General features: G+C 43.5%; 2 protein-coding genes across 2 annotated transcripts; both read right to left on the bottom strand.

The window, feature by feature from the left end:
* Positions 1-28,235: 28,235 nt before the first annotated feature.
* Positions 28,236-30,234, bottom strand: arl4cb (ADP-ribosylation factor-like 4Cb). The gene has a single exon (XM_047047680.1). The coding sequence runs from the start codon at positions 29,580-29,582 to the stop codon at positions 29,004-29,006; it is 579 nt and encodes a 192-aa protein (XP_046903636.1). The 5' UTR covers positions 29,583-30,234; the 3' UTR covers positions 28,236-29,003.
* A 12,220-nt stretch (positions 30,235-42,454) lies between these two features.
* LOC124485263 (SH3 domain-binding protein 4) lies at positions 42,455-67,335 on the bottom strand. The gene is made up of 5 exons (XM_047046745.1): positions 67,202-67,335; positions 57,832-58,045; positions 55,331-57,693; positions 44,059-44,247; positions 42,455-43,596 (listed from the first exon to the last, which is right to left on the bottom strand). The coding sequence occupies exons 2-5, from the start codon at positions 57,953-57,955 to the stop codon at positions 43,372-43,374; spliced, it is 2,901 nt and encodes a 966-aa protein (XP_046902701.1). The 5' UTR covers positions 57,956-58,045; positions 67,202-67,335; the 3' UTR covers positions 42,455-43,371.
* Between the last annotated feature and the right edge of the window lie 4,754 nt (positions 67,336-72,089).

Below are 72,089 nucleotides of genomic sequence, written 5' to 3'. Positions count from 1 at the left end.
TTTACTCAGTCTCTTCCTTTTTTCTCTTTTTGTGGGTCTCACTCTGTCGCTCTCTGTTGATCTCTCTCTTGTATACATGCCTCGGAAAACGTACTGGCCATTCAGCCACACACAGAGCGGTGTGACTCTATACCTCCTGCTACAGGAACACAATAGGTCGCATTGTTGCTTTCAGAAATCCACAGGACAAAAACATCTAACATTTCATCCTCTGAATTACTGCCTTTGTCTGGGTGCACTGTGTAACAGGTCACTGAGCCGAGACCAAACAGCCCTCCAAGGTAAGAGCCGGCTGAACGTACCCAGATACAGTGCATGGTAGGTGCGATACGGGTCACTCTCTGTAAGCAGATGTCTGAAGTGGATATATGTATTCAATTGCCTTTAGTGCTGTACCACACACTAATTGAAGTACTTCTTACGTCAAATAACTGCAATGCCAGTTTGAGGTCAGGATACCAGCTGTCAGCTTTATTGCCGCTGAGTTTTATGTGCTGAGTTGCTGAAAGATTTCAAGGGGCATGCGTGTCACTTTTGTTTCTCTCTTTGTAGGTAAGGTCTTAGGAAATCACTTGTTTGACTTCCTTGTTTCTTTTCCAGGTTGTGTTGAATGGCATCTGGGTCAGGAGCTCGAATGGGCAATGATAAACCAACGCCCCATTTCAAATCAGGGACCATGTCAAACCGCACCTAATCGAATCTGGCTCGTGAAACATTATCAGCGGAACTGAAAATAAGAAGTTTGAGGTAATTTATTATGCATCACATGGTTTTCACCTTCACTACTGTGCTGCACATTAACACAGGAATGTGTGAGGAACACACAAGGTTGTCTCTGACTGCCCTTCTGAGAGTTGATCAATATTGGCTCTCATGTTTGATTTCCCCTCTCAGCCAGCTCTATACAGTAGGGTTATATAGGCTTATAAAAGGCTGAACTGTACTCTAGCAGATGTTCAGGGACAACTCCTGCTCTTAAACTAGAGGCTCTGGAACAAGAAGACACACTGTCTTGAATCAATTATCTTTGGTCAGGGAGACCTGATACAGAAGGGGGCCTGGAGGGTAAGAAAGAGAGAGCGAATGAGAGAGAGATAATCATTTGAGACAGAGGGACAGAGAGAGAACCTGGTGGAAGACTAAGGGCGGTCTTCATGTCACATTGGCTGCTCATAGAGAATGATGACCTTGCCAGTCAAGCCAATCTCTTCAGAGAGAGCTACAGATGTAGCAGTTCAACTGTACAGTAGGCCAGTCCCACTGCAGGCCTGACAACCCCCCCCCCACCACCACACATACACACACAGACACACACCATAAATCTGCCTTGTGCAGAAGACCAAAGGAAGGTGTTCCACACTGATAACACACATGTGTGACCGCCAGGGACTCTCTACCCCCTCGCCTCCCCTCACCGCGCTCCATCCATCTTCATAACTGAGACGTTATTACAGTTATCCCGAGTCCTTCTATTTCTGGATCCGCAGTAATGAAACACCAGCCTGACGTTCCCCTGTAGCCCATGGCCCTGCGCTCCAGCCTGTTATAGGTCAGCAGCCGGGGGGCTTGCCACGTGAAGGGAAGGGAGGGAGGGAGTCCGGGTCACAGTATCCACGGACAGCACTGAGCTATACATACACACCCCGCGCCATCCCCCTCCCCGCCTCCCCTGAATCAAGAACAACAGATCTGTGGTCCTGACAGCTGGTTCCACCATTCCGGGCGTGTCTGTCAAGGCCGGGCTCTTGGGGAAAGAGTCCGGGATCACCAGGATCAGAGGCTGACGGGATGCTTGTCATGCCAGGGGAGGTGGCAGGACCACGTATGGAGCCACATTGAAACCACAAGCAACCCCTGCTGTAGATCCATCACCAGATCCCTCTGGTACCCAGGAGGGCTCTAACAGGGATCCCCAAGACAGGGTTCCTGGACAGAACAGGCTGGCTCTATTTTGAGAGAGGAGGATGGGAGGGGAAAGTGAGAGAGAAATAAGATGGTCAAGCAGGATACATTTTGATGTCTTCCTCAAAGTCCAACATTTTTAGATGGGGCCGATTATTTTATAGCTACTGATACTGCTAGCTCACCTTGCACCACTGAGCTAGCTAACGTTACAGCTCAACAGAGAATGCCATTAATGTTTACATCCTGCGCTGTTACAAGCACTAGCCTGTATAAATATATACATATATAGTAGTATCCTGTATATAGCAAAACATATTGTAGCTATGTCTGAAATAAAGATTACCAGAGGTCTAATGCATAGAACTGCCATACTTTGTGTGTTGACACAATATGAATCACTGTTTTGCCATCTGAGTAATCACATAAGCACATCAACATGAGCTGAACCTAAGCGGTTCAAAACAATAACATAATGCCATTTTATTCCTCAAAGACAAATCCTACTACATGTATAATCTGCCTCAAAATATTTTCACCTTTGTGCTTCCTGTCAGAGATAAGAAAAAGATGTAGGCAGAGAGAGTGAGTGAGAGAGAGAGGGTGTGGCATGGGGAGTGAGCGAGGAAGGGAGGGAGATTGAGAGAGAGAGTGCGATAAATGAGAGAGAGAGAGACAGAAATATCGATACCAAAAGAGAAGAGATAGGGATTGAGAGAGGGGACCCAAGGTACACATCCTCCCTGTGTCCTGTGAGTGTGACAGGTCAACAGGAGCGGGCTGGGATCCACCTTGATATATACATGAGAGGTACCAGGGGAGGGGGGCCTTGCATTGTTTATTTTGGTGTACAGCTACAAATCTTTCACACATGAGAAGACAACCTCACAGTACCTCTTTTAAACCTAGTATACACCACTAAATCAAGTTTATTGCACTATATTGACCATTTCCTTTATTGAAGACAATGGGATGTCTCATTCTGATTTGGTCAGATGGTCATGACAAAACCTTTTTCAGAAACAATTTCAGCCCCACGTCAACCTCATGCAACATTAACTCTTAACCTTTATGTAGCGTCGATTGATCTTAGGTTGGTGCGGAAATTCATCACCCCCATCATCTTCACTTACGCCGTCTCAACTTACACCTATGTTCGAGCCAGCCTTGTGGTGGAGGAGACAAATGGAATCACATGGCACCCTTGTCATTAGAGCAAGCACTCAGTCTGTATAATCTGCTGGTGAGCAGGCTTGTGTTACCGTGGTGCTCACATCTCTAACGGAGAGGGAGTGGTGTTGTTAGGGAGGCTGAGACGTTTTACTTGAGCGCCCATACTAATCATCGAGTCAGAGGCCCTTGTCTGTTACCCAGCGTCCACAAACTCCTACCACCCTCAGGTGTTACACCCAGTAGGTGTAATTCAGAACTCCGTATCATTAGCATCGGGGAGAATGGCTGACCTTGGGTCTGAAAGTGAAATGGTGTGAAAGAGTTCAAGCCTTGTTCTATATTTGGTGGAAATTGGATCTAGCCTGGAGTGTGATGAGAGGTTATGAGGACCATGTGGAATATGCTGTCAGGAAGTGTGTTCTTAAACAGGAAGTGTGTAAGACAGTTAGTTTATGACCCATATTATGCAACAGTGACTTCCCATCAATGATAATCGAGTAAACATTTTACAGAATTACCAAACATGGAAAATGTTACAACACAGCAATATATTTCCCCTTTCAGTCTTCTGAAAGTATAAAATCACATGATCTACACACTTCCATGGCGTCAGTTTTTTCTGAACATACTTGTGATCAGGAAGAGCACTTTGGAAATAACTTGCCTTGTTGTTCGAGCTAGATTTAGCAGAGCTCAACACATACATCCAAAGCTGACGAGACAAGTTTTAACTTGAGTGTTTTCACACACGTACACCTCTGCACTGACGTGGCCTCTGAAAGCACATACCTGAAGGATGCCCTCAGCTTCCTGTCGTTCCCCCACACATGTCCCGATCTTAACAGTTGCAGCCCTTTTCACCCAATGGCACATATGAAGTACAACCTGTCTTTCTTTGTATCTTCCTGTCTATCTATGTCAATTTCTATGTATATATGTGCGTATGTATATATGTATGTATATATTAGTGCTCTCAAACGATTAATATTTATTCGCAATTAATCGCATTAATGTCATAGTTAACTCACGATTAATCGCAATTTATCGCACATTTTTATCTATTCTAAATGTCCCTTGATTTCTTTTTGTCCCAATGTTATTTCGCATTTTAATGCTCTTATCAACATGGAAAAGTGGATCGGATTGCTTAGTGCAAATGTTTATTTTTAAAATTCAAAACGAGGAGTTGGAGAATTCGCATAAGCTGCGTGCTTGGCCATCAAGTGGTATTTCAGACTGGACGTGCTTCGATGATAGCTCAGTTCACAACGACAAAACACACAGATCACTTTGGTCTTGTCAATGGAACCATTTGGCAACTTTTTAAAAGGAAACTTTCCATTCAAAATGTTATTGGCATCCATTTTGATCTATCTATCTACCTATCTATCTATATAACTAACTACCAGCCTGACCATCTCCTGCAAGTCATCCCCATCCCACTCTCTCCCCTACATTTCATGTAATTCTTCACTGTCTATCCCAATAAAGCAGAAATGCCCTCAAATATTTTTGAAAACACAGCTGTCAGATCAAATCAACTTGTGTTGTTCATGGAGTTTAATGTTATTACTGTATTACAAGACCTTGTATAAAACCAGTAACCTTTACTATAACCAAAACAGTCTGAAGTTATATTGAATAACAGGAGGTTGGGATTAGTTACAAGAGTGCGTTACGAGGAAATAAACCCAAGCTCTGAACTATTATATCCAGGACTGGAGACAGACCCGAACACTTATTTAGCTCTGTTTAAGTAGGACGTCAGCGTGAAATAGCTATGCAGGAACATTCTGTAGAGGGCAGAGTGGTTGTGTTCACCAGCAATTAGTAATGGGGAGGGAAGCTCCTCTCATGACTGGGCTGGGCACTGGATTTACGCTCTACAGCTGGGGACCACTGTTGACCGCTCTTGACCACCCCCCTCCACCTCCCCCTGACCCCTCTCCCCGTCCTGCCGCACATATGCACCACAAAGAGAGGCGACGTTGCGCAGCAAGGCCCTGTGTGGTGACGCCTCCCTGGGAGAGCTCGACTCCTACAGCAGGGCAGACAACAGAGGCTTTGTATCAAACTTTTACTTTAACCTCCACCCCTCCCCGTACCTCAACCACCTCTCTCCTGCCCCTCCCCCATACCTCTCCCACCCCTCCCCCATACTTCCCCCACCACACCCCTCTCCCTCAACCATCTACCACTGGCGTGTACACAAGCTGCTGGGTGTCCTGTCCTGCTTTCCCCTGTCAGCAAGTGTCTCTGTCTATCTCTGTACCTTTCTCTCTCTCTCTTACTCTTTCTCAATTTTCCCCTCACACTAATGTCTGTCTTTCTCTCTCACCCTTGCCTTCTCTCTTTCATCCTGAATCACCCCATCTCTTCCATCTCCTTCTCTCTTACCTTTCTACCTGGCACAGGCTCTGCAATGCCTCCATTCACAGTCCAGCCTCACTAGCTGGCACTGGTCCAACCAGGGCACTCCTAATGAATACAGCTTCAGCCCAGACTCGGCCATTGTGATTTACCCCCATTTCTGTTAAGGAAACAAAAGCAGTTCCACCTGTCCCAGGCCACACAAAGGCTCCATGAAGCTGAATGAGGTGCCCTGTCAGACTGTAGTGTTTACACAGGAGTCTGTAACCATAGCCCTCCCTGAGAGCTTCAGAATGACCCAAGCCCTCAGAGAGCTAACTTGACCCAGCAAGACCATTTGTTCCTGGCAGGAAAAAAACCTTGGTAAAGCAGAGTTATTGGGCATTCCAGGGGAAACGTCTCTAATTTGTAGGTTTTAACCTGTGACCTGGGATCTTGGTCACTGGTTCCCTCCCCAGACCTCCGCAGGTTCCTCTTCCATGTGTTACTGATCTTAAAAGGAGATGCACATAACTGATTGTTGTGCTATTTGGTTTCTTTGGGTTTTCATAAAGAGTACAGTTCTCATCATGAGTGTGGTCTATCATGTTTACCCCCTGGCGGGGTTAAGCAGAAGCAGTCAACCCTGCTCACAAGACTGGGGATTTCATACACACAACGTCAAATGTCCCATTTAAAACAAGCATAACTGTGTAAAAATGTCAAGCCGCAGTTGGCTTTAAAAAAGCTTATTCTCTCAAACTGAAAAATGTTGCACCAGCAGATTAGATTAGATCTAACCTTTTGTGTTAGGATTTTATACATGTCTATTTTCACTGCTGTCATTTGTAGATTAGACTGCATGTTTGTGGATCTCTAATTCCCAGCCAGATCAGACAACATCTCTATCTGAACTACTTAAACGGTGGTTTCCAAGAAAAGGAGTACAGTGATGTTACACATCTCTAAGTCTGCTCACTAATGGTGTCCTTGTCCTCAGGGAGAGCTACTTTAGTGACATCCACTAGACCAGAAACAGTAGAAGACTCCACGGTCTGGCACATAAGTCCGTGGAGAGACATGTCGACATGCCATTTTTACCAAATATTAATGAACTGAGACATATTTGTGGCTTGAGTTCAAAGCTAAAATGCAAAATAAAAACAAGCTTTGTTCTCTGAATCGTTTCCTCCTCACATGGTTGGTGGAGAGAAGCGGTCAAAGATGACCAACCAGAGCTGAACAACCAGGTGTGGTGTTCAAGGTCATTTCTAGTCCGAAAGGCCAAATACTGTTTTACAGAAACCATGCAGTAGCGGCCAAATATTTATTTTGTTGCACAGTGCATATCAGCTTGACCCGGAGTAGCATGGAAACTCTCCAGTTTGGGAGATTGAAGGGGATTACATTGTCACAATTCATTTTTCAAATCCAGAGAGCGTTTGAGGGAGGTTCACAGAGTGATGATGAAATTCCAGTGAAAGGCATGACTACCCTCATGAATCAAATCCGTTCTTCAACCACAGAGTTCTATCCAGATGTGTCACCTCTGACTCAATCAATCATTTCCATAGCCGGTTTAGCTTTTCCCAAATAAAAACATTCTTATAGACTGAGCTGTATTGATTTGACCACTCTAACACAGCTCTGACACTTTCATGGTCTGATGGAATTCACAAATAGCAGACTGGCTAAGCTTAAAACAAGCACATTTCCATAATTGGGGTGTGCTTGCCTCGGCGAGCACAAACCATTGTTATCTCACATTTATTTTTATTTATAATTGTTTATTTTCGCGCCCCTAAGGCTCAGTCAATATTTGGACTACATAGACAACGTCGATGTCAAAAGGTTCGTCTTGGTCGCGATTGCGTTGGTTCTATTGGGATTTATGTTCCGTTGCACGGTTTAGGTTTTAATTAAGTTTTTGTGGAAAACGTGAAGCTAACGGTGGCTAACTTTCTAGCCACAGTCACTGACGCTACTGACGTCACTAACGTCACGAAATATCGCGTGACTACCTCTAGCAGAACACAAGTTTAGCAGCTCGCTAACTTCTGGGAGATAGCTAGGCTAACTGCTTTACTGCCAGGGAGCTGCAGAAACACCACAAGCAAATAGGCCAGGGTGATAACCATTTACTCATTTTACTTTGTGATATGAAAAACAATATAAGCTGATATAAGGAAGTAGTTACATCTACTTTCGAAAACATTAGTTTACTGTTTCACTGAATCATTAGCATCGTGACATTAGCCTCTGTTGCCCGGGCAACACATACTACAGGGGTCTATGATGCTTCTGTTTTCAATCGTTAAATAATAAACATTCCTCACAAATAAATCTTCGTTGTAGGATTTATTATGACATTAGATTACAAGTAAACGATTTGTGGGTGAAATTATACCTGTGGTTTCAAACCAGTGTAGCTCACTGCATTGCTGTAGCCTAGTCTAGTAGCTAACACATTAGTTTAGCAGCTCGTTAACTTCTGGGAGATAGCTAGGCTAACTGCTTTACTGCAAGGGAGCTGCAGAAACACCACAAGCAAATAGGCCAGGGTGATAACCATTTACTCATTTTACTTTATGATATGAAAAACAATATAAGCTGATATATGGAAGTAGTTACATCTACTTTCGAAAACATTAGTCTACTATTTCACTGAAGCATTAGCATCGTGACATAAGCCTCTGTTGCCCGGGCAACACACACTACCATCTATGATGCTTCTGTTTTCAATCGTTAAATAATAAACATTCCTCACAAATACATTTTCGTTGTAGGATTTATTATGACATTAGATTACAAGTAAACGATTTGTGGGTGAAATTATACCTGTGGTTTCAAACCAGTGTAGCTCACTGCATTGTAGCCTAGTCTAGTACTGTAGCTAACAAAAACATCTCCACAGCTGTTTACAGTGCTAGTCAAACGGCGGCACATGTTCGGCACTACTGTACCCTCACTTAAATCAAAAGTCTTTCAATAGGCGAAACTATCTGACTAGTGACTACTAACCTGAACTCCATTGCCACAGCCTAAACTTCAATCTGTTCATGAAAATAATTCATTTCAGCCTAGACCGTACAACGGAAGTAACGTTAAATCGAATTCAACCAACGCAATCGCTACCAAGACAGTCTAGTAGTAGTAGTTGAAGCCTACAATTTACCAGGGCAGCTTCTCCACACAGCAGGGCTATATCGCATTTTGCCTTGTTAATGACAATGATCGCTACCACTGACATTTTTATGAATGAGTGATTTTCCCCTAAATAAATGTCAAGCTTATTTACGTTTTTGGGGGCATATTTTCAGTTAGCAGATGATACTATTTGAATCGCGATTCCATCTGAGATAGCTACTTATTAAAATAAATTTCAAAGGGGGTTCTTTATTAATGAATGAATGCAATATGAGTAGGCTAAATGCCTGAAAATATCACGACAAGGGAAAAATTTACAATGTTTAAATCATAGAGATTACGTACATTTTTACACCGGTCTGCCAAATATATTCGTTTTGATTCAACTATGAGGTTGCTGATCACCATTCCCTCTTGCAGGGGAAATGACAAGACTATTTCATTTTACTCTTCACTCTTAGTATTTTCAGTTGTAAATGAGCAGAAAAAAATATGCTTTTAAATCTATGTAATCTTAATAAATAATAAGTAGGCTATGCATTTTAATATAAAATATACAGAAATATCAGTTGTAAAATGTCATTTGTCAACTTTGTCAACTTTACATTTTGCACTACACTCATTCCTGTAATATTTGTATTTTATATTGTATTTTATATTGTAAATTGGCAACTTATATTTTACTTATTGTATATTTTATTTTAATTGTATTCCACTTAGTATTGCTAGTTTATGTATCCTTAGTATAGTTAGACCACATATTTAAATTTAAGATTCCTATATGTTTACTGTATGCACCTTCCTGCCAAAGCAAATTCCGTGTCTGTGCAAACTTTCATGGCGAATAAATCCCATTCTGATTCTGATTCTGATTTAAATACGGACCCCTGCAAGTAAGCAAGCACACCCAACAATTTCCCCAGAAATTGTACCCCCTCTAGTTTCTCCTCTTTTTACACCAAACATGAGAAAGACAGACAGAGACAGAAAGAGGGAGAGATGGAGAAAGACAGAAAGAAACAAATGGAAAAAGAGATAGCGAAAGACAGATATAGAAAAGAGGGAAAAGGAAAACTCCTGAGTCCATGAGAATCGTGGTGTGTGAAGTCACTCAGGTTGGGGAATAAAATAAACTCTCTCTCCCCCCCCTCCCCCAGGAAGGACTGAAGCTGGGAGAGTGCTGTCCCTGCCTGAGTGTCTCAGGACTAAGACTTTATATCCACAAAGTCAGGTTGCCAGAGTTGACAGACAATATCCCCCTGCAAAGCTGTTTATCTTTCAGTATTAGGCTTTCAGCTCTGCCCTGTACTCAGTCCGTCAAACCATGTCAATAAAATGATTTCAGGGCTGGATAGCCAGGCCGATATTGTTTCAGACCGTGGTCACATATAGATCTCTCCTTTCTGGGAGGGCTAATGTGTCAGTGAAGACTGTCGATTAGACTCATTTGCCTGATGCAGAGACAGTCTGACAGGAGTGGATCAGGATGGAGGAGAAAGGCAGATATATTACCTTTAACGCTACAACCTGTCGCTGGGGTCACCGAGGTTCAATTTCCGACACCAGTATTACCTCAATTCAAAGGAAACGGTCACTGTCAGGCATTAGATATAAAGCAAACCACTTGTCTTGTATGGAACGTTATTATTGTAGCTGAGATGTGGCTACATTGTGCTGTGAATAGTAAATACAGACCATTCCTTGACTCTGACCGCAGACATACTGTTAGAAACTTCTGATCCCTGAACTTCTGCTGTAATTTCTAGATGTACTGTATGTAGCTTTGGATAAAAGGAATACAAAGTAATGTAACACTGTTTGCGTGGGGCTTTCAACCGTCCTCGCCAGTTGGTGCTCCTCACGAGCAGGGGAGCTCATGCTTTTCACAAAGCACCACCAGAAAGCTTCAGGATAATCTACAGTTTAATTATTTACACATTTATCCCCACCCCCAACCTCTTCATCTTAGACCCCTAACAAAGCTGGCTGGATGATGGAGGATTTTGGCAAAGTGCTTTTGGAGGCAAACAGGGGGGGGGGGGGGTGAAGGGATGCTTCTTGTGAAATATGTCAATGACTCATGAAGCAAAGCTTCATTCAATAATTTTATGTCTGTCTTTATGAATGTGTACCCATCGCCAGATGAATTTGCAGCACACTTTTAGTCTAACCCAGAACATTTCTCAAATTTTTTTCCTTGTAGTGTGGTTACCAGTTGAAAAGTTGACATAAGATGGTCAAATAAATCAACATGATAGCATGACTAATCCCAAGACTACTCAAAATCTGATAAATAGTGGAGCTATTATATGTGTTATTATATGTAACTAGAGAGGGTACAATTGTGGGCTGTGCTTGCGTCAGTGGAAGAGGGCTCCGATCCTAATTGGCTATATTTTCCTGGTTTTCCATCCTTAAGGACAACCAGTAGACCAAGGCTGTCTACCCTACATTTTTCTATAGGCTATCCATATTTGATTGTAGAGAAACTGTTAGGTTATCTTTTGTTCTTGTAATTGTCCCATTACCACCTATTCAACCCAAGCTCTACATTCATATTTTTTACTCTCTACTGCTCTAGCATTTCAAAAGGCTACGTTTAAGTTAGTCTTGAAGTTGGTTACCCCTTTCTGGCCATAAGTCTTGCGTTGTATTTAGCTTTCTTGTGGAATCTTCCATCGTATCATACATGGCAGTCAGTTACCGTAGACGGAAACAGGATTTTATTGTTGTTGTCATAATCTACTTTCCCTCCCAGTATTTTACGGGGTGATCTGTAAGATGTAAGTACTAAATAATGGTGATTTTATTGTAAATTAGAGAAAGAGAAATGTTAACTCCTTGGGGTACACTTGACTACCATACAGACCTAAATCGAAAATGTCTTGCTTCTATCACACTACCTCAATGAGGTCCTCGAATCTCGAGCCAGGTAGGTAGAGCTTGTGAGACTGCTAACCAGAAGAAATTCTCCTACACCGTGCAACGGAACGTAAAATCCAATACAAGCAACGCAATCGTGACCAAGACCAACATTTTGACACCGTCTATGTAGTGCAAAAACTGAGCGACGCGGGAAAATAAATAATAAATAAATATACTCTATAGGTGAGATAACATAGTGACGCAAGCACAGCCAGTTGTTTAATAGGTATATGTATGTAATATGTAAATACATAAAGACTTTATAAGACATCTCCCTGTACTCCTATGAGTACAGTATGTTTGTCATGTCAAATCCATAAAGGCCATGGTCGCCCTCCAGCCCATTACCTCTGACCCATTAGGTCACTTTAACCTACATGAATGCATTTGGCATTAATAATGTACCGCCTGTATGAGATCATGTCTCTGCGGCAAAGAGCCATTCCCAGTGGACTGATCTGATCTCACTCCTTATTCAGCCGCCCATCTCACCACACAAGGAAACGCTGTGATCGGTAAAGACTGTCTGGTTAAGTCCCAGCCGTCGTCTCCTGACTTCCATTACTGACTTGACCCTGAGGATCTTATTACAGCTCAGTTTATAAGAGTGGAGAGTTCTTTTTAGTCCTGTACACTGAGTCATATTCCACAGACGACTAGATTGTATCATCCTGGGAAATGATTCACCAGAAATGTTCATGTGTTCCTGCCCTGCTCCCAAACTACCCCAATATGTTTATGTCTTCTTTGGTTCATGAGTATCTTTCTACACAAAGGAATACTCCCAGTGGGTCTTTAAAAATAAACTTGGTCTTCATATATGTATCTAGAGGATGTTTATGTTGAAGGGACTATGCCTACCCTCCATTTCCACCTCTCCATCATCACCCCTCCATTCCTACCCCTAAGAGAACACTCTAACCAGACTCACAGACTGTAGATACTTGGTACAAAGCACAACAGCTGGCATTTCTACAGTAGGACTTCTCCACTGTATCCACTTCTAACAGGCATAGCAAATCACTTCTCAAACTCAATCCATATGTTTTGGCTCCCTCAGGTAGAACCCAGCTAGTTGTTTGCTATGATCCTAGTCTTGTCCTAAGCCTACAGCTTAGATGGAATGGTTAACCTGAGCTGCCTAGAACATAAAATGAGTCATAGGTCACAGAAGTTCATTTTGGGATGCAAGACCGGATTAAATTCAGGATATGAAAACCACTTCCTTGGCCATTAAACTACTATGAGGCACAAACTTTAACCTGACAAAGATGTTGGGCAAACATGAATCATTCATGATGTCAGTGTTATATCATTTCCAGTGTGTAGAATCCTTCTTGAATAAGATGTTAGATATAAGGTTACTAGCTAGCCAGCTTGGTCTACCATTTTCACACATAAGCCAGCAATTCCATAGCACCAAAAAACAAACAATAAAAAAACTAACAAACAAGTGGCACAATAATATTTATAACAGAACTGTGTAGAGATTGTGGTTTATCATAAATATTTACAATTTCCATGTCGGTACTACCTAAAAACCAAGATAACAGATCCCTCTCCTCATAAAACATACATCGCAAGTCTCCCGGAGGTTCCAGGAGTGTCCTGCATTTTATTAGGGGCTTCCAGACGCCCAATACAAATTGTATACAATATCCCGGAACTATTTTATTTTATTTTTTGTATCATTTTTTACAGCAAGTGATACTTTCATGTTTACTTCTAATGCTAGACGAGCTCTGAAGAAACTGGAGAGAGCAAGTGACTGATGTCGTGAGAGAGTGATACAGTGCACGTCCTGATTGGTCTGTCTTTGTTCTAACTAACTGACGCAGTAACCTCGCAGAAATTACTTTTTTCAGGTTGGGATGTCTGATACAATCACAGTGGTGTTGTTGAAGGCAGCAGGCAGACACAGCCCTATGCAGCCTGCCCAGCTGGGTCATAGAGGGAGGTCAGGCCAACAATTCTTTACAGGTCTGCTTCGGGTGATGGATCACCTCTGCCTCCTTAGAGAAACCATGACACCATCTAGGTCCAAGGTCCACTGGTGTGAGTGTTAACCTGCCTCTGACCTCGCAACACAGGTGGGCCATGGTGTCCCCTGGTTCTGAGAAGAGTCCAGGATAGCTCGATTAGCTCGCCTCTTCCGTGTGACATCACTTCTTCCATGTGATGTCTCCAGCAGGATCAGAACCAGTGGGGAGAGGGGTTCATTCTTAAAGTGGGGAGGGTGTTTGCATATCGAGATCTGAGCCTAGCTTTCTAACCTCCCTCATCACAGCCTCAAATCTTTTTCCATTAACCAGCTTGTAAGGCTTAGCGAGACGACATCCAGCCTCGGCCCTGCCTCGGCGAACGATCTGCGCTGCGTTTGTAATTAAATTCATAATGACAGTGGCCAAGCAGATATCAGACAAGGACACCAGCTTTAATGAGGTCCCCCCTCAACCCTGCCTGTCTACTCTGAACCAGGCTTACCCACAGTGGAAGCAAGCCTCCAATACTAAAGAAACAGACACAGCCTACACATGACGGGCCCTATTTTAACAATCTGAAACGCAAGTATCAAAACGCCAAGCGCAAGTAACTTTGTGGGCGGGACTCCGGCGCTGTTGCTATTATACCGGCAGGATAAATGCAGGGGCGGCGCAAGATAATTTTTTATTCAGGTGCCGAGGGGATGCTAGATCATTGACAGGGGGAGCTGCGCAAGTATATTATATATATATATATATTAAATAAATACTATCAGGGCCGTTTTCAGCCCGGGAGTGTAATGGCCAAAACCAGCTCATCCCCACCCCAGCTCAGTGGCCGAGCCATACGTTGAACATTCGGAACCTAGGACCTAGTCAAGGTTTTGATGTGAGCTGAAATCGGAACTTCACATTAATGCGAGTGCGCATAGATTTTTGTCATTAATTTCAGTTTTTAGCTTTATGTAGCCTAATATAAACATTACTTTGGATTCATATTGATATGTTTTCCGAAAATTACAACCCACATTTTTACGTGAAAGATTCAGGGCTTTTAAGAAAACATATTTTTCCTACCCTTGCAGGAACCTAGATTTATGAAGTGACAGATCTTTCATTTTTTTCCTGGCTTTTTCAGTTCCTCCATTTTTCCCATCCATTTTATTATTTTCGAATCAGCTTAATCTTGATAACTCCCTCCATAAAAATAAATGATGGTTTAAGGTTGTCTCCATGAAAACACCACGCACTCGTGTTTGAGAAAGAGAGCATGCGCGACTACTGAAAACGGCAGTTTTTAATGCACAGTGACTTAGCTTACTTATCGGTTAACACAGTAACTTACAAACTTAACACATATAATTGTATTCGATGTATGTAAAAACTATGAGAAAGCTGGCGATCTGCTGGCCAATTCTTCCGATTCTCCCTATGGCCACTCCGGGCCTGAATACTATTACTAAATGAGCAATATTTTAGAGGGTGCTATCGGGGTGCTTTGGTCTTTCTTGTGGGTGCTGAAGCACCTGCTAGCCCCCTCCCTAGTTCCGCCCATGGATAAATAACTTTGCGCCCTGGCGCAAATCCAAAATGGGTTGGTCTGAAGTAGCTACATTACTAATGGGTGTGGTTTGGGCGTAACGTGCAATATACCAATCAGAGCGTTATCTCACATTCCCTTTAAGAGCAGGCGCGCTTGTTCCATGGCTTATAACGGCGGATTTGCCAGGCGCACGCCAGGAGCTGTTCACAGCCGAGGAGACCGACGTTCTCGTCAGGGCCGTAAAAGATAGAGAAGTTACATTGTATGGGAAAGGTAGATCAGGTTTCTCATTGCACTAAGTTGCCCACTCATGCTGCTCATTCAAATTCATAGTCTTATTTTTATATATATTTAATTTTGTTAATTATTATATTTTAAGGGCGCATGCTTGGATTGGCACCCATTTCCTCCCACGCCTGTTTAACCAAAGCTAATTTGGGTGGGTTTCTTCTCCCATCCCAATCAGAATCAGAATCAGAATTCGGTTTATTCGCCATGTATGTTACACTCAAGGTTCACAATGACTCTTGCTTAGACTGTTGCTCTTGTTGGTTAGTGGTAGCTGATTTAAACTGTTGTTTTCTTTTTTTTTAGTTAATCCTATTTTTATTGCTTTCCTACAGGTAGACCTGCACTTAGAGATTAATGTTGTGTAATTTTAAACTTGTTTAACTACATGCTCTTATGGTTTCTTCCCTTTAGCACTATTTTTTGGTTGTTCACAATATGTACTTCTTGTTTTTGACAACCCGCAATGCTGTGGGGCTATCTTGTTGTTATTATCAGTGACCTATGCACTTTGTGAAGCTCTCTCTTGAAAGTTGCTTTGGATAAAAGCGTCTGCTAAATGAATAAATGTAAATGTAAATGTAATGTTACACAAACACATAATTTACTGTGGCAGGAAGGTGCAAACAATAAACATATAAGGGTCTTAAATTAAGTAAAAAAGTACAATGGTTAAACTAATTCTAAGAACTAAACCATTTATAGCATCTGAACAACGCGCCATTGACTTGAGACTACGTTTTTCGTGGTCTGTGGCGGAATTGTTTTTCTGAAACTGCAAAATAGCACCAGGGAACGTTTGCGCCGGAACACGCCTCCTTTTTTCGCTGAACCGCCCCGGGAGCGCAAAGGCATTCCCTAAGTTACGGAAGTGCGTCTGTGGAGGGAAAAGTCCGCTTTGCGTCGAGTTCAAACTAGGAATGATACTTGCGTTGTTGACAAAGTCAATTGCGCTGGGTGCAAGATAGGGCCCGAAGGCCTTCTTTAAGATTTTAAAATAAATGCATTCTGCTGGATGGACTATTGGACCAAAGTCTGTCTGTGTGGTACCCTGGTGTGATTTATTAAACCAGTCATTGACTGGGCCCAGGGAGACATGGCTTCCTGTGAACATTTCTTAAACTGAAGAGCACAAGGTTCCGCAAGGCCTTTAAAAATGGTGGTGGACTCCAAATAGTTGCACAGTTGTACTTCTTGGTGTTAGCCTTTGTCTGGGTTTGTGAATGTCCGGGAGCTGATTGGCTGTCGGACAGGAGCTGTCGCCATGGAGAGAGTGTGGGGGGCGCCAGGGGCAGGGCATTCTATTCACCCCTAATCCACTGCATTCCTCTGGCTGCATGGTCTCCCTGGAACAACCCTACACCCCACACAGCCGGACGGTGACCAGCTGACTGGTTGCTATGTCAACCTCCTGCTCCCTTTCATTTTAAAACAATTGGGGTGACCAGATCCCCGCCCAGTTCAACCCTGTCCTCCTCTCAGGGTCAAACAGCCCCCCAACACACCCAGACTGCTTGTGTGGGGGACTGAGATTCACGTCCCTACACTCATCAATTTGAAGTTATATATGTCTGTGTTGATGCTCCACAAACTGTGAGATTTTCTCAAAGTTTCCCAAACTGTGAGTCTCTGGAAAGTAAGACAACCAATAGTAGTAATAAACAGACAGTTTCATTGTATTTATTTGACACTTTAGTCCTCCATCCATAAACTCCTTTGGTTCCTTAATAGATATCTGTCCTCAGACATCACTGAAGGACCAGATTTAATATAAATCCGCACAACTTCTTAGGGACTCCTTATAAACGTCATGACTTGCAAAAAACGCATTGTTGTAACCAGTCTTTTTTACACTGCACGTGTTCTCATCGTAACTTCCTTGAGCATATTCGGTGCACAGTCTGCATGTCTACGTATGGTCTGTATGTCCTCCAGCGTGCTGTAACAGTGATGAGACATCTCTGTTGTTGGTCTTTATATCTGCATTTATCTTGATGAAGAGCTAAGAATAAGGCATTCTTATTTCCTCCCTGGCGAGAGTGATAATGACTTGTAGATGTGAGACTCTCAAATGTGGGAGGTGTGAACCACAGGATACTCTGAACGCCTGACATCCCTCCTCACATCTCACTCAACGAGCAATGCTATCACCACGGCAACCGCCTGCCTGTCAGCACAAAAAAAGAAGAGAAAAAAAAAGAAAAAGGGTTTTTAGCCAGTAAGTAAGATTAGGAAAACACAGAAAAAGTCAAATATTTTACAAGATTGGATAGAGAACTCCCAGATTACCATAACCCAGGTCCTGGAAAATCAAAAGTTTCTTTACCTCATACACTGCCCATTATTTTTTTCTTTCTAAAGAACACAATCGGAGCCTTTATGCTAAATTTGCAACATAGTAGGAGGTCTGGGAAGGAGTTGACGGTTCAGATAATGAGGTGAAGGAATCCTAGTGTCATCATCTATTATAAAAATGAGAAGTAAGCTGTGGCCCTGTGGTACTCTGTAGTGTCCTGACAGTCTGGACTCATCTACTAGATAGTTACCAGTAGTCTACTATCAGAGAGCTGCACCCCAGTCCCACCGGGTCGGAACCACACTGGACTTAGACTGGCTACATTGCCAAGCCAATAGCTCATCATTGGAAAAACCACAAGATCGTTCCCTCTACACTCACACACACACACACGCACACACACACACACACACACACACACTCACTGCCGTGCATTAGAGTAAAGAGCACTCCATATCCAACTCAAAGCCATTGCAGACCAAACAAACCGGGAGCTGTTTTAATTTGTCTCCATGACTAGGCAGGACAAGGCGTCTGTTAGCACTCTCGTAAACACACTCCCCCAGTGAAAGCTTCTCACCCTCTCCCCTCCTCTCAGGCTCCATGTGCAGCCGCTCTGAAGCGGCTGAAACATCTCCCAGGATGTCTTGGTTTGTCAGGGCCGAGGAGAAACAGATGGCCACATTACCAGATGCTAAACAAATCAGCAGCGTGAAGGTCTTCACATCTGTTGTAATCTTCGTTGACTTTCCACTAGTTTGTAAAGGAACGCATAGATCCAAACACCCCTCTGTCTACGTGAGAGACCATGACAAGCTCCACAGTAGAGCACTGTTTTGTACAAGCGTGTTTTATAGATTATGGTCTGTAAGTGAGGAATGGGATGAACAAGAGGGGTCAGACGTCTTTAAGAGGTCAAGGGTCAAACTTGTATTCGGCCCGGGGTTAATTTCATTTCCATTACAGAAACCCTCGGCGATGAACTGGAAATTCACAACAGTGTGACTGTTTCTGCAGATAAGGGGGAACCAAGGCTAGCTCAGAAGCAGCCTTTCTGGGCTTGTTACTGTGGCTTAAAACACAATAATGTAACCCTCTCTAATTCCACTGTCATGTGAGTTTGGAGTCCTCTGTCAATCATAGCAAATGTTTTTAAAACCTAGATGACGTACACAGAGACCTCACAAAGGACTGCTGACACAGCATGGAGTGAGTCAGAATCATGCTTTCATGGTTTCTGCCCCGATCTGATGATTAAGGGAAATGTATCTCGAGAACAGTGTCTCATTTATAGGAAAAAGGGGCTTGCGAGAGCATTAATACATCCACAGCTGAGCCCTCTCACATGATCCAATTATAACTTTCTCTCCATTCTGAGAATGTTATCATCGTTCACACTGGTGTCATCAGTCCCGTGCAGAAATGTTCAATTCCTTCTTTTCACAATCACAGTTCTTTGACTATCTGTTAACCCGCCCACCTCTCTCACTCCCCCCCTCCCCCCTCTCACTTCCACCCTTTCATCTCTTCGTGTTTAGCCTTGTGTTTAATTGGCCTTGCTAACTGTGTACTCCAGGGTGGAATTAAGTGGAGTGATCGTGTTCATATGGCACCTTGGTGTTTCTGCATTTGATAAGCAGAGGAGGGACAGCATGTTGGAGCCATTTGTTAACAGGCCTCAACTTTATTGTCAAGTCATGAAAAAACTTCACAACAACCGCAGTGATACATGTATACTGAATCACTGTTAGCATAATTGTTACAGGACCAACTTGGGGGAGGATGTTAAGTGGATCCATTCAAGCTGGAGCTTTGAACCGCTCACCCTCTATCCTCTTTCTTAAGCCCACCAAACTCTTGAAACAGGGATCTAACTTTTAAACTGCTTCGCATGTACGTGATAGGTTGGTAGAACTGCCGTCAGGATGTCTGAGACAAGGGTCAGAACAAACAAATGAGGAGTTACAGCAGTGCGTAGGAGACATGCTCGTGATCTGTGACAAGGAAAGGAGATAGGAGCTGGTCACGGTCTGCAACTGTGTTTATTCAAGCAGACTGAGTCTGAATGACCTTCCACCTCTGACCCCCACTCCTGATCTCCCCCCCCTTCACCGTTCTCTCTGAGGAGGACAGGATAGGAACCCGCCTCCTGTGGAATCCTGCCACGCTACTCTTCACCCACTGACAGCTGAGCTGTGGAACAACAGGAGAGCTCTTCAGTGTGAACCAATAGGAGGGCTTCTTAGTGTCCCTGTTAGGTATCCAGAATGTGCTGCTCAGTATGTGTGGGATTTAACACACAACTACTAGAGAGAGACTGAGAAAGAGTGTGTGTGTGTGTGTCTGAGGGAGACAGAGAGAGAGAGAGAGAGAGAGAGAGAGAGAGAGAGAGAGAGAGAGAGAGAGAGAGAGAGAGAGAGAGACAGAGAGAGAGAGAAAGAGAGAGAGAGACAGAGAGAGAGAGAGAGAGAGACAGAGAGAGAGAGAGAGAGAGAGAGAGAGAGAGAGAGAGAGAGAGAGAGAGAGAGAAAAAGAGAGAGAGAGAGAGAGAGAGAGAGAGGTGGAGGGTCATGAGATACAACTGTTTATTCTAGTCCTCCTGTTATGTAACAAGTCAGAATGACCAAGGGGAGGATAGACATTTACAAGCTTGGCTCCATTCAATGGATCCTCCTCAGACTACCTCATCTTCAGGGCAAGTCAAGTAAAAAGAGGTCCGTCTGTACTCAATGTCCTCAAAGTCAAAAGACTAAACAAAAACAAGGAAAAAATATGGACTTCCCTCCGTGGGAATGTTGAAACCTTGTGTGAATATGTGTATCTGCCACAAATCTCTCTGCGGAATAGAAAGTACACAACTGTTTGACGCAAGCACCTCACTTGAAACCCCATCAGCATCATGAGATTATGACAACGCTGTCTTTGTTGAGCGCTGTCACCATATGAAGTACGTATGAAGCTGGAAATATGTGCCCACAGGTCAACTGCAGGAACTTGAGAAAAGGGCGTATTATTTCTCAAATAAAATTAGTCCGATTATGACACACGATTGCACACTAGACTTAAAGGGTTGTAAGCAAAGGGTTGTACAGTTTTAACTTAAGCATGACGACATTAGCAACACAAGCATAGAGGAAGTGTTGAAAGTACCAGGCTCTCTCCAACCACTCGAGGTGACAGTTTATTGCAATTTATTTCTCATATGACCTCCAGGGTCAGACCTTTCCTTGTAACCAACCGTAACATTGTGTTATAACCACTGCGATAATGGTAGAACCACCACAATTCTGTTGTAACTACTGCAATACTGTGATGCTATTAAAAGCGCTTTTTACTATTATGACAACTGTGATACTGGTAATAACCACTGAATTACAACCACCATAATACTTCAATAAATAAGATATGGTACCTGCAGAAAAGTAACCAGGTCACTATCCAGCTGACCATAGTCCAGCTCTCAGAAGAGAGGGTTGCGCAGCTCGACCGATTGAAGTTCTCTCATTTGGTTGAGAGGGAAAGAAGCGCTTGGTGACTACACCGGGTGTGAATTTCACACCTGCAAAGTAAACGCTTCAACGCTGGTGAGCTACAGAGTAGGCCCAGGTGTGACACCACAAGCCAGGAAACCCATTAGACTGGAGAGATTTTATGAAACAACAAGCCAGGCACACACATGTGGACGTTCGCTTCATTTATAGTATCGTTTTGCTGGGCGTCACCCCCCGTGTTCTACTATAATTCTAAGAGAAACTATTTTTTTCGGTGGAGGTATGTTGTTTGTGCACACATCTGCACACACACCACGTGCGCCACACACAGACACACACACAAACCTCTATGTGCTACCTCTCTCAGCCTCTGGGTCAACCACTTTAGACAGGTCTCAGTGTTGTCTGTCAGCATTAATTTCACCTTTCAAAGGACATGGTGACACTCACACACTCGTCACAGGAGCTGCCGCAACCGTCCATCAGAAATCACCTTGGGGCTCATGGAGGAGAACAGTGCTGGCATTCATATCCAGTTCTTGAAGCCAATCAGCTTGTTATCTCCTAATCTCATCTACAATCTGACAGACGAGGGAGGAGGGCTGGGAGCTGACTACTGGAGAGGTTCTCTGCTGTTTCAGAGAAGAAGACGATCTCAGAATGTGTTTCAAGGTGGAGAACCAGAAAAAGGAAGGCAGAGTGCTGATAGGAAACCAAAACTAGTTGAACATTCTCTTTGAGACTAAAACAGAATAAGGTAGAGTCAGGCCTCATCAGAGAGAGAGAGAGAGAGAGAGAGGGAGGGAGAGAGAGAGAGAGAGAGGAGAGAGAGAGAGAGAGAGAGAGAGAGAGAGAGAGGGAGAGAGAGAGGTGGAAGAGAGAGAGAGAGCGAGAGAGAGAGAGAGAGAGCGAGAGAGAGAGAGAGAGAGAGGAGAGGGAGAGAGAGAGAGAGAGAGAGAGAGAGAGAGAGGAGAGAGTAGAGAGAGAGAGAGAGAGACAGAGAGAGAGAGAGAGAGAGACAGAGAGAAAATAAATAAACAGGTAACAACAGACAGAGCTCACTACCCGACCTATGAGGAAAGCATCAAGAAGAAAAGAAGAGACGACAGAGAGAGCGTGCGAGAGAAAAGGAGAAGAAGGAGCGTGGGAGTGTGTGGGAGAAGAAGCAGAAGAGAAAACTGGGGACAGCAGAGAGTGGGCTCCATTTCCATGTGAAAGGAGTTCCCCTACTCAGCCCAGGCCCAAGGAGGGAGGAGGGAGGAGGAACACCATTCAGTCCTGGACACCAGGTCAGCAAAGAGGGAGGGAGAGATAGGGGGGAGTGAGAGTGGGAGAGAGGGGAGAAAGAGAGGTACAGAGGGAGAGAGAGAGGGAGGGAGTGAGGGAGGGAGGTTGGGTGAGAGCAATGGAGGGTCTTCCTGTTTCACTCACAGAAGCAGGTGTCTTCCACCTTCCACAAGGAGGATTTGTGTTTTTGAAAGCTGAATCCTTTAAGAGTAAATAATGAGGTCCATTTTTAGCACCAGTACACAACCCTGACAATTGACATACGAGTGAAACTCACCAACGCCCTGATCACCATAGGACCAGGGTTGGTGGGATGGAGATGGGATCGTTTGAACGACAAAGTATTGCAGTATTCTTTTTTAACCCGGCAACGCAGAAAGACAAGTTCAGATTTATGAAGCTGCTTAGCAGGCCTAGCAGACACAGTCACTGCTGCAACAACTCACCCACACGGTCTGCAGACCTCCCTTTCCCAGCTGTCACACCAAAAACACACACTCACAAACGCACAAACTCCTCTAATCCACACCAAAATCTGTGTCGCAGAAATTATGTTTGTAGCGCATTGAAAGCTGAACGATCAGCTATACACAGACGCTCTCTCTCCCTGATGGGGGCGATCTCCTGGGAGCCTCCGGGGCAGACTGACCAACTTGATGTCTGACTCCGCCAGGCTAATGATGGATGTCTCCGGGCAGCACAGCGCCTGCTTACCAATGCAGTCACTGACAGCACGCTTTTGTCATCCGATTAAATGCATAATTCATCCACATCTTGTTGGGCAGGAAGGAAGAGAATCCGAATAGATGGCGATTTTCCCATATGTGCATGTTTTTGTGTGTGTGTGTGTGTAGATGCTGTGTGTGCAGAAAGAGAGGGGAACAGAGGGGGGCGAAAGAGAGAGTTGTTGAGAGTGAGAGAGGGAGGTAGAGAAAGAGAGAGAGAGCTGTTGTGAAGAGGACTGGGTGATGAGTGCTGGTGCACATTCTGATGGTGTTCCCTCCACCCCATATAGGGCAATGCTTCTGTAGAAACACGTCTGGATAACCATACACCCCTCACACATCCATCAGTCTGCTCTGCAACACCACAGTGCTCTCCGGGAAAAGAGCTAAACAAAGGCGTGTAGACATGCATGCTCGCACACGTCATCGCACACATGAACAAGACACACACACACATACACAACCTCCCCCCGTCATACCACAGTAATCCTGAGGGAGGTGTACAAATTACAGGGTACAGTGGGGGGTATTCTGATCCACAGTTAACTCCCTTCCAGGCAGTGCTCGTGTAAATATTCCCCCTACACCCGCATCCCCTTCTGCCCTCCTCCTCCTCTACCCTTATCCTCCTCATTTTCTAATCTCTTCCTCCTCCTCCACCTCCTCCTCTACCCTCCCTACTCCTCCACCCCCTCCTCCTCTACCCTCCTTACTCCTCCTCCACCCCCTTCTTCCTTCTCCTCTACTCTCCTACCTCCTCCACCACCCTCTTCTCCCTCCTCCTCCTCCTCTGCTCTCCTCCTCCTCGTTCTTCGGGCAGGCAGGCAAGCAGGGAGAGAGTGGTGACTGAGTGCCTGGTCATTCATCCTGGCGGGGGCCAGTGTCTGTTGGCTCCACTGAAAAGGTCATGGACAAATGAACTGGTGGACAGAGTGTGTTCTCTAGGCCCTGACTGATGATGTTTAAACACACAACTGCTCTCCCCCCCCACCTCCCCCTACCTCTCCTCTACTCGTCTGAGAAGGAGCGTAGCGCCATTGACATTGGAGCGTGTGAGCTGGGTGTGTACATGTGTGTGTGTGTGTGTTGGGGAACACTTTGCTTGGCTTCCTATGTTAATCTCCCCTCCTACGCCTCCCCTGTCAGCATCATGGTTTATCCTTCACTGGGACATAATCATTTGAATTCAGGGACAGTCTGGCTCCCAGGTCTGTGCTTCCATAGTCTATCTATGAACATACAGTACATCCAGCTCCTTTCAACTGTCTGTGGCACGGTTGAGCCGTTGATTAACTCCAGCTACTGTAGGGTTAACTTAAACCAACCGACCACTACACCATGAATCTTCACAGAGGTTAATGATTGCCACCAATCCAAACACTATTAGTAAGCAGACAGACTGGAGGCAAGTTGAACATGTACCAGCCTGGCTTACACACACATGTACACACACACAGTGTGTGGACTTAACTTGTACCTGAATTGTATAGATAGTCTCATGGCCACATCACTTGGTTTGAGACTGTCTTGAGGACTCCTTCACAACAGCGTTGGACCAAACCCCTATGTGCACATATCAGAGTGTACAGTGACCGGGAGTATTTATCATTTCATTTATTCATTTCATGACAGTTGACCTAAATTAACACTGTGTCAAATTTGCTGTGCAGGAAACCAGGGTGTTAAACCGACCCACAATGGAAGATGTTTGCGTGTGTATCTGTCTGCCTGTCAGTCGGATTGTCTGCCTGTTTGCCTGTTTTCTAGAGACCCCGGCTCCCATCCCCCATTCTCTGCCCTCTGACTATCGTCCCTCTCTCCATCGTCCCTCTCTTTATCTGTCTCCCCCTCTCCTCTCCTCCCCTCCCCACACCCTCTCTCTCCCCTGTCCCCTTTCTTTCTCTCTCCGTCTTCCCAAACCCCCTTCTCTCCTTCCCTCTCACACACCATCAACACATTTAAATGACAGGCCTTGGCCCTGGGAGAGCCTATTACTGAGTAACATTGGAAGGGGGAACAATGGGTGTTATCAACATGGTACATTGCATGTGTCCTCATTCCTTTCTATATATATATTGGAATTCAATATAACCAAACATAAATAATGCAACATCGCCGTCAATTCAATATTATTACTAAGAACCAAAAGTCTTGGCTGATCTGTCTGAAGGCATTTGTGACTTATGTTGAGGTGAACCCAAATACAGTACACACACACATACCACAGTGACCTAAATATGCCACAGACCTCCTGAACAATATGTGCCTTATCAGGCTTCTAGGAGAGAACCCAGCTGGGACTACACAGCATCAGGAGAGTGGTGTGTGGGTCCAGCCAGGACCCAGTATCAGCCCCACAGAGAGGAGAGCCTCTGCATAGGCCTGAGGCCCTGCTGCCCAGGTAGTGCTATATGATATCAGATGATGACTCATACAAAAATGCCATTACCAGTTATAAAATAGTGTGCCAAGTCCATTTTTAGATTACAATGTGAAAATGAAAGTATCATGTGGGTTTGATAGATTCAAATGAGTAAAATAAGTAAGGGTGAAATCGTACTGGCATTTTGATATGATTTACCACACAGTGAGTGTGTTATTTCTGGAGTAGCAGTTCCCTCCCCTTGACACATCAACTCCAGTAGGTTTAAGAAGATAATTAGCCCGCTGACTAGGGCAGCAACATCGCAGAGAGGAGGGAGGGAAGGAGGAGGGAGGGAGGGAGGGAAGACACAATCAAAAAAACTTGAATCAAGGAAGATGATGTTCGAGATGAGTTCGAGGCAGAAATACACACTGTAATTAAAACAGATCTGTTGTTTTCATTGTATCTGAATATATAAGTACACAGTGTCCTTGAAGTAACAACAAGTGTTACTTGCCACAAAGACAGGGGGGGGGGGAGGCAGGAGGAACGGGACTAACAGGAGGGGTGACACCTGGGCTTCTTGGTGTATGAGAGAAGTGTTCTGTTTTGATGGCAGCATTTGGTGCGATCAAGATGCTAACCCACTCAGCAGCACCTTACTCAGCCCAGTCTAACTGATCTGAACATGGGTTACCAGGAAGTTGGTCACAGAGCTAGGCCAGGTTTAAACTGTCCTCACAATGGCCCTCATTGTTAGATATGAGAGCAACCCTCCCTACACACACACACATACACACACACGCCCTGCATCATCCCCAGCTCATGAAATAATAATCCCCTTATTAAAATATGTTTTTGTTGTTCCGAACTGTATTTTGGTCTGTCTCCGTGGCAACAGAGAGCTATCGACACCCTGTGTGGTGATGTGTGTTTTCTTTTCTTTTTTTTGGTCACATGACAGGAGAATCATTAATAGAGCAAAGAAGAATCAAGCTGAGCAAATAATTACTAAAAGGATACATTTAACATTTCATTAGCGCTCTGTTGGAGACGTCGACTGTGAAACGAGAAATTGTCGGTTGAGGAGCTGGGATGGAACTGCCTTTAAAAAATTCCCTTCTTTGGAACAAACAAGCTCCATCTTTTAGAAGAGGTTTTCCAGCACTGGGTCACATTGTCAAAAAATCTCTGGACTCTGGTGTTTAGGGTATTGTCTTTTTTGTATAACGGAACTCTAACGTTGATGTAGACCGTCCAAGACGAAACAGAACTTGACAAAAAAAATTATGCTGAAGAGGAAAGAGGAGGGGAAGTAAACAGATCAGGTGTGTGAACACAAACAGGTATTTAGTCAACTGCCCTTTCACCCATCCCTCTCATTAACATGCACATATGGTCAGTTGAGCGTGAAATCTATCAGCTTTCAAATACTCTGTTAGCACCATGCTCTAAAATGATAAAACACTTCAGGAAGTAATCCAGTGTCCATTTCTCAAAATACTCTGAACCTAACCATCAAAACCAATAACACTTGACACACCTACAAAAACACTCCATTCCTCCAATGCATTCCTACCGTCACTTCACTTCTCATAAAATTAAAACAGGAGCCAAAGCCTGTTGTGTTTGTTTTCAGTGACTCAGCAATCCTCATTGATTGAAACTATTGATCAGGTGAAAGGGACGTGCCATTACCCTGCTAACGAGGGCTGAACTGACAGCTCTGTCCTTATCCTACTCCTAATCTCTCCAAGACGACCAAACGCGTAGGGGAGGCGTCCAATCCTGAAACTTAAAATGTGGTGTTTGGTAGGAGGTGCAGCAGTGACATGGGACTGATCGGAGTTGTTTCAGCCATTACAGATAGTCATCTCCTGCTGCCTGACCTCCCCTGACCCCCTGACCCTGGGACACCCCTCTGGCAGAGAACTGCCTCACACACTCGCGCAACAGGCTCTAGCACCTCGGGACTCTAGGAATGGCCGCCCTGTTACGAGACCTCTTTTCTTCTTCTCTCTTTACACTCCAATGGATTCTCTTAATGACTAACAAGTGTGTGTGCGCCAGTGTGTGTGTGCAAGTGAATTAAAAAGGATGTGTATGTGTGTGATGAAGAGTAAAAGAGATTGTATGTCTTTGGGTTTCCAGGAGAGTGAGTGATCGTCAGAGAGAACACCAGTAACACCCAATAATCCAAACTCACGACACTCAACACGGAGGCATTTGACAAGGAAGTGAATGACAACCCATTATAAGGCCAAACCACGAACACATTCAACACTGCATACATCTGTCACATTTCACTCGCTAGCCTCACTTGGCTCTACCAAATGGCTGACAGAACAAAGTAACACCTGTACATCTATTCCCCTCCTCCCTCCAAAACAACATACACACAAGCCCACCCCCAAACACACCACCCACCCCCTCCCCACACTCCGTTCCCCAAACCCCAATCACACAAACACCACCCTTCCCATTGCCTAACTCTGAGGATAAACACTGGGTTAGTTTCCACCTTCAGTTCCAGTGGTTGAAGGTTATGGGGTTATGGACTATCAGGATTCTCCTCCCCTCTCTAGTGGACACCTACAGAGGAGGACTCTCACCAGGGAGAGTGTAAGCACAGGTCAAACCATGCAGCCAGGTCAAAGGTCAACAGTTCAATAGTCTGTATCTGGACCATCTGTTTCTAACATCATTATACCACAGCAGTACTGAAAGCTCTTTCACAATAACATAAAACACATCAGTCACCATGCTTTTAAATCGTTTAATGATCAAAAAATACTTCAATTTTGGCTTTCTAGTACATGAACAGCCTGGGCTTGCTTTGCTATACAGTGTAGTACTCTACTATTTTTGTTAGGAAATGAAAAGTGCAAAGTAGTGGACTACATTTAGCAGGCAATTTTCTCCTTAGTCCACCACGCATAGTAAAGGCTACTTCAACGTTCCTCAACCCGGTTTACTGAATCTGAATCACTGAGAGATTCAAAAAAACAACATCTCTTAGCTTCAGTCTCTTTCTGAATGAGCCGGGGTCAAAATGACCCACCTCTCGTGCAAAATAAAACTTTTTATTTTCTCCACAGAAGCATTCCACGATAACCTGTTGATAGAATGTCCGAATGTCCTGAACAGTACTAATGCTACTGGATTGAAGCTTTTTCTCTTCAAATAAAATGTCGAGCTACTGTTGAAAATGCATGGTAAAGCAGCAATTCACGGGCCAGCCCGTTGTCATGTATCAATGCTTTTTGTTCGTAAGATCGATAAAAGTAATTTCAAGTTTTCTTTTTTTGGTTAACCTTTGTAGATATTCCGCACTCAGAGGCACCCTCTTACGTGCAAAAGCATCATTCAGTAGGGTTCACAGCGTCAGCCACTTGGACAACAAACAAAATGAAAAGGAAATACAAAGATCACTGCAAAGTAAACCTTTCATAGGGCAACAATGGCATACCCGAATAGCATTTAGTTAACAGTATTTATTTCTTGACATGTCCACACAACCTTAACGGTCGTTATCGTTTCTTCTTTTGCTTTAAAGATTTCCTTCTTTTCACTATCATTTCATACAATTTGTCCATGCCCTCGTGAAGTCCCTCGCCAATTATGGCGCAAGCAGGTTGGACGTGATAGGTGGTAGATGGTGTAAGCTCGTGGAGAGCCAACTGTTTCTCGATGTCCGCAACTGGGAGAGATTTGGGTAGGTCCTGCTTGTTGGCTATCACCAGCAGGGGTGTCCCCTGGTTTTCGGCGAATTTTGTGACTTTATGTAATTCTGTTTTGGCTTCCTCTAAACGGTCGACGTCTACCGAGTCTACAACATAAATTATACCGTCTGTGCAGCGACTGTAAGACTTCCACAGAGGCCGTAGCTTCTCCTGGCCCCCGACATCCCAGAAGTGACAACTAATCCCCTTTGCCGTGCCATTACTCAGTTTGATTTTCTCCGTGTTGAATCCGATCGTTGGCACAGTATTGACAAATTCGTTGAATTTGAGTCGGTACAGAACAGTCGTTTTGCCAGCGGAATCCAACCCCAGCATCACAATATGCAGGGACTGGAAGGCAGATATGTTGGAGAAACTGTTGCCCATTTTCAATGGCAGGTGGAAGGACCGTATGACCCTTCTGCGCACCCTCTCAGAATTTAGCGTTCTAATGCTCAAAAACACCTATGCAAATTCATAAGACGAAAAAGAACGATGATATTGATAACAGTTCCAAGTCATTGACGAGCCCCTTTGCGCGCTCCGGTTAAAAGATTGGCTCCGCTTTCGCATTAACAGTAGAGAGGGAGAGTGCCCGCGTCGCTAGGACGCAGCGCGACGTTCGTTAACATTCTCCTCACACACTCAAGTTAAGATTCCATTTTGCGACAGCAGAATTCCTCCTCTTCAGCGGACAGCTGCAGAGCAGTACTGTTTCTTTCACCAAAACACCTTTTTTGCAGTCGTTCTTGGTTTAATTACCCGGTTATATCTGCGCACTTGTCTCCTCGCGTAGACTAACCCCCGTAGGTTGTCCAAAACAAACCCAATAAATTCTGCCTCGAATAATATGATTTGCATCCAAGGTATGAATGAATGCCAGTAGTCCCAGGAGAGATCAATACAATGTCCATACAATGTCGTATTAATTCCACCTATAAATCTGGATCCATGTTACGGTGCGTCACAGCACTCGAGGTCCTTCCCTGCGGCCGCTGCGTAGACACTGGTGGTGTGAAGGAGAGGGAACTGACTGCAAAACAGCGCAGTAGCCTTCTTCATGCTCCACCCCGTCAAGCCATGTGCTAAACAAACCGCACATTTTCGTGAAGCTAAGTTGCCATGTTTTACCTTACGAATCATAATCAATAAAATGCCTTTGAATATTTTGGATGTTGATAGCCCGTCTTCCAAAAAATACAGCAGGCTATCAAGTGTAAAAATCTATTCTATATTTAGGCCACTATGTGAATCAGGCTGCTGAATTACAAATCGGCTCATCATTGAAATATAGCCTAAAACTGACCATAAGCACCTGAGTACATTTCATACCTAAACAAAACAAAATTAAATAGTGAGGCAATTCTTTCAATTTAAATGCGGCATTTCAAACTCCTGTATTTGGGGCTGGATCATATAGATGCCTGCCTTAAAGCAGTCAAGTGAGTAGGTCTATTGGCTATTAGCATCATCAAGGCAACTGAAATCTATACAGAATTAAACTTTGGAGAAGGAAACATGTTGCCTTATCATCATGATGGCTATTTGCTTACAGATTGCGGATAGATGGGCGACAATGCCACCTACCGATGAAATCGTACAGTTGCAAATCCTGTATTTAGAAATGCTTTTACAGCAGGCTTGTGCGTCATTTGGCTGTCGTTCTGACTTAAAAAAACATTGCCTGTCTTATTTGCTTCAACAATGATTAGTCTACCGGCATTGCACATGTCATCCTGCGTTGGTAGGATAAGTTAGCCAGAAAGAAAGTATGGACACGATACACAGTTAATATAGCCTACTATTTTGTAAGATTGCATTATTTAATTTTTAAAATCTAGCTACATCTTTATGGAGGATTATAGGGGCCAAAACTAAATAAATAAATACTTGGATAAATAAATAATTATATAACACAAAGCTTAAATAAATGACACCAAATATATAAATGTTACATGTATTTGTGTGTATATATATATATGTTTACGTTTTCATGTGTTTACATTTATTTATTTATACTTACATTTATTTATTTATACTTACATTTATTTATTTATCCTTACATTTATTTATTTATACTTACATTTATCCACGGTGAAACTTGCTGCAGCAAATTAAATCTGTCGTCCCCCGTCACCAAGTCAGGGGGCGGGTCAAAGCCTCTGATTGGTGAATGAACAGTATTACACACCAGGCAGGCTCAACCAGTCGATCAAGCTCTCTTCAATCTAGAGGGATCCTCTATCGCCTCACTCTACAGCTGCTAGGGGTGTGCGACACTGCACGATGTGGTATAGATCCGATACCAATGAGTAAATACAGGGCCAGTATTGCCAATACTGATACTTTTGGCTTAGAAAAGTAGTGGAGGTGCAAAGTGAGTTTGAGCGAAGTTAGACGGTGTTTGCACAACCACTATGATGTAAAGGGAGTTGTGTACTCAGTGTGGAATGAAACTTAAGTATCGATCTTATCATGCTATCAATCAGGCTATTGATACCAACGTTGGTATCGATAGTTGCCGGGTTTCCCAACCCGGCCACTGTCGGTCTTAAGATCGATATGCCCACCCCTATGCTGTATCATCTCGCTGAGGATCGTGAACACATTTTCATTGATGTCTGTGTCAGTTAGGGCCAATATCATTCCTATAATTTCAGCGAAGCTCTCAATATGATGTAAAGAATAAGTGAACTGGCAGGTGCCTCCATCTCTTCAGCTTTCGCCAACATTTCGCCCACTGTAGCATTCAATATTTCATTCATTGAATCCGCACAAGGTGCTGCCATCTTGGAATAGTCAAAAGCAGTCGATTCAAGTTGAACCACCAATCAGAGGCTTTAACCTGCCCCCTGACTTGGTGACGTGGACGACAGATTTATTTTGCTGCAGCAAGTTACACCGTGGATAAATGTAGGGATAAATAAATAAATGTAAGGATAAATAAATATATGTAAGGATAAATAAATAAATGTAAGTATAAATAAATAAATGTGAACACATTAAAACGTAAATATATATATATACACACAAATACATGTAATATTTATATATTTAGTGTCTCATTTAATTTGTAATTTATATATTTTGTCTGTCAATTAGGCATTACATTATATAATTAGTCTTTTATTTAAGCTTTGTGTTATAATATTTATTTATTTAGTTTTGGCCCCTATAATCCTCCATACATCTTGTGGACATTTGGTGATGGCAGCTGCAATAAGTGTAGTATGTGTTGGAATTGCTTCGTGTCTGTGCGATTATATACCTGCAGAATTGCGTTTTGCTCCACTTTGCCAATAGCTGTCCATACGTTTTTCTTTATTTTATACGTATTTCCGGAAATATGGGAACCTGTAAAATGGTTTATTCAACATGAATAAAATATGTTTTCAAATCCCACCAGTGATGTCAGCTTAGCATGACGCCTTATGTCTAGCCTCCACCCACACCTCACCGATTTTAATAGGGCTGGTATATCTCTCCCTGGCAGACTTGGTGATGGTGATAGAGAGAGAGAGGAGAATCTGGAAAGTTTGCAGGTTATAGGTGAACATGAATATTTGTTCCTGTCTCTCTCTCTCTCTCTCTCTCCCTCTCTCTCTCTCTCTCTCTCTCTCTCTCTCTCTCTCTCTCTCTCTCTCTCTCTCTCTCTCTCTCTCTCTCTCTCTCTCTCTCTCTCTCTCCCTCTCTCTCTCTCTCTCTCTCTCTCTCTCTCTCGCTCTTCTCTTTTTTATTCTCACTGCTTTCTTTTTCATCTCACTCTCATTTCCTCTTCGCTCACTCTCTTTCCTTATCTCACTTTCTTTCCCTCTTTTCTGTGACCTAATAACCACCTAACTACCATTTTGTTTTACCCCCATCTCTCTTTCTTGTTAGTCCTAATGAAAACTGGAGCATCTCTCTAATGTTATGGGGCCTCCCTCCTCTCCTTCCCTCAATAATGGAGGCTGGTTAATATCTAATCTCTCTCCTCCCCTGTCATGACCCAACCAAATGGACCGGTTCTCCGAGCAACCGTCTACAGGCTAATGGAGTCGGAGGGGCTGGGAGGGAAAGGGTAGTGGGAATACCACAGCTCTCAGGAGGTAGCTTCCTTCTGGAGGCTTGACAAGTGTTTAGACTGAAAGGTTAGGCTCTGGAAGGAGACATAAGAATATAGTCAATATAATAGTAAAGAAGAGTTTAGATAAGAATGAAGAATTTGAAGAACGTAATTATTGAGAATGGATGAGAGGAGATAATTATTTTACATAATTTGTAAAAAGACTAATAAAATATCATCTTTGTGCCTGTAAAATGACTGTTTCATACTGTATGTTATATAAAACTCTAACTTGAGCGTGTGACAGTTATGATTGCACTGGTTTCTTTGTCCAGTAGAAGGCAGCATGACACAAAAACGCCCCAGAACAAGTTTTCTCAATCTTCCTTGAACTTTCCTCCATACTGGAAAGCTTGCTCAAATTGTTGGCATTCATACTCAGATGGGTATTAGGTAAATTATACATGTACATTAAAAGATGTCTGTAGAATACTCATGATGGCCATGTTGCTGTATCTGGAGTCCTTCCTCTCTTCTTGGAGAGTGAACAAGTTATCATGGTAACCTGAAGCTATCTCGGTTGGATGGTACTCAGTTCAGAGGAGAACCATGCTGGAATGTTCTGTGATGAAAGGTCATCTCCCCCCCAAGGTTGTCTACTGTCAGGAGCAGAAGAGCAGCGTATCCACTTCACATATTTTTCTTGACCCCAGTACCCGTCTGGGTCAGATATCGTTACAGAAAGTACCAGTCACCATTGCTGCAGCAGCAAAAACACAGACATGTACACTTACACACATACACACACATGAACACATACAGATTTACAGTACCAATCAAAAGTTTGGACACATGTTGTGTGTCCAAACCATTGACTGGTACTGTACATGTTTGGACTAGGACACACATTCACAAAATATGTACAAGAACAGACACGTACGCAAACAATCCCCCACACCCACAATAACCCACCCCTCGACACACACACACACACACTCCCTCCCTCGCCCCAGGTGTGTCAGCATGTCTGTTCCCAGAAGGACCAGTTACTGCAGCCATGTTGCATCACCTCTCTCTCTCTCTCTCTCTTTACCTCCTCTCCCCCCCATTTCTCAGTTTCTCCTTCTCTCTCCCAGGTGACTGGTCTCAGTTGGCAGCGGCAGTGTGAGGGAGAGCAGATTCCTGAAGGAGAACTTGTTCTTGAACTGCTGTTCTCCTGAAGGAGAACAGCAGTTCTTTCCCTTACCCATCCATCTCCCTCCTCCTCTCATCTCCCTCCTTTCCTCCTCTCATCTCCTTCCCTCTGCTCGTATCTTATCCTCTTCTGTCTCAGAAAACCACCATCAGTCATCAAACTAGAATCTCAAAAGACGTTGATTTACTCTTTCATGCAAGACTGCTTATCTTAATGTTCGGTGAGGGAGTTTTCCATTCCTCACAAGTTTGGGCTTTGCCTGGTCTTGTTCTGTGGTGGACGCCCAGGTCTTGAGGATCAGGGTGTGGAGGAGAGCAAGGAATCCCTACACCCCCAGTTACGACAAACACCTTTTCACCAGACATCGCTTCTCCTCCTTCTCCAGTGTCACACCAAACCAAGGTATGAAACATTCAGAAACAGAAGTAGGTCACACCAAACTGTATTACGGTGTGAACCAAGTGGATCTGAAGTGCTCTAGTAACAACACACACTCAGCTTTCACAACAAGACTCATCCTGTCCAGGGAAGTGGGCCGACAAGCTCTGAAGGACACACACACACTCTGAAGAACAATGTAGTGAGATTAAAGTTTGACTGTATATTACTAACCAGTCTGACAGAGCGTGCTTGGTGTGGGGTCATTTATGGATTAATGGCCTAGATAATGGAATATTAATGACTGAGTTTCTCAAGGGTAAAGCAATACCTGATCTTTCGCAGTGGTATGAATCAAAGAAGTATGAGGGTTAAAAATGTTTTCTGTCTAGCTGTCCAGTCAGCTGTAAATCAGTCTAAAATGCTGAAAGATTTCCAACTGATTCCAGGTAACATGTAATATGTTCATTGAACGTCTTTTTATATTGAACCCATAATGGTGCCAGGTCCAAGCTTCAACCCACCTGCTAGTATGCCACCGTGACCTTTCTGTGTGCTAACGCCATTTCTAGCCTTTCTCCTCTGAACAAAAGGAGCATCAGCAGAAAGTCTGGGGGGACGAACGAGGTCACCTGCAATACAGGACCATCGGACCATGACGACATCTGATGAAGCAAGCGCACGGACGTCCTCCTTTGGATGTATTTTGGATGTCAACCTCGGGGCTGGGTCGTGGCTGCCTGGTGCGCCGTGTTTGAAGGTAACAGAGCTGACACATGCTGGCTCTCTCCCTGAAGAGAGAAACCTTTCTATTTTCCTCAGGTGAAGCATGAGAGTGCTTTCTGGAGAGGAAGGGGAGGGAGGAAGGAGGAGGGGGGAGTGGAGAGGGTGGGGGAGAAAAGGAAGGAGGGGAGAGGGCCGGGGAAAGAAGGAGGGAGTGGAGAGGGTGGGGGAGGACGGTGGAGAGAGGGGGCAGAGAACAGGAAGGAGAGAAAGATAGAAGGAATTTTACTTTCATGCTCTGCATCTCAGAAAAAAAAGCAGTCAGTGCTTTGATGGAAATGGAAAAGCTGGATGGTTGTTAATGTTTGGGTGTGGGTGTGTGTTTGTGTGTGTGTGTATTAGTGTGTGCGTGTTTGTGGGTGTGTTTGGAACTCTGTGTGTGTTTACGCATTGAGTTGAGATAAACAGGGAAAGACATGTTGCCTTCAAGGTTCAAGCTAACATCTGAACAGTAGCTTAAGATGTTGAACTGGTGAAAACTGAAAACACCATATGAGCTTGGAGCCACCCAGACACGATCTCCACCAGCTGTCCCTCACCATGGTTGTTCTGACGCCAGCGTTCTGGGGTGAGACCTGGAAATGAGGGGCAAATGAAAACAAATGTCTCTCTGATTGCAGGCTTCCACACAGCTGTCAGACGAGGCTGGAGCTGTGAGGTGGACACAGCGTCTCTGCTAACGGGGGTGTATAGTACAACCTCACCAGGCGGGTTAGGTGATCTGCATATCATGCGGAAGAAACTGAGAAATTTAAGATGAGAAATGATCAGTGTCAAGTCATGTTGGCGTCTGCCGTGTTAACTGTTAATGAACTATCAAGCTGTAATAGAAGTTATGTTGACTGCCCATATTGTATGTGTCATTCAGGCAGTGATTCATGTTCCTTGACTAATTCCATTCATTTAATACTCCACACACGCTTTGTCACTGTAATAAATCTAAAGTGTTGGTTCCCTTCTATATTTTATTTTGCTGATGCCCAGTGTGGTGTAAACATGGTCTTCTGCTTCCTCCCCAGCATGCTCTAACTTTCCTCTTATCAGCTCACCATTTACACACACACACACACACACACACACATGGATGCACACGCACGCATACACAAAAACACACACTCACAAAGGCTATGGAGATTTGCCTCAGTGCACTCAAGGGGTTGCCATGGCACCAGTGTTTACGAGGAGCACAGTGTTCAGTAGGTGGTCTGTTCAGCCTCCAGGAGAAATATACTACATTGAAACATGCAGCTCGGGAAGATGCAGAACACATGCAGATTTAAAGACAGGTGATGTGAGATGGAGAGAGAGACGGAGAACGAGAGAGAGACATAGAAAGAGAGCAAAAGAGAGAAAGGTGGTGAAACAAAGAAAGAGAAGGATGTCTGATAGCAGAAACGTTCTCAGTTGAACTGTCTGCACCAGTCCCCTGAGGAGGATCCAATTTCTCTGTCACACCCTCACGTACCTCAAAAACACATACATCAATGTTCCTGCTTGATTGATTATAGCAGAAGTAATAGGTACTTTATTAATCCCCAAGAGGATATGGTGGCATTGCAGCAGGCAAGAAGAGTATATAGGAAAAATATACAAAATATACAAAATACTAAATGCCCATTACCAAACATACGCAGAATTAATCACAGGTGACACACAGGTGAGATTACTTCCTTTTACATACAGCTAGAGGTTTAATGTTAAAAACACAATCTGAGAAAAACCTGGATGTTCATATTTTATATGAGTGTAGGGGTTAACAGGCAGGCCCAGCCCTCAGGGAGAAAAGAGGAGCCGCTTTAACGAGAGTCTAATCATCTGAATCCTTTGAAATCCAGACTACAAGTTCATTACCCCACATTCACATGCAATCACACAGAGAGAAAAGCCCACGACACCCCGCTCAGCACAGGCATCCCATTCTACCAAGACTGAACTCCCATCCTATAAGCCCTCTTTAATAAGAAGAGAACAGAGTTGGTCAGGGCTGGAGGGGAGAGCTGTTGGTGCCAGATTTTTGGAGAAGAGGGTTACTATTACGGATGTAACCATTGAGTTTATGAGAAATGTTAAACAAACATATCTGAGGTGGTTTGGTGTCTACAAACTGTGGTTCAATCCACCTGTCCAAGAAAAAATCTTATTTTGTGAGGATTGTTCAAGTTATAAAGCTGCAAAGTTTCATAGTTACATACCCCACATCTCCGCATTACTGTACTCAGCCAGAAACCAATTACAGTAAGGGTTGCGTTGGAGGCAACCCCTTAACCCAAACATTTAATTGTAACATATTGCCATCCATCCATAAACAAACCATGGATATACATGTAGTTTTGAGTCACATGAGTCATTTCAGGGGAATTGAAACCTTTTACCAATTTCTTACCTCCTAACCCACCACTTATCCCCCTTCAACTCAGCAAGAATTGGAGGTGAAAACCATCCCACACCTCCACGCTGCTCCTGATCTAGCGTCCATTGGTCACTTTCTTTCTTCTGCTTGCCCCATAACCCTTCTCCCCTCCTTCCAATCTCTTGCCCTCTCTCTCTCTCTCTCTCTCTTTCCCTCAGCGTCTCTCTCTCAATCCTACTTCTTCACATACAGGTGCACACAAGGGGCTAAGTGTATCAGTTGCTGTCACACACATCAGAGAAATAAGATGTGTGTGGAAGTGTGTGTGGTAGGGAGGGGAGGAGGGGAGGCTGTCACAGTATTGTGTACACAGAGAGGGACAGTTTCTTTTGCCAGGTTTCAATCTTGACCATCTTGCCAGTCAAAAAACACGCTCTTACACGCAATTTCTCTGTCACACCCTCACGTACCTCAAAAACACATACATCAATGTTCCTGCTTGATTGATTATAGCAGAAGTAATAGTTACTTTATTAATCCCCAAGAGGATATGGTGGCATTGCAGCAGGCAAGAAGAGTATATAGGAAAAATATACAAAATATACAAAATACTAAATGCCCATTACCAAACATACGCAGAATTAATCACAGGTGACACACAGGTGAGATTACTTCCTTTTACATACAGCTAGAGGTTTAATGTTAAAAACACAATCTGAGAAAAACCTGGATGTTCATATTTTATATGAGTGTAGGGGTTAACAGGCAGGCCCAGCCCTCAGGGAGAAAAGAGGAGCCGCTTTAACGAGAGTCTAATCATCTGAATCCTTTGAAATCCAGACTACAAGTTCATTACCCCACATTCACATGCAATCACACAGAGAGAAAAGCCCACGACACCCCGCTCAGCACAGGCATCCCATTCTACCAAGACTGAACTCCCATCCTATAAGCCCTCTTTAATAAGAAGAGAACAGAGTTGGTCAGGGCTGGAGGGGAGAGCTGTTGGTGCCAGATTTTTGGAGAAGAGGGTTACTATTACGGATGTAACCATTGAGTTTATGAGAAATGTTAAACAAACATATCTGAGGTGGTTTGGTGTCTACAAACTGTGGTTCAATCCACCTGTCCAAGAAAAAATCTTATTTTGTGAGGATTGTTCAAGTTATAAAGCTGCAAAGTTTCATAGTTACATACCCCACATCTCCGCATTACTGTACTCAGCCAGAAACCAATTACAGTAAGGGTTGCGTTGGAGAGAACCCCTTAACCCAAACATTTAATTGTAACATATTGCCATCCATCCATAAACAAACCATGGATATACATGTAGTTTTGAGTCACATGAGTCATTTCAGGGGAATTGAAACCTTTTACCAATTTCTTACCTCCTAACCCACCACTTATCCCCCTTCAACTCAGCAAGAATTGGAGGTGAAAACCATCCCACACCTCCACGCTGCTCCTGATCTAGCGTCCATTGGTCACTTTCTTTCTTCTGCTTGCCCCATAACCCTTCTCCCCTCCTTCCAATCTCTTGCCCTCTCTCTCTCTCTCTCTCTCTTTCCCTCAGCGTCTCTCTCTCAATCCTACTTCTTCACATACAGGTGCACACAAGGGGCTAAGTGTATCAGTTGCTGTCACACACATCAGAGAAATAAGATGTGTGTGGAAGTGTGTGTGGTAGGGAGGGGAGGAGGGGAGGCTGTCACAGTATTGTGTACACAGAGAGGGACAGTTTCTTTTGCCAGGTTTCAATCTTGACCATCTTGCCAGTCAAAAAACACGCTCACAGAGCAAGTGGGTGGTTGTTCTTTATAATGTCACCTGAAAGCATACACGTCTTCTCTGGAGGAATCTGCTGAGACAACAGCAGGGAAATGTCACAATATGACCTATCGTGATACAGACCGTCCTTACAGACCCGCATCTCAATCTAAAGATAGTCAGAGAGAGGAGGAGGAGGAGAGGGGAGGAGAGAGGAGGAGAGGGGAGGACACCCCTCAAGGGCCAGAGTCAAGGAAACATTGGACATGGATACAACCTTCTACCACTCTGTCTAGGAGGAAGCCTTTCATGAGGAGGATATCAATGAGGAAGATGTTTATGAGAAAGATATTGTCCCTATCCAGCTCACCAGAAGGAGGGCTTTGAAATAATTTGCTATCTCTGCCTTGTAGGAAACACCAGAGCTGGATCAACAGCCCACACTAAACCAAAGCATTTAGCACAAATGCTAACCACAGTATTATTTTAAGAGCCAGGAGAAACCACCAATTTGTGATAATAGTAGAAAAAACTAAAAGCATTATATGAAAGATGGCTCTGTTCTACTTAGCATCAGCGTTTGCCCCATGCTGAGTGGCTTCCCCTGGACTGACCTGTTAATCGGCTCCTGCAGAAACAAGGAGGCAGCCAAGAAAGCTGCACCAAAACAAATCGGGGTTTGATTTTTAGCTGCTGTAGAGCAGCAGCTCTACATCTTGTTGGTCGAAATGCGGTTTACCTCACATTTTAAAAACCTGAATGTTTCAATAATATCACCAGCCAGTTTGAAAGCTTATAGATCTACTATAATTTGCCTTTCTGAACTCAGTGACCTTTCTTGAAATATATTAGGCAGGACAATCATTGGAGGAGACTTTGGGAAATAGAAAGTAGCTGAGAATGTCACTGCTGGCTACACTGTGTTATTGGAAGTTGTCATCAAATAGTTTCATTTAGTCCAAACTCCAAACAGATGTTTGAACTCCGGAAAGCTAAAGGTAGAGAGAAAAACAATCATGTGAAAGTCCAGGCAGAAGGGCCCTAGGTCCAGGCTGTCTGGGGATTTCTCACTCCTGTCTGCTTCCAGAGTAGGGTTGAGCAGAGTAGAGCAGAGAAGAGCAGAACAGAGTAGAATATAGCATAGCATAGCATTGCATAGCATCACCAAGAATAGCATAACATAACATACATACCATGGCATAACATAACATTGCAGAGGAGGAGAAACTTGTACAGAGTCGAAAGTATATTAAAGAGCAAACTAGCACTTAAATCTGTGAGACCATTTTTCCATGTGACAATTTGCAGCTCTGAGCCATGTGATCAATGTGTTCTGTCTGGTCATTACAAAGCGCTAGATTTAGATCAAAGCTATGAAAATGCCATTCAATGAGCCAAGCTTAGGCTGCAACGAGGACACACACATACCTCTCCCTCAGCTTGAGTGTGTGTGTGTGTGTGTGCATGCGTGTGTGTGGTCGCCTGATTAGCTTCAAGGGAGGGGAGGGTCTTTTTATCTTGTGAATTTCTTCTGCCTGAGAAGGAAATCACCCATGCATTCTTAACAGCATCCTTAGCATCCAGGCAGGTTGTATACTCCTCTCCTGGGTAATTCAGGTAGACGTGTCACACAGATCCTCCCTACACATTTCCCTCTGTACAAACATCAGTACTATCCAACCAAATTATACCCCTCAGTCACAGGTAAGTCACATGTCACTCACGATGACTGGCCCTCAGTCAAGTGTCAGGTTGCGTCTGACCATCAGGTCAACTCCGACCTTGAACACCAGTCTTATAACGTCTCCAGTGCCTTGCCAGGGAGGCACACACTACATGTTGAGTGCTTGCAGAAAAAGGTTTTAGGGTGTGTTATATGTGTGTGTGCTTGTTTTCCCCCTTGTCGCCCCAGGGGGGGCTCATTACCGACCCTCCCAGCAGACAGTTGATGCATGTCTGCTCACATTCAGCTGTAATTAATTCCATTCCCTTTTCTGCTTTTTTTTCTCCTCCATTAATCTGTGTCTTTAATTAAAGCCTGCTTGCTTTTATGGTCCAGAGAGAGAAAGGTGGTGGTGGTGGTGGTGGTGGTGGTGGGGGGGGGGGGGGGGGGGGGGGGGGGGTGGAGGCAGAGAGGGAGAAAGAGAGAGGGAGAGAGAAAGAGAATTAAGATTCTCCCATGGAACCGTTTTGCAAGCTGTTAACGGCTCAACTCTTTCAACATCCCGAGGTATGGAGTGATGTGAAATGTTTGGCTCTGCAGAAACATAGATAAGAAAGCAGGCTGCTGGAGGTCATCCAGGGTCAGGCAGCAACCTGCACCCTCCTCCTCCTCTCATCTCAGGGTGTCCACATCTTGACCTGTTACAGCCCGCTTCTCTGCTATCCAAAATTGACGTCCAGTCACTCAGTCTCCTCCCACCTCTCTCTCACTCAACCGACCGCTCCTTTTCGTTTTGTTACGTTCCCTCTACCCTCCTTCTGCAGCAAGCGGTCTGCTTTCCTCCCTTCGTTCTCTTCTGTCATTTACTTCAAGCTGCTTCTCTGTCTGTCAGCTCTGCCTGGGATGTTTTCGAGTGGTCAGCAGAAGGGACCCTGATGTTAGATAGAACATACAGGCTGTCACTTGGTCTCAAGATAAGATAGGGTTTACTTTGCACTTCTGATGAAGTAATTGAATTCAAAAGCAATCGCTGAGTGAAATGTGGGCCAAAGCAATCAGACAGTGAATGCATGTGAACTATGTGTACAAATATTTACATTTTATTTTATTTATATTTTCTTCTCCACAAGTATGCAGTTGGGGGAAAGAAATGAAATAAATCAGTAAACTGCAAAAGCACCAATAAGACATACAGAAATAACGGACAAAACAAATGATCCAGAACGCTTAACACATAGTTGGCATTGTAACATCAGTGGCTTGACATAGAAAGTCTGTATCGGTGTACATATTTATATTTATATATAGAGAGAGCAATATAATTTTTTACAAGCTTTGGTACAAAAATTCCAAAATGGCAAGAAACATGTCAACCATATGGCTGACAGTAACAAAGAATACATAAAATATATTTATTGAATGTTGACTAAGAACAAAAAGATGTCTTACGTTCAAATGTTGCAATTTCATTCACACAAAATAACTGTGACATCAAACGGACCCCCGTAGAAGGAAACCCTAGACAATGAGTCCTTTCATCAGAACTAAATCAGAGGCTTTTAAATAAACATTCTGTACTTACCACTCTGACAAACACACAGGGCTTACAAGGACAAAAGTGATTTGTTAGTGATTTGCTCAGCTCCCAGTTTACAGCAAAAGGTGTCAAAGTGTCTTTACAAAAACTGCCATATTGGAAGTAAAAAAATACACACTATGCACAAACACCAGAAAAAAGTCTGAATACTGACAGGCCAAGACTCGAGGGGTGTGGAAGTGAGCAACTGGAGGTTTATGAAGAGAAGTTGTTTAGGAGGGGAGGATGTAGTGGTATTCAATGGGTTTGGGGGGGAGCGGGGCACTTAAGTGTAGTAACTCCAAGGAAGAAGAAGGAGGGGAGTGGATTAGCAAAATAATCAGAGGTCGAGTGGCAGAGCCAGTAGGATGACAGCTACAGGTGACGGTGTTCAGGGAGGGGCTGATTTTGATTGAAGTTTACATGGCACAGTCATCTTGAGAGATGGGGCTGAAGGCGGAGCTTCGGAGTGCGTCCAGGCTGTTGACCAGGATGAGGGTGCCAGTCAGGTGCTTCCAACGCCTGGTGATGGGGTTCTTCATCTTGTCCAGGCCCAGGTGGAGCTCCTGGATCACATCCCGATAGCTGTCCCCTATCTGGGCAGCCCATGTCACCAAAAAGTCATATGCCGGCTTCCACATGGCCTAGAAAGGAGAGGAAGGGGAAGGGAGGAGGAGCGGAGGAGAGGGGAAGAGGAGGAAGGGAGCAGAGAGGAGTAGAGCAAGGACGGAACAAGAGGACAGAGCAGAGAAAAGGAGAATAAGTTCCACAAGTGTACATTAGATTGATAAAGAATGAAAGGAGACTCACAGTGCGGGAGAATGCATCAACTCCTCGTATCAACACACAACACCAGGCCTAACTAAACACTCCCAGCTAGTTGTCAGATTCCTTGTTCATACATTGCAGACTAAACCACGCTTCCTATATACAGAAGGAAAGACAGAAGGAGATGAAGAGAAAGGGGGGGAGGGAGAGGAGGAGAGAAAGAGAGAGACGGAGACTGTCTCTATCAACAGAACACCAGGTCAGAACGGAACGATCGCAGCTACTTGTCCGATCGCACGCTCATCCATTTCCCTCCAATTACCCTCTCCGCGCCTCACCTCTACGTCCACCACTCCGTTCCTGTCTCTATGTGGCGCCTCGTAAGCGTCCATCTGCAGGCGGGACACCTTGGCCAGGCGCTCAGCGAGCTCCCTCCAGCGCCCCGCCAGCTCTACTGCTGTGGTCAGCAGCACAAAGTCCATCACCAGCCTCGCCACCAAGCCCTGGCAGTCCAGCTTCAGCAGGGCCTGGGAAGGGCAGGGAGGAGGAAGGGGGAGGGGAGGGAGGGAAGGGAGGGAGGGAGGAGAAGGAAGACAATTGACAAGTTGAGGGGAAACAAAGGGGCAGGGATGACATTTAGCACAGGATAACAGCTAACACAGTGAGGGCAAATACTCTATGACAATGTGACAAGGTTAATAATGTTTAACCTTTATCCAAACATACATGGGGGAATTCGAACTTACAAGTGACCTCAATCTACAGTCACTGCTCTACCACCAAGTTATACTCAGTTCACTATCCTTGAGTAGAAGAGGAACCATGACTCAATCATCCTATTCGTTGCTAGTGTTACTGTTTACAGGGGAGGAGGTTGGGTTAGGATACTATGCATTATCATGTTGACCGTACCAGAATAAAAATGGAAGGAAAATCACTTTCTCATCCGTGCGCATGCACGCATGCACACAGACACACATACACATCACTTTATTTGCAAACTAAGCAGGTCAACAAGGAGACAGAGAGCACATGTTAGAAAATAACATAAACAGCTTTCTAAGAAAAATACAACAGATTGAGAATTGTATAACATAAATTATTTGTCGTCAATTCACTGCAAACTGAATTGACCACTGCTTTGATAGACCACTGCTTTTTACAGACTCGGCTTGTCTCATATGACTTTAACAATAAATTGTTATTAGCTTGCTAATGTTGTGAGTTGCTGTTCTTGCTAGGCTACATTGAGAAGAGCAAAAACAAAAACAATCCCTGTTTTCTTTAAAGCTGGACATAAAGAACAGTATAGAAATAGAGGGCTGAAATCTACAGTAGACTGTTGATGTGGCTTCTGTTTTTGGGACTGTAATGGGTTTGGAGGGGAGCCCAGAGGGCCCCTTCACCTCATTAGAGGCGTGTGTGAGTGGTTTGATGGTGGAGACAGGTGAGGCAGTAGCAGGCAGCGAACACGGCATGCTAATAGGGTGCCCAATAAGCATGTTGGAGAAAGCAAACAAGAAGTTCCTGTACCCGCGCACACCAAGCTGAGATGACACACATACACAAATACACACACACACTTCTACGCTCAGACATATACATCTACACATCTAATACTGCACACACATCGATCTCTTCGTGTTCAGAAAACACCAGCACCCCTGGCTAAACTGGTACTAATCATGGAGCTGCAGATTCAACCCCGTCTGGCAGAAATGGGACCCTAAAGGACCGCCAAGCAAAGCTGCTATTTGGGCTTTAGTTCCACAGGCAGGAATTTGTGGAATGACAGGATATGGGCAGCAAGGGAAAGAAGAAGGAGGGGGGGGGGGGGGAGCTGTGGCATTCCCTTTGCTGTTTCTCTCCCCCCTGCTGTCAGTCTCTCTCTCTCTCCCCTCAACCCCCCCCACCTCTACAGTCTCTCTCTCTCTCTCCATCCCCCCTTCACGCTCTGACAGCTCAGGTCTGATCTATAAGCCCAGAGTCATACAGGAATGTTTATCTGCGGCCACAGTGTCCACATCACACTGTGACAGGCCACCATGGAGTGGAGTGTCTGCTTCAGACCAGTCTCACATCCACGACAGCTCCTGGACATCTCTGAGGAGGACAGTCACAGAGGCTCCCAGTCAGATTGTATCTGGGACAGTGTGTTTACGTGTGTGGCTGTCAGGCTTCTTCTATGGAGAATGAAGGACACCGTGGTATGAATTGTTCAGCACATATAACTATTTTTTTTGTATGGGGCACACAAAACCTAATAGACATACTTTACTTTTTCCCCACATACTATTCTTAGCCGGAATTTGCTCAATAGGCTACATGTTATCACACAAAACAAAAACTCCATGTTTTTGTTGTTATGGCAGTTCAGCTGAATGTAATGTTTTTGGGGATGTTGTGAGTGCTGTTGGGGGAACAGTCCTACTTAGAGATAAGACCATCTCCCACCACCTGCTTCCTCCTTGGATAACAGCAACAGGAAATCTCCTCAGGAATAAAGGAGACCACTTCCTGTCTCACCTCCAGCGGAATGTTCCACTTATAGAACAGTTGCTGTTACAAATATGATTGACTCGCTTCTATGTTGACCAATACAGCTTGTTTAAATCGGATAAAGAAAGCTGCTATGTAGGTTTGGGTCTGCTTTTAAGCGCAAAGATAACAAACAATCGTGGCCAAAAGTATTGGCAGTGACATACATACTGTGTTTGCAAAGTTTGCTGCTTCAGTTGTTGTGGTGTTGATTCACATTGATGCTAAATTATTGTGCAGTGTGATCAGATGGATTTTAAATAAAAGCTTTATTGGCCCTCCAAAAATGAAATTGATCACAAAAACCCCAAATGACAAATTTCACGTCGTATCATTAGCACATGGGAAAGTGTGAACTAGTTATTGTCAGGTGAAATCACTATCGTTCTGATTAGATTTTAAAAGAAGATTGATTGCTGAAAATAGCGGACTATATGCATATTTTGAAAGTTTTTGCCAATAAAAGCTTTTAAAATGTATGAAATGTCCATTATTGTTTTCCAGTAATAGAAACGTGAAACAATTATCCACAAATACTGAACGAGCAAATTTGAAATAACACAACATTTGGTCGATGCCAATACTTTTTTCAAACATTCACGTTTGCGAGACACTGTGGCGTTGGTATTTTTAGCCTGGAACATTCGGAGCGACGACACTCCGATTTCTGGGATGAGTATCCAACATTGATTAAATACTGGAAGCAACAAGTGTTTTCATTACCAGCACATAGTGTCTCCTCATTAGTAACTAGCTGATGAGGAGCAGATTGATTGAGTCAGTAATCCCAGGTCCTGCTCTCCACTGGCTCTTTGTTCTTGGTACTCTGGTTAATCTGCCAGCTTCACTTTTAATAGCAGGCTAATCTGAGGCTGATCCCTGCTCTTTAGTGTAGTTTGCTGCTGAATGGGGAATGAGTATTACTGGGAATCAGCAGCGCAGGGTCCAGGGGGGGGTGCAGGGGGTTGAGTGACGCAAGGATGGGGGGGGAACAGGGTTGAGAGTAAATAGGGTAGGGTGATGCATTGTTGGGGGAGGTATTGTTGAGGAGGTAGGGTAGGGGAGAGGTAGGGAAGGGCAAGGCTAGGTTTGAAGAGGCTCTAGGGAGGCATGGTTGGGCAAGGTTGGGGAAGTTAGGGCACAGTAGGCGGAGGCTTGACGGGCATAGTTAATATTAAGGCTATTCTAATAGTTATTCTAATATACATCTAATTGAATACAGGCATACATACATGAATAATTTAGATACTTTTGAAGGACTTCTAGTTTGGCTAGAATTGGGCCAATTATGTTCAGGTCCATGCTGGCTGACTCATGGTCACTAACTCTCCTTAGGACACACATCAATTCTGCCCGGTAAATACATATTTTATGATGTGGTTTTCCTAAAATATCATCTAGGCATTTTGGTTACATTATTGGTTTGGTTGATTGTTTGCGTAGGGTTAGGATTTGTATTTCAGAGATTGTTCCTTGTAGTAGAGCAACTACTAAATCAGCTGCTTGTCAGGGTTAGAATGATAGCAGTTTCAGATGTTAGCTTAAGTGTGTTTGTGGGCCGGGTCCAGGGCTGGAGGAAGTGGAGGAGGCACTGGGCCCAGCATGGGGAGATGGAGGAGGCACCAGGCCCAGGTCTGGGGGAAGTGGAGATATGTGTACACAGAATTAGCAAAGCAGAGACTTATTCGGGCATAGTCATTCCAGTGGCCTCTTTCCATTTTCTTCCCAAAATAGACTGTTATTACTACTCCCTGCTGCTATCAAGTTTAGGGATCTCTTTGTAAATAATTCTAAAGAGTAGGCTGGAGTTGGGTGGTGGGTTGGAATTTTGTGTGAGCAGCAGAATATCTATTTTGCACACACACACACGTCTCACACAGAAGATTTCCCGCCACACAGTCAAGAGCCCCTGTACAGATGTTTCTTCTGACCTTACACTAACTGAGGAGGGAGACGTGACTCAGAGCTCGTCTGAAACATCACTGCCAACACTCACAGCTCTGCCAGTGAATTACCTGACAGACAGCAGGCACGCCACACTTCTCCAGCCTGCCTGTTACTGCGGGTCCTGTCTGCTCATAGCTGAGGCAGGTGGAAGGTGGAGGCTAAGGCAGGAGTGTGAGGAGGGAGTCAAGGGGAGGGGTTAGGAGGAAGGGGGAAGGAAGCCGGGGGGCGGCTGAGGGGAAGGTCTGGGGTAGGGGGTTGGGGTGATGTGAGGAAGACGTTGAGGGGGAGTTGGGGATAAGGTAAGGGTCGGGGGGAGGAGTCAGGGGGGAGGGGCGGTCGCGTGAACCACGGCGCCTCCTGGTCCATAACTGGTGCTTCTGTTTAGCCTCTAAACAATGAGACAGGAAACATCTGTGGGGCCATGACCCAACACAGAGACACGTCCTGGCTCCCGCCCACTGCCACTACAGACCTCAGACACTCAGATCGGCTGGCCGTTACGTAAGACGAGAAGGCAGGGCCAGTCTGTTGCTGCCCTGATACAGTAGCTTTGCAGCATTCAGACATACAGCAAACATGCCCCTGGCAGACAGACAGACAGTAAAACATAACCGTAAGTGACAGACAGGCAACCCTAACAGAGAGACTGTCAGCAGTAGTCAGACTACAGACTAGATTTAATCCTACTGGTTTTTACAAGAATGATTAACTCGGGAGTGGTTTAACCTCCTGCAGTCTGATCTAGTGCTCCACATCTCTATGTATGAACTAGAGCTACACAGCTCTGAGGTTTAATAAGAGCTTCAGGCCAAAGCTAACTCCAGTGTTTCCCACACATAGACTAATTTGTGACGGTGCGCCACAGAATCAACACCGGCCGCCACATATTGTGTTTCGTTATAAACAACAGTTAATGTTGATCATATGTCCATCATCATATAAAGCCCGCCCTGACAATTTGATTGGTCCGAACAGCTCCTGTTCGGACATACTTTTTCCTAAAACTAGCGGTCCCAGACCCAACTTCCCGACCAAATTGTTTTGTGGGTGGGGCTCAGTTGGGCTGGCAGCCAGGCTAATTGCTACTTGCATATATGCAGAAATTGTTTACAATATTTTCAGGCTTCAACCAGTGTTGCTCAAGCATAAATACAGGCTCAGGGAGAGAAAGAGATAGTAGGAGGGGAGGACTATGGAGGACCAAACCTGCCATATTTACAAATGAAAGAATGAATAAATAAATGTCCATATCCATGCATTTAGACAGAAATAAACAAATATATGTATTAATTAATGCACAATTGTCAATCAATAGTTACATATATTTTACATTTATGTATGTGTTTGTTTATTCATTCATATACTTATTTATTCATTTATTGATTGATTTATTCATTTATTTATTCATTCATTCATTCATTCATTGTGGGCGTGGAAACTGACGTTCAGACATTGCAATCAATCCAGAGCCAAAGATTCGGTCTGAATCTAGCTAACGCCCAAGACACACTGGCTGCGAACTGCTACAAATGGCGCGATGCTGTTTACACTAGACGCGCATTTTTCCACGCCGGTCACCAAGCCTTTCACCTTCTCTGAGCTTTCCTTTCATACATGTAAAGCTGACATGGTACATAAACATGGCAAAGGCTACAGGCTATTTAGGCAACTTGTTGCTCCAACAACCGTTGCAACAGCATCCCATTCCCAACATGACTTGGCAACGTTTGGCTTTTGTTGCGTAGTCTTTGTAAAATACGTGCTGTGGGGCATACAACTCCATGTAGGACTAAACTACATTTCATCTTCGAGGATTAACTTTGTGTCGTCAATCTTCACAAATTTCTCTTCTGCTTGATTGGGGACTATGACAGATCGTCTATCTTACTCTTACACACAGGACAAATATGTTGGTTTGACAACAGTCAGGATTTCTTATTTTAAAACGTTTACATTTTGTGAATTGATCGGATATCGTTTTTATCGGGGTAAACACATGGTTGGCCGGTCAGCGTAGTGAAGTTGGGTGTTAAATGATAGCCCACAACTAACGTAGTAAAATCTTTATAACATGTTTGTTTATCTAAATATCATATATGGTGAATTACATCTAAGGTCTGCCAGCCCAGCCTGGCCATGTAGGCTATGTTGTCCATGACAGCAAGGATGGATTTAAGGCTACATAATCGAATACAAAGCGTTGAAAACTATTAGCCAATGGTGTGTCAAATACCGCCTACCTATTTTGATTGATACGTCATTAACATATTGGGCTGAAGAAATACAGGACTGAATGAGTGAATGAATAAATAAATGAATTCATACATGAATACACAAATAAATACATAAATACATGTAAATTATAAGATAATATTGATTGACAATTGTGCATTAATTAATACATGTATTCATTTATTTATGTCTAAATGCATGGATGTGGACATTTATTTATTCATTCATTCATTTGTAAATATGGCAGGTTTGGTCCTCCATAGTATGTATGGAGGACAGCATCCAACATTGCTAATATTAGTATATTATTTTACTTTATTTTATATTTGAATATTATTTATTTTTTTGCCGCCGCAAATTGCTTTCAAATCTGTGGGAAACACTGAACTCCAAGGGAACTATCTTTATCTAGGCTACTCAAGTGTTGTTGTGGACACACTGCCTCTCTGCATATTGATGTAACAAATTAATACCTACAACTATTAAAAGCTTGCCATTTGTAGATGGATAAAGAGAGTTATCTTAACCTGTAGGCATTGTGGGCTTTTTGTCTTTGTTCATGTCTTTCATGCATGTGTACTATGCTTCGTGGCTATATGTAAACACAGAATGCATGTGGTGTCGAGTTTCTACAGCTGCAGGGTCTTGATCTTCTAGGCCCGAAGACGGTTTACTGGGAGTGAAGGGGTTCAGGGCCCTGTGGGGCCCTGGGATTGGTCCTGTGATGTCACAAGAGCTGGAGAAAGAGCCGGAACAGAGGCAGGACTTCAGCAGGTGTACATAAGACACACACACGCATTGCCTTAAAGATGTTGTAAAGCAAATTCCACGATTTGCTTCTCAGTACATTATATATGTGTGAAATAAGTTCCTGAAAGCAAGTGCAAAGCGTGAAAACTTTGTCGCACTGAAATGTGGAGTTAGACCGTTAGGTTTTGTATAGGCGGGGCAAAAACCCAACCTATCTACATCACAGCGACCTATCTACATCAGATCACAGACGGTTGCATTCTGTTACTCAGCTGGTAGGATGCAAAAACAGAGTAATTTACACATAAAACACTCAGAGACTGCAGGTAGGTCTGTTCTGATATCTGCAATTTATTTAGCTAGACTTGCTGTTATGTTGCAAAATTCTATAAATTTGAGCGGGCGGAGCTTCAGCTCCTTCAGGTGACATGCCCCCCCAGTCTCAAGCAAAGAAGACAGCTGATTTTCTCACGATTTTCAAAGCCTAATTTAACATACTTGTCTGTGTTTTTTTTTTCATTCGAATTTGGATGGGTGGTTAACAACACACATTTTTCTGTTGTGTGATGATCTTAAAACTCATTTTCAATTCGCTTCACAGTATCTTTAAAGCCTGTGATTTTTTCCCTTCCTTGAGAACCATCCTGCTCAAAACTACGTGAACTCTTCTGTTCCTGAGCTATGTTGAATACATGGATGGTGGAGAGTAGGTTAAAATAGAAATGCCCTGGGCAGTGAAGATTCTCAGCCGAACATGACTGACAGCCCTGGGTTCACCTCTGCCTCACCGGGCTGATCGCTCTAATCCCGTTTTCCAGGGGTGCCTAGCTGCCTCCCTTGTTACCATGACACTTACTGGAGTGGTTAAGAGGAAATTAATAAACAGATAACGTCATGAGTCAACCACTTCAACCACAACTTGGCAACCAGGCAATTTATTTTTACTTAAGTAACATCACTTTTTTCTGCTATCCAAGCTACAATATGTTGCTGCAAGCTGCTCTGGAGAAAGCCAGGCCACAGCTGTTCTGCTCCAAGCTCCATGAACAAATGAGTACCTCGTACCTATCGTCCTGTTGGCACGGCAACGCCACATGATAGATCTAACCCATTAAAAGGTTGGCATTCCACTGCCAAAAATGGCAGCGAGAAAAGTCCTGTTCTGCCAGGGTTAGTACAGCACACAGGCCTTTAAGAACAATTATTCAATACATTAATTGGATCAAAATCACAAGAGTAACCATAAGACTCTTCATCGCATTAAATACTGAATACTGAGTCACTCACTGGAACATAGAGACAATATCCCAGAAACAGCTCTGAGCTGTACAGTGATTCAGCTTAGCGGGGACACAACGCTGACAGTCTAATTGAAACACAAACACAGAGTATATTTAGTGCAATTTCTAAATATTACTGACCCATATGATTTAGCATGGACCCATAAGCTCTGCTGCTTTCATTAGAGCAGTTAAATTTGCATCAGTGTTGTTGAATATTGATCAGAACCCAGTTCATCGTCTGCAGTTGTAATTGGAGGTACAAGTTTAATTTGTGGTCAAGGCTGCACAACCACATTCCATATCTGTAAAGTGATTGAAAGTGTTTCCAATTAATTTGGAAGCGCTGTAATGCATAACTATAGGCAGAGTAAAGTCCTTTCACTAGCTGACAATGGGAGGACAGGGCAGATGGGGGAGGAGGGAGGCAGAGGAAGAGGGGAGGAGAGAGGCAGAGGAGGACGGGAGGAGAAGGAAGAAGATGGGGGAGGAAGGAGGCAGGGGAGATAGGATGTATCACTCCACATTTAAGTCAACTGGATAAAGCTTAACTGAAAATGTCTTTCTTGCTGAACAATAAAGGAAGAAATGTGCTCGCATTCAGATGATTAAGAACAAAGACTGTCAACTATCTTTCAGAGGTGCACAAACACACACACACACACACACACACACAATCCTTTTGATTTAATTCCTTCGACTCTAAAAATAGCTTCCAGAACCCCAACAAATGACAGACAAGCAAATCAGTAGGGATTGTTTTCTGTGTCAGAGAAAACACATAATTGCCCAGAGAGATAGTAGATGGTAATTAAATTGACAGCCTCTGCAGTCTTACGAGACACAGAGGCCCACACATTGTGGTGTGAAATCAGTTATCTGGAGTAGAAACACTGACAATAGAAATAGGCTCCTTTTGAAAAAGACACTTTCAGTCTAAAATACAGCCTCTATAATGCAGTGCGATGACACATCAGTTGCGTTTGTGCACAAGTTCTCAGTTCTATAGTTGAGTGAAGCTATGACACCTGTCTCAAACTATCCAGTTGGTTAACTCTCCCCAGCCTCTTTGAAAATGCCCCCCGTCCCCTGCCTGCCTGCTGTAAAATAGTGGTTCTTCTCTCCTTTCTCTCTCTCATCCACCCTGCAGAGGCTTGATGCTCCCCAACTTATCAGCTACCTTTATCGCATGCCTCTCTTGTACGCATTTTTGTTTTTGTTCTCTACGTTACCTGCGGATGTGAAGATTTCCCAGCATGGCCTTGCTAAAATCCTCCCAATGGATGTCAACTTGAACTTTACTAAGTCTGTTTCTTTTTTGTTACAGAAGTAGCAAGGACTCCAGAGACAAACTGTTTATACCAGGCTATTAGACATAAATAAACCAAGAAAGTGTTAAATGTGGATGGCTTTGATAGTCGCCAAACCGTACACTCTGAAAGCAGTGGGAGTGTTTATTTGAGATACTTCTGATTGTAATCTGTAACAAAACAGTTTGAATCCTCCACAATTCATATTTTATTTAATCTGAACAATGGAAAGTATACTGAACAAATGATTTGTCTTAAATAAACAGACGTGAGGCAGAATGTCATTTACCATTTTATCGACCACCTTATATTATGTTCCTCTCCTGCACACTGAATGTTCGCTTAGTCTATAAATGGTTGTAACTGCTGTTTATAACCCCACGTAAATTATAGTGTTTATGTTCAATCCCAGCTCAGTCTGTACCACCATGACCTCTAAGGGACAGAATGGCGTAAGAAGAAAGGTTGAAGGATTGAAAATACAAAATAAAAAACGTTCTCAGTCAGAGGATGGTTAATAATATGCATGGGGAAAATATACCTGTCAGTCAAGTGAATAGGTTCCCCCTGAAACCATCACCTCGGAACGATATGGACCTAAAAAACGACAACACTTACAATTTAAATTCAGCTGCATGTCTACACCTCCCCTTCTACACCTTGAAAGGTAACTGATTCAAAGAGGGAGAGTCTCCGTGAGGGAAGACGGTTTAATATTTGCTTGGAAACAATTCACAATGGGACTTGCAGTCTATTTGCCAGAGGCAATATGGAGTATGTGTTGGCCTCAATGTCTTGGGGCCAACATACACATGAAAGACAAAGTTTTCACATTTCCGAAAGTTTTCGAAATACAAATTTCCTTGTAAATGTGGATGAATGTTCTCAGTTTGGATTTATGACAATCAGCATTCCCACTATATCTGTGCGAATAACAAATATACCAAAGAAAACAATTGACGTATGCAGGGATCTTGGCCAGGGAACAGTTTGAAAGTCGGTGTAGGTTTTAATTCATAAAACAATGGCTAATATGGAGGCTGAGCCTCACCAAGGTTATACTGAGATATTGGTTGAATTTACAAATGCAGCAGCACACATCTCCTACTCAATGTGATTTACAGGGTGGAGGGTGGGGATTGGACCCTGCCAAAATATTCTGCTGCTCTCCACAACTCCCAGGTCCTCATTAAGACTCTGGTGCCCACACAGCACTTATTGACTGCACTCTCAACAGAATTGGACCATTGGACCATAGCCTCAAGCAGCTGTATGCTGATAAAGGTCCGAAGCTACAATCAGGGTGAGAAAAAAGAAAAGAAAAAAGAAATACAGGCTAGACGGAGACACAAATGTGGACCCACAAGACTAACAGAGACAAACTGAGCATGCAGGACATAACACAAGGAAACAGAAACAAAAGCTCAAATAGAGACCACAGTGTGTAAATATTTGCTCGTATATTTGCTTTAACTGTCCAATAGATGAGAGAAAGCACTTAGTCAGTACAACGAACAAGGAACAGAGTGCCAGGGTGCAAGTTGAAAACTTACAGTCAGGAGTTCCTTCTGGAAGGACTTCCTCTCCTTGCCTTCTGCGTTGTTGCAGTCTTCCTTCAGTTTCTCGAGCACAGACGCCACCCTTTCAGGTTCACTGTCCAGCTCGGCGCGGCAGAAGTGTGTCAATGGTAAGTTGACGTAACCCAGGGCATCGGCAAACGCCCGCCAGCTGCCTATGTTCTCCATCAGTATCGTCCTCACAGAGGCATAGATATAGGTAAGGAATTTGCAAGGTTTCAGGATCTGTTCCAGTAGAAGTGTGGTTGTCAATTCAGCTCCACTGAAGTAAATGGGCTTCACTTTCCCCACCACCAGAACATTCTTTGCATGGACAAACCCCATCCTACCCTGATAGTATCCAACGTACCATTCCTTAGTCCACAACTGGCCCTTTAGCTTTATTTTTTCCTCACTCAACAAGGCAACAAAGTCCCCCTTTTTGTACTCCAGTAGGTATTGGTTTTTTGTCTGGCGGATGACGGTTTTGATCAGTTTCCCAAACTTCAGGTTGTTGATTCTGCGGTCCTGGAACACTGGATACTTAGTTGTGATGGCCAGTGGCGACAGGACAATCTTACCTACTTCCTTCTTCTTCAGGAAGCGCCTTTGTGCTGAGGTTCGTGGACCAGTTTTGGGCGGTGGTGTTGGCGTTTGAACACAGAACTGGGCAAGAATACAGTCATGGTCGTCTTTGACCTGAACCCTCAAGGTGAAATCGGAGACATCATCAGTACTCCGAGACGATATTAGGTAGACAAGCCGGCTAACCTTTCCTAGTTTGACCTGGAAACCCCTGACTACTCTTGCCTGTTCACTGGCCTTAACCTCATAGTTGGCCATGTTGGAGTAAACTCCAAACTGAAGGTCTTGAGGTCTGGACAGGACAAACTGATGTTTACCCCAGAGCTGGAGAGCAACAGGTGGTGTAGACTGGGCTTGCTTTCCCACATCACTGACCAACAACGTCTTTGGTGCACAGTCATGGCCAAAGAAAGCCACAACAGTTTTGAAGGAGGGATGAATGTGCTTTGGCCCGTAGACACCGAGAGTGACCTTCTTCACCACATGTTCCCAAACTGTGCTTTCAGGCGATAACATCTTAGACTGAACCACAACAGACACATACATGCATGGCTCAAGGTTATCCAGACAGACCTGGACGGTGTCACCGAACAAGTACGCTTGTGATATTGGCGTGTAGGGGCCCTCTTTGCAGTCACTCCGAACACACATGATCTCAGTGTTTTGTCTACTTTCAACCTTCACCACAACTGAAACTTTCATCTCAAGGGTAACGGTGGTTTTGGTTTCCATGTTGCTCAGTTTGATCTCCACCACAGGGCTGACGGTGGTGCAACGGTCATTGTTGAGCTCCAAGGGAGGGTCCAGTAGAGCCTTCATGGAGATCTGCTGGGTATCTCCTGGGATGACGTGACCCTCAGGTATGTGGATGCTGATGCTGGTGTCAGGGAGTTGAACCGCCCCTCCGGAACTGTCTAAACGACACACTATGTTTGTTTCCACCGGCTGTGTTTGTCCCCAGCCAGGGTTCTGGCCTAGGGAGTCTAGATCGTGGCAGGACCTGGCCAGCTTTCGGTGGTTCAACCAGGCTTCTCGGAAGTCTTCTCTGCTCTTGAACTCTTCTGGCACCGGAGCTTTAAGACCCCCGAAGAAACCTGAAGACACCTGAGGGCCATCGGACTGAGCTTGCAGGATGGAAAGCTCAGAGAGACTGTAGGATCTTTTGCTCCTGAAAAAAGGGTTGTCCCTGCGTAATGTCTGACCACCCCCAAGGTTGGTGCTGATGGGATTTAAATCAAAGATCCCACTGCCAAAGCCGTTGATGTTAATAGTGCTGCTGGTGGAGTTTGGCATGGAGGGTGCCATGGTATCGAAAAAGAGAAGGTCAACCGGTTTCTCGTTACTGTTCTGATCCAGAGAACCCTGAAGGGTCCCATTGAGAAAGGGGTTGGTGGAGGTCCGGGTGGCTGCAAAGGGATTTCCATTTTGTAAGGCCGTTGGTTTCAGGAACACACCCGTCCACTCGCCAAGGAGGTCCATTTCCTTGGCTGCTTCCTCGCTGCTATCTCCTAAGCTATCGATCATTCCACTGTCACTGAAGGAAGAGTCCCTGTAGTTTATTGGCTGGACATAGGCTGCTGGGATGTAACCCATCTCTGTTTTATTGTGGGCATACCACCACTCTCCACCCGATGTGTCCAGCACAAAAAGACGGTCTCCTTTGGAAAACTTCAGAGTGGTGAAGCTGGAGGGACAGTAATCCTTAATGGCAACAACTTCCCTTGCTGTGCCGAAGGAGGCGGTGGCATCCAATCTTAAGGCACTGGGAGAAGGCACTATAAAATAAAAGACAAAAAGAAAATTTAATTCAATGTATAGAAATTCAAGGCTATGATGGTTGTGATTTTATTTATGTAATGTAATATAATTCATTTAAACTGTACTAGTCAAACGTGTAGTTTAGAGAATATAACCTTTGACATCAGTTAGACTGGCTTCATTCACTCCATCGCTGAGGTCTATGAGTGTCCCCTCCGACCTGCAGCGTGGGAGGGCTATATTGTTGTGGTTGGTTGCTCGGATTCGATGGGCGGCCATTTTGGGGTATTTCCCTGCACACCCCACGTACGTACTCTGGTTTCCCTTGAGCCAGTGGCACGGTCAATTGTCAACAGATTTCCATAGCATCTGGAGGAAAAAAGTAAGCCTGCATTAGCTTGAGGCTTATTTTTCTAATTAGCTTTTACTTGCACTTGGCAATCTCAGTAAACAAGCCTGATGCCTTCTGATAAAGAAATCATTGACAAAAAATTTTTTAGGCTTTAGGCTGACAACCAGTTCTCTAATATAATTAAAGAGATAATGGATTCCAAAACTGAGAGAATGTTAGAGATTGAGGTGTCATCCGCCTGAAGACTTACAAAATCTTCAGTACATATAGTGTCAACATTTCCATCCAACGAAACGTTTATGACCCATGACAAGGGGAGGAACGGGGTGGGTCACAGGCTGTGTTGGGGTAGTTACTCAGAAAAAAGTAACTAGTTACAAGTTACTAGTTACTTTTGAAGAGTGTAACTAGATTACTTTACTAGTTACTGCATTTGAAATATAACTTCACTACTAGTTACTTTACTTTCAAATTTTTTAGGCAAATGTCTAAAAAATCAATTTGCCTCAATTTAAAATCTCATTGAGTTGACAGCAGTTGAAAGACACCTCTCGCCTGGACATAGAGAGCATTTTACTGTAATATGTTTGTCCTTTCGAGCAACAAAGTTAAAATAATGAGAATATCGCCACTGGCTGAACCCTCCTGTCTACGTCTCATCCTTTTTCCCGCTTCCCTCCCTTCTACGCCAACCTAGTATGTGATACTGGATTGTCAATTAGGTGCGCCTAATGTCTACACAACAGCAGCTACGTCACTTAAATCACTCAAATCGGTCTCTGTGGCAACGGTGCCCAGACAAGCAAGCACACAGGCAAGCATGCAATCGCCATTAAAAGAGAACTTTTCGGACCAGCAAAAATGGCTTGGGTACTGGTAACGCAGGAAAGTGCGTTCCTGAGGTCTACTAAAGTAGTGTAGTTACCAATATTTTGAGTGTAATGCGTTACTTTACTTTGTTACCTATAATAGTAATATCGTTACTGTAATCCGTTACTTTGTAACCCATTACCCCCAACACTGGTCACAGCTGATCCCCTCACACCCACAGTAGGTGCATAAGACATTCAATATCACACTCATTGGGTGAGCATTATCATTTTAATTGGAATGCCACAACTTGTCATTGAACATTCATGGAAGACCCTAGGCACTGCTGAAACAGATGAACGAATGTCCCTCCTTGGTGAAGCACTTTGAATGAAATGCTCTACGGTATACCATATTATACTGTATGTTGCCCTGTAAATGCTAAATACATTATTCACACAGCAGCAATATTCCACTGTATATTCCTTCTCCTCTCGCCTTTGAAATGAAATGTCTCCTGATGTTGTCGGTGTCCTTAGTTCCTTATACTGCCCTTGAAATATCAAGTTCACAGTCTCCAGGGGTTTAAACTTTGAAGCTTATGGTTTTCACTACTTAGTTTCTCTGTACTTTGAGATCAACAGAAATCTAAACCATCAGGGTGATATCAGAGAAGCTGCTGTGTGTGTGTGCGTGTGTGAAAATATATATTTTGAACTCATTTACATATTCATTTCCTTTGACACACAGATCATCCAGATTTCTTCCTTGTGGGAGGAGGGTATTGCACTAAAAGAGCTATTAAAAAGCTCACTTTGAAGACGCACAGGGTTGGGAAAAAGACACAAACAGAATGACAAATAACTCACAGTAAATATTTTGGCTGTTAGGCTTTATGAATTCACATGTCTGACAGATTTTCAGACATTTGGACTTCTTGATGTTGTTTTTCTAATACTAACTTCACTGGCTTGCTGAAATGATGCTTGGCAAGAGTCCGCTCACACAAAAAACTTTGGGAAAAATCAAGAGGGGAAAATTCTGGGACTTGTCTTATCAAGTCTGTTCTGAAATACTTTATGGATGACCAAGACATAGCATAGTAGACTATACAAGTTGCTTCTTGCAGTAGTAATGGTTTTGATCTCTGAGCTAATTTTTGCAGTCTACAAGTCAATATTTATAATAGTTGGAATATTAAGCAAAGCAAAGTTGTAATTTACTCAGTAGGCTCTTGTTTACACCCAGTCCACATCTACACTCTAAAGCTACATGCCAGAGGTGAGGTCAGTGAGCCGAGCAGACAGATCCTAGCCTGCCCCATTTGTCTGGTCCCATCTCTGAGGCAGGATGTGGGTCACTAGAACTCAGCTCTCTGTCTTCACACACCAACAAACTCCTCCTGGCTTCTTGCATCCAATCTATTATTCAGAACAGTCAAGTCAGGGGACAGGGAACTTCATGAAGGAGACGCCTCATCATACCAAAGCCATGTTTTTCTTAATAGAGCATGAGTGATTTTAAAGGGAAGGTAAGCCAGGGTCCAGAGAGTTAGAGAGGAAGACTAGGAAAGAAAAACAGCTACATCATAAAATAGCACAGCTGCAACCCTCTTTTCAGTGGAGACACTGAAGGACAGTTACATCCTGCACCTCCATCTGCTCTGACGCGACCCCTGGGTGGTCTATGGCTATACGCAGGCACGCCTTCGGGCCTTGACCACCCGAGGTAGTTCAACCTCTACAACAGCCACATGGATAGGAGGATAGGAAGAGCACAATAGCGTGGGAGGAGACATCTGAACAGAAGCAAGATGTAGAGCAACAAACTGGTGGGAACAATAGTCTGGATGCAAATGATTGAAGACTTGTTAGAAGACTTACAAGCAGCAAAGGCAATGGAGGAAGCCAACAAGGTCCAGGCTGTTGCCCCCGGTAACAGAATGTCACAACAGTTCCACTGGGTGTTAGCCATTATCCCAGGCTCCCTTGTTCACATTGTGGCAGAATATACGGTACGGCTCCATGTAACTGATTAGGGGATTGTGACAGGAATTGTCATCATTTAAATGCATGTGTTCTAATAAGTCATTCAGTATTGGGGACTCCCAAACCAGAATACATATTTTAAGACCTGAAGCACTTACAGCACGACAAACCAGCACTAACATCCAATTCCAGCTAAAGTGCATTCAGAGTTCACACGCGATAGCTTAGTGTCAGGATGACAATGAACACAGCCCAAGAGCATATTTCCATTAGCGATGGTAATCAACACCATCGCTAATACAGACAGACTCAGTCGAGTTCTGTAATCGAGTCTTAGTAGAATTAAACATCCTTCAATCACTGTGCAATGATTTTTGATTAACCTCCCTGTACTGCATGCCATTTCACAAGACACATTAATATTGTTACAATCACAGGAAGAGGCAGTGAAAACTGATTTATTTATTGAGGCCATAAAACAGCCATAGCTGGCTGCTACATGCATATAGGTCTATATGTTTGTTGACCTATGTGTGTGTTGCTTGCTGGCCTAAACAGGCCAGAGCAAGATAACTGTCTTATACAATTTATACCCATTGTACACCAAGTAAGCTGTTAGCCTATTTATTATGCATGCACTTTTTCTCTTCGCCTTCAGTCACGCGGTGTCACCATATCACACCAACTCAAAACATAGCGTGTGCATGGGTTCTAATGCGCAGAGGTACGCCAATTCTTACAAGTAGTTTTTTTCATAAACCTGAAACTGTGTAGAAACACCCCAACGCATGCTTTTATGATTGCCCATTTTTGGGCCATCGTAAATTTGACCCGAGATGTTAATTTGTTTGTGTGACCTGTGCCATCAAGCAAGGTCGCTGAAATACCCAAAAAGCAAGTGGCATATATGTTCCCAACATCACTTGGGGCAGTGAGAGGACTGATGATTCAGGACATGAGAACAGTGAAAAAGAGCAGTTCCCCACAGAAGAAGCCCACTATGAAACTGTCATCCACACTTGTCCCTTGGTCTACCCAGAGAATGGGCTTTGTGTAAAAGCCGAGAGAAGAGAACACTATCGGTCCACCCGTTTTTTTCTTCTTTAAATTGTTGTTTAATACTAGGCTATTTTCTCGATGCAGATTTTAGTTCATATGGGTTGGGGCTTATTTCTTATAGGTTAGATCATTTATTATGGATTTAGATAGGCTGCTAAGAATTGTCAAGAGGAGCACGACCGGATAATTTCAATGGACCTGGCTGTACCTGCAGGCCTGCTTGTTACAAATTATTTTAAAGGTAAAACTGGAGGTTGTTATAACCCCCCCTGCAGGCATGGGCAGCACTATGAGAGGGGAACCATCACCTTCAGTACACTGGGACATGAGTACTGACAGGTCAACCTACCAACGGAAAGATCACTTCTATTTTATCAAAATATTTTGATTGCCTGTATAAACCGTAGCATAAATCAAGAGAGAAGGGTGTAAATCTGAAGTTCCAGAAAATGAGTTTTTTCCTGAGCTGAGAGATGTGAGGGAATGAGGGGGGGCACCTCCTCCGTAGCTTAAAAGAGAACGGTTGTCCAAGTTAAACAACGTTTGTAAAGATTGTTGTGTGACTGTTAAAATAGTGAAAAGATGATGCCTCGTGAGAATGTCAATTTCTACCTGAACTGCTGAATGTTTACTTTTAAAAAAGGAAACTTTTTAGATGTAGCTGTAAAACATTTCCCCAAACAACCCTCTACCGAGGAGACAGGTTATTCAAGAAGGTTGAAGCGTATTGATAAATGATTCACGTACACCAATCCTTCAGTCGGAGTAGACATGGTATTGGCTCGGTATTGATGGTGATGCTGGCTTCAAGCTCCATCTTGATCAGGGGCGTATTGAGCTCAACTAGGATTACAGGACCAAGCTGATCAACACAACACTGATTAATAACAATGCTGTTACCAACGACAGACGGACAGAGCAATTTTCTGATGAAATCCGTGGACATGTACTGCAATAGTGTACATGTCTACCATCTTGATAAGCAGATGTTCATTAGTTTTGTCTAAGTGGAATTCAGCCCCCCCTCCTCACAACGAACCCAACCCAGGATCATGACACACAGAGTTCCATAGTCCACAATATGGACAGTGAGCTTTATCCACTCCCATGATAAAATGTAAAACCTTTTTGGTGAGCTTCGGTGAACACAGTTGGAGTCAGAACAAACTGTCTTTGTTGTTTGCTCTTCCTATTTGTTGAGTCACTGGTCCTACCACTGTGGAGAGCGGGGGCAGGACATTGCTGGAGCTAATGTTAGCGATATTATAACATCATTACTAACCCACAGGAAAGAAACCTGGGAACACTGACAAACAGGAACACAGCTTAAACACTCAGTACTAGCTATGGTCAGTGTGGGGAAAGGACAAACACACGCACAGGTAAGCCTAGAGTTAACTAGGTTAACACGTAAGGATGGCCAGGGCGGTGTTCTCTGTGGCTCAGACGCAGCTACGGCCCGTTGAGGAGAGCAGGTCCTGGACAGGAAACGCCCGAGGAGCAACAACAAGGAGGAAATGCCATTGTGATGAGGGTCTGACTGATGCCTCCTCCCACAGGCTGCCCTGCAACTGCAGTCAAGACCCGCTCTGCCCTTTTGTGCACTGGCTCTCTCCTCTCATATGGTGCCCTAGAAGAATCTAGACTAACTGCAGCCATAAAACCCGGATTTGGAAGTCAAATAGTCTTTGGAGTCATCAATACAGCACACAATGAGTCACTATGGTGACAATTTCCTTAGTACTGTGTGTGATTCAGCCAGGTGTTTTGAGAGGCACACACTCACAGGAAACAGAGGATGGTATTGTGGAGTGCACTTCTTTCCTCAGCGTTAGGTCAACATTACTCTGGCCTTGGCTGGTCAAAACCAGATCCTGAAGTCTCTTGTCTGTGGCAGTTGTAGCTAATAATAAGCTCTTGTGTACACTAAATACCACATCTGGGACCTGAATATCACTTTTTTTTGCTACGATGCACTAGGTTCAGCAGAAATTATATTTAAGTTCCAAGATAATTCTAAACAATTAGATTTCCATACTAGCACACGGATGTTTCCCAGCTTCTGGTAGCTCGGTGGTTAAACAGGGAGGAAAACATTTTAAAATGTTATGAGGCTTGTTAAAAGAAAATGTTCAATCGAAAAGCTCCAAGTCCTTTCAGTTTTCTGAAACTTCGCACTGCTCTGATGAAAATCCAAAGTGATGGAAACAACTTCTCAATAAGAAACTCCTACAGAAAACACCTGTGTGAGGCTTCAGCCTGGATCAGTGGAATCATTGTGACTCCCTGCCTTACCCCCCCAACATGGATAAGTACTACTAGCCAGCAGAGCTGTTACATATTTCCCATGATTCATTTCAGTCTGCCTGATAGCCTTGTGGGTTATAATAGCCTGTGAAAGCTCTTCTGAGTGGTCAGAAGACAGTATGAGACTCAATATTTGGAAGTAGAAACAAGAAAATTAGTTTTGGTGTGGGGAAGCTAGAGTCTGAATACAGGCTTTATGGAGCTATTGCATTAAATAAGTGACACTAGACAAAATATATAATGACAATAAAGAACAAAAGGGCCCTGCTAAAGAGAACTGACCGGTACTGACAACACTGGTAAGTGTCAGGGGTGACATCATCTCAGTCTCATGATGCAAACACACAGAGGCGAGGCTACTCGGTTGTTAAATGGTTGGCTGTGAACTCATGTCCAGGGACACAGACAAATCAGACATGGATTATATTCTTTTTCCCTCTCATTAGACCACCACAGAGGCCATTGTCATGCCATATTTTGTGCCTGAGATGTTTGCAAAGATAGAGTTGGCACTACTCAAAGGTGTGTATAGAAAGAATGTGTATATCACAGAAACATGAACTGCAAGCTGCAGACATCAGTATCCACTACATTCTCATCTCTCAGTATAAACATGCCAGCATGGAACGGCACAGGGATGAAGTGAGATGGAATTTAGAGAATGCAGGGGCTCAAATGAAATCCTGCCTTATTCAAGCGAGAGCAGAGAAGAGAAGGAAGGCCTATCATTCTCCCCATAACAAAGAAAGGGGTTAAGGGGCATGTTCAACTGTCATTCCCAGGTTTTTTACTTGAATTTTAGGGGACTTCTTCTGGTGTTGTCAATCAAGTCACGAACTGGGAACAATGGAATGGCAACAATGGATTCCAAAAGGGGATATATAATCTGGATTTATAATAACACATTGTAACATTTGAGTTTGAGTTTAATTCCTTGAGTTTATATCCTTCCAGATATGTAAAAAGTGAAATGCCAAATGATGATCCTGTATGTTGTAACTGGGCTCCACACTCCTATTTAATGTAATCCATGAGAAAACAAACTGTTAAAGGCTTAAAGAAAAATAGTAGCATAAATTTAGGCTGAAAGGACAATAGAGTTACAAACCTGGCATGAGTCACATCTGCTAATGACTTCCTATTATCCCTAACAGGGAGGTGCATCTAGAGCCACCATATTTGGCCAGGCTGATGCCAACCGTCCCACTGTGGTGGCACTGTGTGTGGTAACGAGTACTGTAGCCAGCTGGACTCACGCCCATGCTTAACGTGAACCAGGAGACGCTGTTCACACTGACAGACCACATCATCTGCAATCACAGGTCCATTCATTCACACAATGAATTCCATTTTAAGCACCGGCGCCATTCCAGAGCACAGCGATTGAAACAGAAAACATATTGTTATGCGGGGAAGAGAAAGAAAGATTTCAACTGTGGAGATAAAATCAAATCAAATGTATTTGTATAGCCCTTTTTACACGCAAGCATGTCACAGAGGGCTTCACATACGCCCATAGAACTGCCCCTCAACCAACCTAAAGCCTCGAGGATAAAACCTTCCTTTCAATATAATTTTGATTTACTTAACATGACATACAAAAAAAAATCTAACGTAAAGCTACTGTAGAGAAGACAGTAGCCTATTTAGGGTCTGACCCCTCACCTGTCCATGTCTTCTGATGTCTCTAGAGCATTTCACTGATTAACCTTTAGAAGAGCTTCATCTGGCCTCTGTGACTTTGCAATCTCTCTCCCTAATGCCTCAGCAGTCTAAATTAAACAAGAACTCAGCCATATCTTATTTATAGTGAACTTAATAAAAGTCTGAAAAAAATAGAGTGGAAAAAAGCTGTCTTTGAAACAGGCAGTTGAAAGTTTCAACGCCTGAAACCGTAAAAGAACGACATAAAAAGGAGCAGAATAAAACTAAAGGGAATGGACCTTTACACATTATGATTGATAATAATATTCCAACGGGAGAATAATGCCTCATCAAAAAGCCTGACTAATCTCCCACGTGTCTCCCATTAATACACCGATTGACGTCAAATTTAGTATGGACAGAGAGCACCCAGGCCAGAGCCATGGCTCGGACCCACGCTACTCAGAACAGATCCGTCCCGGTACCAAGCCTGTACGTTTCTTTCGAACCGTAGACGAACCCACCTCTGTGGAAACTAGAAGGAAGAGCTAGCACAAAGTACTGTAGGCTATTAGTTTGAAAATAACAACAGTAGAACATTTAGCCTACACAGCTTGAGAAAATTAGACTAAGCTATTACGCTTCTCATCGCGAACATGACTTTTAATTGATTGGGGTTCGCGCAGTTTGGAATACTTCCCATGGAACAAAATCATGTCGGTACGCACAGTAGCCTACTTTCTCGACACAGCCCACCAGCCACAGGGGAACTCATTTACATCGGGGCAGCTGAATTGTTTGATACCATGGCAACGAATGTCACGCATGCAAGAACGGTATGAATCTGAGGAAGTAAGGATTTTGAATGCATCTATGTGGCAAGTACGAAACTCATCAAAGGTGCGATTTTTGTTCTACTGGAGATAAAGACAACATCGAAGAAACTTCAACTACACAAAGGCTTCAGGAGCCAGCGCGACTTTTAGGGATCAGATTGAGCCATTACAGGTTCAGGTCAGTTATATTCAACATCCAATCTAATCGATGAGTAAACAGATGATATAGGGACAAATAGCCTATTGCTAAAAAGCAACTCAGGCAAGTTGCCGATTGAGTGCAACCCCTCCTTTCAGACCATTTTTGCATCTTGTAAAAATGACTGAAGCAAAGAAAAACGTATCAGCATATCGCATCAAGAACCATTGTCTCAGTTCGGAAAGTTTTCAATCAGAGTAAACCCAGAACAGCTACCCAGAGAACGAAACTACCTCGACAATTTTGGCGTTAAAACGTGAACATTATGAGCATCAATCATATTTCCAGTAGTTGAAGTGTAATGTATAATTGTTTTAAAATAGACGTCACCTTATGGAAGTCCCGTAAAATGTGTCCCATGAAGCAAATGCATCCAGCAGGCGTAGTTATACAGGGTTCCCAGTTCAATTCTAATATAGTGCTACTTCTTTGTAAATCCAGTCTTCGACGCTGGGAGTAGAGCAAGACCCTGCTGATGTCACCATGAGAGGGAGGGGCGTGGATCGAACCTGTAGTGATAATGTTATTACAGTTTCAGATTACTTTTCAAACTTTTTTCTCACAGAATTATTGTAACCATGCTATTTTTCTGTTATTCGATGACTTATTCATCGTTTAAGTTAAAGGTGGTTATGTGCTCGCTGAATAAACAAATGGAAAAATGAAAGTCTAATGGACTGCAACGCATTGCAGTTTTTAAATTGCTATGTGTAAATATGGCAAGCGCACATAGTTGCTAATAGGCGCGATGTCTACAGCTAATTTAATTATCTTAATGACTGCCACAACCAATTTACTATGCCGCACAACTATCAATCTGTGTCTTAATTCCGCTTTATTTGTGAAGGGAAGAGAAACAGCATTTGGTGTAAGGCTTACATTTTATTACTGACATTTATTTTGGAAGTTTATAGAGAATTATTGATCTGTCTCGGTTTGGTTTGTGGGAGTTAAACCAGTGAGAACCGCATTGCAGCGTGAATGAAATCCTACTTCCCGTGATGTCTGACTGACATAAATTGTAGATGAAAATCACAACCAAAGTATACTTCGTCAACATCTATTTAAGGCTGAGCCAGAGGCCTCAAGTCTTCCAAGTGTATATTTTTATTGTCAACGGAGCAATGTTGTTCAAGACAAGCCAGAGGAATAACGCCCATAGTATGTCCCAGAGGCAACCGTGGTAAAGTAAAATCTGGGTTTTATAAGGGGCCTAATGGCATTTGATTGTCCTTCACCATCAGATCAGTGTGGGCCTTCATGTGAGACCTGTCTGGTTTGCATAGTAACACATTTCATTTTAGTGTATTTAGAACATTAATTCAATTTATATATTATAATTGTCTGCTACACAAATGGATGGAATACTATGATGAACTGTGAACATCAGAAAAGGCAAAGACTGCATTATATACTTTATAGAGCATTCTTTATACAAGCTCAATATATTGACAGTTTTGTATCTTATCTCCACAAACTGCTGCTCTTAGATAACATCCTCATTATTCCAAACTCACATGTTGCTAGACATTCAGAAGTTAAGCTATTTCTAATTATTTTTATGTTTGATGAATAAGAGACAAAGTTGGCAGCTGCCTGATGTGAAACATCTTATCAACATCAGCTCATCAAACCAGGCAACCCTTCAGATTAATGTGAAGTGAGGAATGTTTTGAGTAATTAAGCTCAAAGTTGGTGTCTATCACAAATCAAGATGAGAAGCCTGTGTGTGTGTGTCTGGCTGCACGTTGAGACTCACACAAACGTGGAGCAGCAATAAGATAATGAAACACCGTGGCAGTTCCCTCAATAGTGACACAACACCTGATGCCTTCAGTATAATTTAATAACACAGGTCTCACCCAGACACACAGGCAGGTGGGAACCTGCAGGGTGACATGTGGGGCCATGGTGAAAAAATATATCTGCCTAGTCTCAAGACACACAGGAAACGTTTCTGAAATGATCTGATAAACAATTATGTTAACCAGCTTTAACACCCAAAAGGGATTTCGCCAGGTCTTATTCCCAAGAAATGATCAAGTAGAGGCAGTAACGTCCGGAAAAAGCCTTAAGACATACACTATATTGCCAAAAGTATTCACTCAGCTATCCAAATCCTTGAGTTCAGGTGCACAAAGCAAGGGCCATAAAGACATTATGAGCGAGTTTGGTGTGGAAGAACTGGACTGGCCTGCACAGAGTCCTGACCTCAACCCGATAGAACACCTTTGGGACGAATTAGAGCGGAAACAGCGAGCCAGGCTTTTTTGTCCAACATCTGTCTGACCTTACAAATGCACTTCTGGAAGAATGGTCAACAATTCCCATAGACACACTCCTGAACCTTGTGGAAAGCCTTCCTAGAAGAGTTGAAGTTGTTATAGTTGCAAAGGGTGGGCCGACATCAAATTAAATATTATGGTTTAAGAATGGGATGTCACTTACGTTCATATACGTGTGAAGGCAGGCGAGTGAATACATTTGGCAATAAAGTGTATGTTGAACCTGTGATTCAGATGACTCACTGACATCACACACTTTTTCACAAGCTGCTCCAACAGCCTTATGACTACAATACGTCCACAGGGATAATTCCTCGCTGTCTTATGACTGTGAGAGAGCTGGATGAGTACTAAGGTGGTGTCATGGAGGCCAGTTATGGAGATTTACACTGTTGGGCAAGAAGAACATGCTGTGTCATGTCAGATTGGGTTGTGGGTATGTTGGGTTTGTTGTGCTGGAAAGTTAAACAGTGTGTCATCTGTCTTGCCATGCGGCAGGTAAATAATATACTTCTCAGCTGTTTTACATCACTCAGGACAGAACGCTTTACTCTCTGGTCCATTGTATGAATATCAACAGGTCTGTCAGCTGTTCTTCTTTCTTGCTCTTTTGGCAACTGGTCTGTGGGTGAAGAGTGTGATCAAATTATGTACAACTAGCTGGTGGTACTGAAAACACAGCCCTCTTAAAGACAAAATCCCAATTACATTGGCAAATGCAACAGTTGGGGGTCTCACTGGTTGCTCTGAAAAAAATTGTGGAAAAGCCAGATAAATGGACAGAAACACCCACCTTTCAACTGGTATTGAGGGGCCACAGAATTTGGTCATTTAAGGTTTGACTCATAAGCTTTCAAGTGTGGAGTTTGTGAAGTGCTCAAGGTTGGGATGGATCAACTTTGCAAAATGGGTAACTATTTAAATCCATAATTGAAAAAAGACTGCCTTGTTGAAATGTTGAAAAATGCATACAATATTGATGAAGCCTTTATAGAGGGATACGTTGGCCTCCTGTTGAGAGTGCAGTAGGCCTGCTTTGAGACCCCCTATCAGTCCCTTCACACGCAGCAGATCATTTTAATGGTGTACATTTTGGTTCAAGTATTTCCATGTCCCAAATTTGCCTGAGCTTCCCATATCGTTTGACTGTTTGGAGTGTATTATGTAAATTCAGTTTCTGGTTGTGTCCGTTTCCTAACCTCACAGCATTACCAAACTGATCTTTTTTCTGCCTTCACATTCAAGATTGGCCTCAGAGCAGAGGAGAAGGAGCCTTCAGATATATAGTTCAGCCAAACACACTGAGCCTGACAGGAGAAAGAAAACATTCCACAACTATGACTACGCAAAGCAGAATGTAGTCACTGAGAACTGTCCTTATCATCTGCTGTTCAACAATCTCAAAATTATCTGTTCCAAGAGGGAGAAGTAAGATGTCACAAATACAACAAGCCCCATATTCAAATCACATTCAGTTATTGGATAGATAAGTGTCAATATAAAAAGGGGAAACTGCTTTGGGACTGGTAGAGCTCATAATAGTAGAATTTCAAAATCTTTTTATCAGACGCAGAGGTGCAAATGGAGATATGAACAATACACTACAACCACACAGGACCTTCCTCAATTTTCTATTTAATTTGGAAAATATAACAATTAAATTTGTCATGGTATTGCTTATGGGAGATCCAGTTCACTTTGTGAAGCAATTTTTTTTTTATAACGAAAACTTCTTAAGGGGACACAAACAAAAGTACATTCAAAAGGTCAACACAATCTGGCCCAGTATGTGTGCCTCTTCAGAAGATAGCTTATTGTGCTTTTTTTTATCCAGAGGAAACACTACAAGCCAGTACAGGGAGTACAATACTTTTACAATGAGAGTTTAATCTTATCCTTGATGAAATGAACTGGACTTCCACTGTATTTGTCCTGCTGTATTCGTTTTCCCAGCCCCATCACGTCCTGTTCGTTCTCTGGATGTACTCTGGATGGTGATAGGAAACATGGCTTCCTGCTGGCCCACGGTGATTAGCATGCTGATCACAGCACCTGAGGTCGTACGCCATGTCTCCCAGGAGATGAGAGTTCAAGAGTCCTCACAGGGGATAGAGGCAGCTCAAACTAGCCCCCCTGCAGCTAGCCCAGGCCTGGATTTACTTTAATCTGCTCAGAGATGCTCCACAGTACACATACACACACTTATATACACACACATATTCATACAGTATATGCACACAAACAAACAGACACATGTGGTGATTCAAACACACACACAATAGTTCTCACACACACAATGCAAACAAGAAGACACTTTATTATTTCTGATGCAAAGTAAAGTGAAAGGCAATAAACAAATGTTGTTTAGACCTACCTGATTTATAATTTATTTTTAACTCTACCAAAAACACATTACCCTTAAGAAGTGAGCAACTGTGATAACACCCAATGCTAATGACATTTGCAATCATCTGTAAACAGACTGGCTCTGTGCACATCCAATTATTATGATCCTTTCCGTGGTAGGGGCGCTTTTTTTTATTCTCAGAGTCAGACGGAGTTAGTCACGCCATCAGCCAAACAAAGGAGAAACATCTGAGTGCCATCAGAAGCAGACAGGCACTCCATCCGAACAGTGGAATGGCCAGATAAGTGACGAGCATTAGAACTATTTCTGGAAGCTTTTAGAGCGATGGAATAAAAAAGTGCAGAAGGCAATGGGTTGTTTTTTAAAATGTTGTTTCTTAGTGCCTGCTGGGATATTGGGGTAATATATCAGGTGTTGCCTGCATTAGCCGGGTGTTTAATTTGCTGTGTCATCGTTCCAAATAGGGTTCACTTCCTGATTTCAAAATCAATGCAATATGAGAGCATGGCAAATTGGCTGGCTATGAGAAATTTGTTGTTTTACAATGGATAATCCACTCTTTGCT

The sequence above is a fragment of the Hypomesus transpacificus genome, chromosome 23 (assembly GCF_021917145.1).
Source record: "Hypomesus transpacificus isolate Combined female chromosome 23, fHypTra1, whole genome shotgun sequence".
NCBI lineage: Eukaryota > Metazoa > Chordata > Actinopteri > Osmeriformes > Osmeridae > Hypomesus > Hypomesus transpacificus.
Note: the sequence above shows the minus strand (reverse complement) of the source record. Positions and strands in the feature narration are given on the sequence as shown.

What these genes read in the sequence shown, in the direction of transcription:
- arl4cb (XM_047047680.1), bottom strand. Translation starts at nt 29,582, where the DNA reads ATGGGCAACAGTTTCTCCAACATATCTGCCTTCCAGTCCCTGCATATT.
- LOC124485263 (XM_047046745.1), bottom strand. Translation starts at nt 57,955, where the DNA reads ATGGCCGCCCATCGAATCCGAGCAACCAACCACAACAATATAGCCCTC. An exon ending in CAGTCTAACTGATGTCAAAG is followed by an intron (nt 57,694 to 57,831) that starts GTTATATTCTCT and finishes TTTATTTTATAG; the next exon opens with TGCCTTCTCCCAGTGCCTTA. An exon ending in TCCAGAAGGAACTCCTGACT is followed by an intron (nt 44,248 to 55,330) that starts GTAAGTTTTCAA and finishes TGCCCTTCCCAG; the next exon opens with GCCCTGCTGAAGCTGGACTG.